The sequence below is a fragment of the Humulus lupulus genome, chromosome 2 (genome assembly GCF_963169125.1).
Source record: "Humulus lupulus chromosome 2, drHumLupu1.1, whole genome shotgun sequence".
NCBI lineage: Eukaryota > Viridiplantae > Streptophyta > Magnoliopsida > Rosales > Cannabaceae > Humulus > Humulus lupulus.
The window spans coordinates 111,988,990-112,061,078 of record NC_084794.1 but is presented as its reverse complement, the minus strand read 5'-3'; the positions used below and the strand labels follow the sequence as shown (position 1 = coordinate 112,061,078).

General features: G+C 34.7%; 1 protein-coding gene and 1 non-coding gene across 2 annotated transcripts in view; both read right to left on the bottom strand.

The window, feature by feature from the left end:
• Positions 1-43, bottom strand: part of LOC133818372 (uncharacterized) — a 2,390-nt gene extending 2,347 nt beyond the window's left edge. The window contains exon 1 of the mRNA XM_062251215.1: positions 1-43. This exon is cut by the window's left edge and continues 115 nt beyond it. The gene's annotated coding sequence lies outside the window, so the exon portion shown is untranslated.
• Positions 44-32,694: 32,651 nt separating this feature from the next.
• LOC133820778 (small nucleolar RNA R71) lies at positions 32,695-32,801 on the bottom strand. The gene has a single exon (XR_009887177.1). It is a non-coding gene; the product is annotated as a small nucleolar RNA R71 (small nucleolar RNA).
• Between the last annotated feature and the right edge of the window lie 39,288 nt (positions 32,802-72,089).

Sequence of the window (72,089 nt, the reverse complement as noted above, 5' to 3'; positions counted from 1 at the left end):
TATCACAGTTCAAAGTAGTCGTCTTTTTTTATTTATTCTTTTTTGTAAGTAGTCGTCTTTTTTTAATTATTATTTTTTGTAAGAACAGTTCAAAGAGTTGTTGGTAGAAGTCAACATTCTCAAACGATGTCGTACCAGCTGAAGAAAAAGTGAATTTGTTCCGGTTTTTACTTCTTATTTATATGTTACCCAAATATCTTCAGTAAGTAGACTGGTTTTTATTATTTTTCGGTTAATTTGAAGGCAAGTTCTTAAGTCCTTCATCGGACTTAGTCCAACAAGTGGGACCCAAAAAAAATTGTCAAGTGTCAAGCTATTGAATTATTTTGGGTTTTTATTATTACATGATTTTACTTGATGAGGTGATGTAAACCGGTTGTAAAAAAATATTGAATCATGGTCTGAAAAGTATGGGTAAAATAGTAATTTGCAGGTAAAAAAAAGTCTACAGTGGAGGGCAATAAGGTAAAATTAGTATTGTGTTCAAACATATTTACGAAATTAGGAAAGTAATGTTTAAGAGTCACTTAGTAATTTTTAAAGGAGTAGTCAGGAATAATGTTGCATGTAAAAGTAATGAATTTCCAGTAACTCATCTGCATATAAGTAACATTTTGATGTCAATAAGTAATATTAAATAGAGTGGTTAGTAATAACATAATAGCTGAAAGTAAAAAAACCGAAAGCAATTATTGTTTGTTTTTTTGCGAGTAACAAATGAATTGTCTTAGTGAATATTTCAGTTTTGTTTGACTTGTTTAATAGTTAGAAGAATGAATTACCATTGATTATGTAGCTTTAGGTTGTATAGTTAATTTAGAATGAATTTTGGCCATTATATGGTATTTGGTATGTAAGACTTTCCCTTTGCATAAGTTATTTTATAATCTCCTGATGTGTAACACAATTAGAGTATAATAATAATTATACCACTAAACGTATCATATTTAAGTTATAATATTTATATGGTTGCTCGATTAGGAGTCACTACTTCGTTAAAAAAAGTGTGATTGAAATATTTCCATCATAAATGGAGAATAAAAATTTAATCTCATACAATATAAAAAGATGATTAATTGATGAATCATTCATACTATAATTTTGTAAGTTCATTTGACATGTACGGTGAAGTACATAGGTTTAAATTGCAAACCACATTGGCGGCTTAGTTGACGAGGAAATTAATAATTTGTTATTGATTGCATGGAAGATGGGGTCAAGTAATTGGGATGTGTCGATTGTATGAATATGTGTTATAGTAGAACATCCCCAATCACGGTTGTGTAATCTAAGCTTTGAACTTACAAAATTATAGTAGGACCCAATTAATTTTCCAATTGTCAAGTTTTGAACAATTTTGGTGTTTTTCTTTTTTAGAGTGTTTGAACAATTTTGGTGATTTTTGATGAGTTTTGTTGCTGGAACATGTAGAGTGTTTGGGATAATTGAATTATATTTTGGGGTGATTTTTGAGTTGGTTTGGCTTGGGTTTAGTTGCTGAAAATGAAGGATTTTCTGGGTTTGAAGGGGTCGGGTCGCGGCTCTGTTCTTGGTGTGTTGCGGCCCTCTAGAACAAGTGGGAGCCAGGGAAGGAGGGCGGGTCGCGGCGCGTGTCTGCTGATTGGGGAGGCTGGGCCGCGGTATGGGGGCATAGGGCCGCGACTCTTAAGGGGTTTTTGGACCCCTAGAAGGTTTTGAGCATGGGAACTTAACCTTAGGGGCTCGGGATTGTTTCCACTACCCGGTTTGGTGGAACCCGAGGCCCTGGAGGCTAGGACTTTTTCCAGAAGGCTTTGATCACTCGATATTAATAAAATCCTATTTAATGGTTGTGACTTAGGCTATCGCTAAGGGCTCAGAACTGGGATCGTGCTCGAGGGTCGTTCTTATTTACGCTTGCTTGGACCTAAGGTAAGAAAACTACACCCAGAACGTGTTGTATGTTATTAGGGCTTGGCCCGTCTGTTGTATATCAATGTGATTAGGGATTGGGCCCCAGGATTGGTTATGTTAGGTTATTGTTTTAAATGCTTCTTGTTAGATGCCTAAGTGCTTATATTCGTTATGTGAATTCTATGGTTAGGGCATGTGGCCCCGTTATGTGAATGTGCTTAGTATTATGAAAATGGTTATTCAGTGGGATTATATGATTAGCATAAATATGTGCTTAATTGACAAGATGTGCCTATCCACATCTGCTTCCTATAAGTAGGGTATGTAATCCTGGATCAGGGCTTGACTTATAAGTCAAGGACGGCAATAGTGCACTAGTCGCAAGGCATTGGCCTAATATAGCAACGTACTATTACGTTGATCGACTCTAAGGTCGAAGATGAACCACGGAGGTTGGGCTAGCTCTATGGCTAGTGAGACAGAGCTACGGGCGAGACCCCAAGTGACTCTATGGTCATGTAGCTAGGGCATAGGCCCGAGGGTTGGCTTAAAAGCCAAATGAATAGGGCAACGACCCCAGGTCGATCCAATGATCGTGTGTTTGAACTAAATGACATTGGCTATAAAATTAATGTTGTTGATTATTGTTGAATGGTTATTTAGAGTTATTTTCTCTGTTGTTATACTTTTTGTTTTCTTGCTAAGCCTCGACTCACGGGTGCTTTGTGGTGCAGGTAAGGGAAAGGGAAAGCTTGACCAACCATGAGTTGGAAAGCTTCAGTGGCGACGTGTACATATGCAGCTGCTCGACCATCACGGTCGGGGTTATCACAGAGGAACTAGGGTTATAGCCCTGTTTTGCCGCTTAGGCCGGCTGATGTAACTTTTGTTTTACCATTTTTAACAGTTGTGTTGTAATATTTTGGGATCCCATGTTATATAAAGCTTTTGGAATAAAAGTCAATGATTCTTTGACCAAAAACTTTAACCCTAACCATTGTCACTAACCTTAGTTACACGTTTTAAGCCAAATGAGTTGATCAGGAGGTCTGACACAATTTTAACTACACAGTGTAACGGTCCTGGATTAGGAGGGCGTTACAAATAATTTCTAACTACAAAAAATACATGATATTAAAGATGAAAAAAATTATTGATTGTAGCGAAACACATTAACATTATATTGAATTGTTGAGAATCAATACAAAAATAAATAATTAAGTAAGTACACTAGGTTTCATCGTCCATTCTAATAATAAGAAAACTTAGAAACTCATAACAAAATAAGTAAATAAAATTATCTTTGAGCGCGTGCAACATTTTCTCTAGATTTCTTTATCTAAAACTATATATTCTTTTAATGACCTAAACACCTATTTATAATAAGATAAAATGATTGAAGTGAAATAAAACTTATTATAAATAACATATAGTAATTTTGCAATTAAAAAATAGTAAAAATGTGAACTTGGGTCGTTTGCTCCTTGGGCCATGTGGGCCTGATGCACTTTGAGTTATTATTTTATTTGCAAAAATGCTACTTTCTTGGTTATGGATTATATTTTTGCTCCTTTTAAATTTATTTTTAGATCTGCCACAATGCTCTATATTCTTTTAAAAATATATCAACTAAATATTTTAAAATATATATATGTCATTAAATTCATAAAAATATTAATTAAAATTTAATTGAATTTCAAATTTTAGTAAAATAAATATGTGTTTTTGAGCATTTATCATGAGACTTTTGGCCACTGACTTCAACAGGAACACTCTTTATAAGTGCGATTATGGATCTTGGAGCATTAAGTGTAGTAATTAGATCATTGATTAGATCTAAAATTTCTTATAGTTATCCAAGGTTGTCACAAACTACTTCATTGAGTAAGATTAGGGGCTATCGACACTGATTGGAGCTTTGCAACCACTTAAGTCAATATGAACTATCTTTATTAGTGCGATTGTTCACTTGCCATCAAACACAATAAAGGAAAACACAATGATATATGTCAACAAAATTCATTTCAATTTACAGGGAAAAAAATCAATACACCAAGTAACAATGATCTATTTAAGAAAACAAATTAAAACTCCAATATTACAATTGTTTATCATTATTTGGTATCTACATCTTTGAATCATTCAAATATATATATAATCGCACAAACTAAAGAGTTATATTCTTCTACACTATTACTCTTGAACCATTTCTAGTGATAAATATGTGTCCATAACATAAAAACTTTGACAACTATCGCAATCAAATAATACTAAACATTAATAAAAACAAGCGAAACACTCATTTAATTTCCATCTCGAGTAACACTTTGGAATATACAAGTAACCAATGTACTTGGCTACATGATAAAATTCAATCTAAAAGAAATAGATACATACATACAAATACAGTCCTTGAACCATACCAATGCTTCATTTCAAGTAATCCCACAACTTGTATAACTCACCTTCCACTTATTTGGACATAAATGACATGTTCTGTAAGACACACTGATGCATGAATAAAGTAATAATATCAATATCTCAACCACACTGGCTCTAAAAAACTAGTCAAAAATAAATTATAGAAATTACCAAACAATTTAATATTGTTGTTGTAAAGGAAAATAAAATTAGATTAGTTATTATAAATACATAAGCTCATGAAAATACTCAGAAATAGTTATTAGAGTCCAATATAAAGACTATAACACAATAACAACAATATTTCATTCCTATTACCAAAATAAACAGTCTTCAAAATCTCACTCAAAAATACCAAAAACAAAAACCAAGAGACTGATAAATAAAATTCAACAATGAATACTACTTTTATTCCCTGCCAAAAATTATTATATGTCAGTCCCACCTTATATAGGCAACAACCCTATCACTACACCAATACAATTTAGACTATCAATTACCCTGACCTTCATGATTGATGAGGGAAATAAAAATTCTAAGGTACCAAACAATTCTAATAAGAAAAAGACAGATTGTTTGTACATATAGTTTAATGAACTTTTGCATATACGTATGTATATATATATATATAAATATGTATGTACGTGAATGCATATATAGGGAGATAGAGAGGGAGAGATATATTCAATTAGAGAGTGTGAGAGTGCGAAAAAGGTGTATTTGGTTCATTACTTCATTTTTCCAACCATTGGCATGATTATTTTCATAACAACTACTTGCAAAAGCTTCTCTCATGATTCATGATTTGACTTAAAAAAATTCAAAGATACCAAACAATTCTCTTAGGAAACACATTATTTGTGCATATAGTGTGAATTTGTTTTCTTCCAGTCAAGAAATTGTACTACATAATGAGTAATTTGGCATGGTTCTCTAATCTGATGAATCGATAAGAACATCATTAGCCATTTATTTTATTTATTGAATCCCAATCTTAACATTTTTAAGCATTCATTTTCTTCATCAACTCCTCTGTTTCTTTCTGTATGTTTCCCAACCTAAGTTTAAATGTTAAGGCTTTTCTCAATCATTTCAATTTATCACCCAAGCATATGTATACCTCACTCAAAACAAAATGAGATTCCCCTATTTTGCATAACTAAAGTTTTCTATATTATGAGGTTTCAACAATTTTCAGAAACGAAATGGGTCCTAGAAAATACTGTTTAAACAATCCTAAGCTATTTATATTTTCCACCATGAAAATTTCTTAAAAGTTGTAGAAAATATAGAAATTTCAATAAAAAATTTAAGAAACCCAAAAAGAGATAACACTAATTGTTGATGATGGTGATACACCCCAAATAATAATAATAAAGCAAACATCTCAATATCACGAAATTAAAAATATAATCGATCAATGTAAAATTTCTACCTCGAACAATTGCCGACGATTGATAGTGCTACATTGAGATCACAGCGTCGAACAAAAGGGATACCTCGACCACTCGGCGACACGAAGGAACAACCACCCTCGAACATGCATTGACCAAACACAATAGCTAACGAAACAACTACCCTGAACCCGCAAGCAAAACTCTCCAATGAAACCCACGACATTCGAAAAATGAAAATATTAGTACCAAACCAATGATCCATGGAACTATTTCTTCTTGTGCCCCATCCCAAAAGTATTGAAAAAAATATAAGGAAGGACTCCACCACTAGTCAACCACACCACTCGACCTACTATTGAAGAAATTTAACACAAACCATCACACACTCTCACCTCGCACCCAAACTGACGAACCACGTCGACGGCAGAAAACCACGAGGGGAGGGAGGGACATTCAACCTATGTGTACGCAAGCTCTACCACAATCCTTTGCACCCAATCCTCTGATTTTACAAGAAGAATTTCCACTTCTTCGTTCTTCCAATAACATCAATTTCACCCATCAAAGGGAACACATGATTTTTGGGTCCTTTTAATTAATAATTTCAAATAAAAAAATTTATCAGGAAAACGGTAGCCAGTTGCTAAATGATATAAATGGGTATATGTGTATTTTAACACATTCTCAACCAAACAGTTCAATCTCACCGTCTAGTATGAATCCAAAGGCTGAAAATATATGAATGACTTAGTCCAACAAAACCAACTTAGGGACTAAAGAATCACCCTAATTTTAATTGAATATTTAACCGAATATTTTTATGTTTGATTGTACTGTGTAAAATCGCATAAATTTAGATAAAATTAAATAAATAAATAATTAAAATAAGATATATTTTAGATATTTTAAAATGATAATTATTTAAAAAAAATAAAATCATACATTTTATAACTTGAATAAAATTTAATTAAATTTAAATTTTACGTATTAGTATAATATCATATTAAATATATAATATAATATAATCTACTATCAACTAGGGAAAAACTTAAATTTAAAATCTACGTATAATATAATATTATATTAAACATATATAATATAATTTCTTATTGTCACTGCCAAAATAAAAACTAGAACAAATATAAACTTAAACAAAAAATTAATTAACTAATTAATTAAAATAAGATATTTTAAAGATATTTTATGATAATTTAAATGATTAAATAATATTTATTTAAAAATAATAAATGCATACATATCATTTTTTTTTATTTTATAAATTTGTGTGATAGTTTATTTTTTATCATGTGATTGGAGGTATTTTTCTTCATCGAATTCATCAAAAACATTGCGAAATACATTATAAACTAAAATAGTTGATGCAGGTATATTACTGTCTATACTGTGACTTTTTCTATTCTTATTTAATTTCTATTATTAATTTCTTTTTAAATATTATTATAATTTATATATATATATGTTATAGTCATGTAAATATATATATATATCTATGTCAATGTTGTATTTAGATGTCATATATGTAGAGATTATTGATATAAATATTTATATATACTATAGAATTATAATTTATTCTATTATATATATACATATTTTTAAAAACAGGAAACTAGCTTTTATTAAAATTATAGATAATGTTTACAAAACTAAACAAACGTGCATAGTATGTTGCTTCTACCTAGTCTATCGTATTACAACCATAACGAAGAAAAAGTATGCATTATTATTAACAAAAGATCAATGCTCATTCATAAAAATAGTTAAATACAGTTTTCAGAATACAAAGGAAAACACCAAGCAAACTCATTATAAGTTGTAAGTGCCTTCTTCCGTAGTTTGTGAGCAGTATTGTTATAAGAACTATGTGAGGATTAACTCCTCCAAATCTAAGATTTAAAACACTTCGATTTAACATGAAAGAAGAAATAAAAATACAATGTAACAGAGAAATAACGTGAAGAAACACAACTAAAATTACTTGGTTCAAATCGCACAAAGCAACTGTACATCCAAGGCAGGGAGTTGATACCTAGTCAAAATCCACTACTGAATCAAGAACAGTACAAGCTCACTCTCCTTTAAGTATTACAACTCCAAAATCAAACACTCTTAGCTCTCTCACTCTGAGTACAAAGAAATACAAAACCCAAGGAAAAATTCTCATAAAAAGGATTCATCAAAGAGAGATGCCTCACCCTATATATAAAGGTAGCCTCACTATTGTAATACAGATGAGGAAAGCCACGTGAGCTAAGAGAGTAACATAGTTACAAGTAGCAGTGACTATAGGCTAATGTGGCAAGATTAGAAGGAAAGAGTTTGAGCCATAATAAAATAACAATTCTCCACCCTGGCTTAAACTCCTGCAATGAATTTCTACTTGACTAAACCCTGTGGGGTAATAACATTTAAGCAATACCAAGATTCAACAAATTCAAAACACTCTTGAATTTTCTTACAGGAATCACTTTAGTGAGCATATCAGCTAGACAGATATCAGTTGAGATTTTTGTTGTACCCTAAAAGTTAGCACGAGTTTAATGGTGTACATCTGGCAGACGGATATGTGGAAAAGCAGCCAAGTAGAACATTTGGTTAATAATGATGTGAGCAGCTTGAGTTGGGACTTGGAAATACGACATTCAGGTGATCATCAGGCTGCCTCTTAGGATAACGATCCAGTTCAAGACCTATAGTGGCCAGATCCTCCTTTGAGCGCTCTGAAGTTAATCCGAACTAAGGTTCGAATAATCTTTGGTCACCAGCTCGTTGAAGATATTCAGCTCGTGGAAGTCTGGTCAGAACGCATACTGAAGGATCCCAAGAGACTCGAAGGCTCTTTATACGCTCATTAATGCCCAGGTTGTATTGCACATTTATCATTTATTATCCGAGATAGTAAGAATATATTTTGTTATCAAATCATATCCCAATGTAAATGGGAATAATCTATAATAAATAAATACCATATTTATGCACACAGTTTCCCAAACCTATCCAGGAAATTCCACTATAAATATCAGGGATAATGGACAGGGAATGGGACAACCTTTTTGTATTACTGAAACTCTGCTAAAATTGTGAGAGAAAAACAATAATATTGTCTCATGGACTAGGTGAATTTTAACTACTGAACCACGTAAAAGTTGTGTGTGTATGAAAGAGTTCTTATAATTTCATTATGGTTTACAAATAAGCACTAATATCCTTATTGTATTTCTAAATCTACTATTGGCAAAAAAAACCATGTCTTTCATTCGATGTTCATCATGGTGGTTACTCGATTGATGTATGACAATGAAATGGAATAGCCTGGTGGGCAAGAGGCCCATCATACAACTGTTCCCACTGAAAGGGGCCCAGATGTTCAGCAACATCCTTGGAAGCAATCGGTGGGCCAAGACAAAGCTGGGAGTTCAGCGTCACTCCCACCAAATCCTAATCCAGGATACTTAACAGCCATTGAGATGGAGAATGCCCAATTAATGAGCTATCTCGCTAGGGAAAACAGACAGATCGAGAAGGTCCTGGCTCAGTTACCCCCTCTTGCAACCGACGCTAATGTCAGAAAGAGGCAAAGTGGGTCTCATAAGTCCCACAGGAATAACCGCTCCAAACCCAGTCGTTTTGTCAGGATTGCCACTCCAAGCTCTATACCTTCAAAGTGAAATCACCGAAGTGCTCAGCCCACTAGTCATCATAGGAACCATCATACGCATGTTAGTCGGTCGGTCAGAACTGCGACCCCCAGCTTCGTGCCTTCTACAAAAATTCCCAGGAATGCCCACAACAACCCACCAGAGCGAGCTGAGATAATTTCGCAGAGACAAAACGCCCCAGCAATTCCACTTGTACCATGATCATAAGCCCAGGCACAGAGTGTTGGGAAAAATTATACAGGATCATTTTTATTTTCATGTAAATCATATATTAAACATATTAATATAAGATAACCTAGAACATGTTTCTAAAATTGAATTCATACAAAAATAATGTTAATAACACTTACAATATACGCAGCGGAATGAATGGTTTATTCCTTCAATTTCTCTAACCCTTGTATCCTTTCTGTCGCAGGGTATCACCAAGAAATCGAACCGTTCTTCAATTTTCTTCACAACCTTCCAAAGTATCCTTAGAATCACCTAGACTAGAGTGGGCAATTCTCAACCCAAGAGATAGATACAATAAGAAGAAGAGAATAGAATATTAATGCTTAGAAAAAGACTTATGTTGTAGAGAGAATCTAAAACCTAGAGCATCAAGAATAGATCTTCTGATTTTCTGTCAGATAATCTTTCTGTCATCTCAAAACATATATTTTCAACTCTCACTTAGCATTCATTTTATAGGCTCAATTAGGTCATTTATTTTAATTAAAAAAATCAATAAAATAATAGATAATATCAGCCTAATGGTCGAAATTATCATGGGCTTTAAGCCCATGAAATTTCCCATTTAATAATTATAAGCCAATTGGATTTAAAATTAATGCATGTATTATTTTCTATTTATTTAATTAATTAAATAACTATTTAAATCCTTTATCAAATTAATTATTTATAATTTTAATCTTGGTTTAAACTTATTTATTAATTTAGATACCAATTTATCTTAATTAATAAATCTACCATAATTTCTTTTTTCTTCTCTAAATTACATAACTCTGTGAAACTATCCAAAATTGACATGGTCAACTTTGATAATTCTCATTGATAATTAAATCAATTAATTGAGATTATCTAGATGATTTTATCCAAGGTACAGTGGGGACCATGGGCCTATGAAATCAAGCTCCAATAAGTTATCATAAATTTAACAAATAAATTTACTAACTTATTAATTCTTCGTGACTCCACTAAAGACTCGGAATTGCACTCTTGAATTCATAGAACACTCTATAGAAAAATATAGATACGTTATTAATTATCCATTGTTACAACCATAATTGTCACTTAATCATCTATAGACAGTCTACAATGAGATGGGACTAAAATACCATTATACCCTCCATTGTATTTTATCCTTAAAACACTTAGTTCCTTGTAAATGACATTTCAGTAAACTAATATTAATTAGTGAAATGAGGTCTTTATCATTTAGCACCTCGAACCAAACTAAAAAGAAACCATTGTTTTACTTCTTCATCAGAAGATATAGATGTTCATATCTATGATTAACACTCCCACTCATTTATACTACCGAGTTCCCAAGATGTAAGTATGAGCTTGTCCGTAGGGGAAGCTGGTAACGAACAAGTCAAAAAACTCAAATAATACAATCAATTAGAATATTAACCACTTAGAATTTAGATTGAATTGACCTATGGTCAACTATATGATATGACTAGAATAGATAATAACGGTATGTTTACTTATCCTATCTACTTTCAATATCAGTCCAGTCCGATGTAACAAATACATCCAATCTTATCTACTTTGCTAATGTTCTTGAAAGAACATAACACTACAATGTGTAAGTAAATCATATTGTAGATTGACAAGTCAATGTAAATCATGTGCACTGACTAATCTTAGGACTAACATATATTTGAACATATAATCATATTTATATTCCACTGTGATTACGTCACTATAAATACGATTAGCTATATGCTCGGGATTTAATATAAGTTTATATTAAACAAATAATCATGAAAATAAAACATGTGAGCAAAGTGATTGACCAAGTCAAAAATGATTTATATTCTTTTATTGATAATAAAATGAGATTACAAAGAAATTGAGTTTTAGTTAGGGCATAAAACCCCAACAAACTCCCACTTGCACTAATTGATACTAATGCCTTAATTCTACTAAGCCCATTTCCTTGATATGCTTATCAAATGTAGCTTCTGCTAGTGTCTTTGTAAATGGATCCGCAAGATTGTCTTCAGATGCAATTTTCATAACCTTCACATCTCCCTTGGCCACATATTCTCGAATTATGTGATACTTTCTTTCTATATGCTTACTCCTCTTGTGAATTCGAGGTTCTTTTGAGTTGGCTATCGCTCCTGAGTTGTCACAAAACAACACAAGCGGTTTATCCATTTCTAGAATAACACAAAGATCAGAATAGAACTTCTTTAGCCAGACTATTTCCTTAGCTGCTTTTGACGTAGCTATGTATTCAGCCTCCATGGTGGAATCTGAGATCGCAGACTGCTTTACGCTTCTCCATATCACAGCTCCAACCCCAAGAGTAAACACCATTCTAGAAGTAGACTTCTTGTCATCGACATCAGTCTGAAAATCTGAATCGGTGTAGCCTATAGGGCTCAGAACACCACCCTTGTAGACTAACATATAATCCCTACTCCGCCTTAAATACTTCAAAATATGCTTAACTACTATCCAATGTTCTTGTCCTAGGTTTGACTGATACCTGCTCACTACTTCCACTGCATAGAAGATATTTGGTCTAGTACACAACATAGCATACATCAGACTTCCAACTACAGATGCGTAAGGAACTTTTCTCATTGCATCTTCCTTGTCAAGAGTCTGGGGAGATTGCTTCTTTGAAAGATGAATTCCATGGATAGACGGTAGACGTCCTTTCTTGGAATTTTTCATTGAGAAATGTTCAATCACTTTATCGATGTAAGTTGCTTGAGATAAAGCTAAGAGCTTGCTCTTTCTATCCCTAATGATCTAGATACCTAGAACATAACTTGCTTCACCCAAATGCTTCATTTGGAATTGAGTGTTTAGCCAATTCTTCACATCTTATAATTTTTTAACATTGTTTCCAATGAGTAAGATATCATCTACATAAAGAACCAGGAATACCACTATTTGATTTGTCTTCAGTTGGTAAACACAAGGCTCATCAATATTTTTTTCAAAGCCATATGTTTTGATTATTTCATCAAACCTAAGATTCTAGGAACGAGAAGCTTGCTTAAGTCAATAAATGAACCTATTCAACTTGCAAAATTTTCCTTATTGTCCAGCTACTTTAAATCCTTATGGCTGATCAATATAAATGACTTCGTCAAGATTCCTGCTAAGAAAAGATGTCTTGACGTCCATTTTCCATATCTCATAGTCGAGAGCAGCTGCTATGGATAGGAGGATGCGAATGGACTTGAGCATGGCTACCAAACTAAAAGTTTCCTCATAGTTCACGCCTTCTCTTTGGGTATAACCCTTTGCCACTAATAAAGCTTTATAAGTTTTGATATTTCCATCAACACCTCGTTTCTTTTTGTAGATCCACTTGCACCCAATGGACCTAAGGTCACTAGGCGCTTCCACAAGATCCCAGATAGAATTTGAGTACATGGACTCCATTTCCTATTTCATGGCTTTGAGCAATTCCTTTTCAGGGCTAGTCATTGCCTGTTTTAAAGACAACATATCATCGTCACTAGTGTCGCCAACTACCATATTGGTTTCACCATTCAAACCATAGCGAACTAGGTTCCTAGATACCCTCCCACTACGATGAGGCTCTGTGACTGTTTGCTCAAGAAAAGTGGTGTTTTCTTCATTTAAATCGACTTGCATCAACTGTACATGAAGAGTGGAAAATTCATCATCAACTCGCATTGGTGACGATGGAACATTGGTTGGAGTCAATTCTTCAACCATCTCCTCTAAAACTACTTTGCCATGCGGTTTGAAGTTTCGGACATAGTCTTTTTTCAAAAAAAGTAGCATTCGTAGAAGTAAACACTTTCTTTTCTGAATGACTATAGAAAAGTCCACCCCGGGTACCTTTAGGATAGCCAACAAACATGCAAACTTCAATTCACGATTCCAGCTTTCCTTCCTTTTTCCTCAGGACGTGGGTGGGACACCCCTAGATTCTATAATGGTGGAAACTAGGTTCACGACCATTCCAGCGTTCTAAAGGTATTTTGGGGATTGATTTGGATGACATGACATTGAGAATGTCGTCCGCGATTTCAATTGCATGTCCCCAGAATGAAGTTGGTAGAGTTGAGTAACTAAGCATGCATCTAACCATTTCCAATAAAGTTCTGTTCCGGCGTTTTGCTACATCATTTTGTTGCGGAGTGCCCGGGACAGTAAGTTGTGATAAAATCCCAAGTTCAGTTATATGATCTTGGAACTGCATATCCAAATATTCTCCACCCCTATCAGATCACAAGATCTTTAATGTTTTACCTAATTGGTTCTGAGTCATTGCTAGGAATTCCTGAAACTTTTAAAATGTTTCTGATTTCCTATGCATTAGATAAATACATGAGTATCTAGAGTAATCATCAATGAAAGTGACGAAATACTCAAAACCACCCCTGGTTTGTACATTCAAAGGTCCACAAACATCAAAATGAACAAGTCTAAGTGGTCCCTTGGCCCTATCACCCTTTGCAGAGAATGAACGCTTGGTTAGTTTGCCTTCTAGACAAGATTAACAGACAAGTAATTCACCTAAGGTGAGTTCCCTCAAAGGCCCATCCTTTGTAAGTCTTTGAATTCTATCATAGCCAATGTGACCTAGTCTCAAATGTCATAAATACGTCATGTTATCGTTATCGGTCTTTTGACATTTATTGGTCCTTGGTTTAGCTACTTTGAATAAATCATTGTTAAGAGTGAGGGGTTCATTAGGTTGCAGAATATAAAGCTCGTTTTCCAAACATACAATACACAATTATGATCCATTGAAAGAAATAGATATATTTGAACTTGTGAAAGTCATAACAAATTATTCTAATTGCAACATGGAAACTGAAATTAAATTTATACTAAAATCCAGAATAAAAAATACATCTTTCAAAATTAAGTATTTATTTCCGAACTTTAGGCGAGCTCTTCCTCTAGCTTGGACGTAACGAATGCTCCATTCCTAACTCCAAGCTTTAAGTCGCCTCCATCCACTTCCTCCTACAATTCAAGATGTTATAAAGAGTTACAAACATGGTTAGTAGATCCAGAATCAATAATCCAAAAGGATTTATCATTCTCTATACCACATGTTTCTAAGATCAATGAACTATAATCATTACCTTTGATTTTCGCTGCTAGAAACTTGGGGTAATCTTGTTTCCAATACTCTTTCTCTTTGCAGTGAAAACACTTACCATTACCTTTCTTGTTTTTCCTCTTAGGCGTATGTGCACTTGGTTGTGCACTCGCCTTTGCAGCCTTTGAAGGCTTAGGGTTGTTGTTTTGTCCATCTTTCCGCTTGTTTCCAACTTTCGAAGACGAAGCTTGGTTAGCTTCAGCCTTAGCTGGATCAATAGCAGCAATAGTAGTTGTCTTCTTTTCTCCTAACTTACTTTGTCCACCCATGATAGACTCAAAATTATGAAGCTCATTCATGAGCTGCGTCAGACCATAGTTGAGTTTATTCAACACATAGTTAGTGGTGAACGGTAGGAAATCTGGAGAGAGACTGTTGAGGATTAAGCCAACTTGAGTTTCCTCATCTATTATTGCTCCATGCAGTTCAGCTTCCTGAAAAGTAGTTTGTCATTTTGATCAGATGATCACGAACATGTTAAGACGGTGCCATCCGAGCATTAATAGTGCCATCATGAACGTGCGGAGATAGTGCTCGTTCTGGGGATGTCTCAGTCATGACAAACTTGGAGTTGTCACCAATCAACACTATGTTGATGTTCTACTTCCACTTAAGGAAGTTTTCTCCAGTGAGTTTCTCCATAGAAAGTTGAGAAAGGATGGGAGTAGACACAACCATACTTAAAAACTACGTATTATCAATAAAATAGAAATCAATCACATTTGCTCAATAAAACTTATATTCATTCTAATTTCAAGAAATAGCACAACATATACCATAAATATGTAAGATATGGAAAAAAATACCAAAATAATCATATCTCTATTTATTTAGGTTTTTAACTATTCTATGATATTGTTGTCCCAGTTGGCGAGAATAAAAAATATCATTAGTTAAATAGAGTTGTAAACTCATTTAATAATGGACACCATTATTAACAACCTACTATTCGATCAAAATAAGAAAACAAAATCTCTTATTTTATGAGCTAGACCCACGGTTTCGATAATCAATAGATTTAGTCCTAGTAGTCATTGTAGGGGTGAGTCTAGTAGAATTTGACCTATAATTATTTATCTTTCGAAATTTAACCTTGTCAAAATAACTAATGAACACCTTCCACAGGGGGACGAATCAAAGCGTCTCAAGGCACCATTAAGCTATTGACCTTATTAAACCAATAGTGAAGATCGAATATAATTCTTAAAATAAGCTCATTATAACAATAGTATTTTTATTATTAATTTTTGAAAATTAATGACTATGGTTCTCCAAAAAATTGTAAGATTAGAATTTTTAAAACCAAAGTCCTATAATTTCCTATTAATTCTAAAGTGTCACATTGAAACAAATTCAGTTAATTTAGAATTAATTTGTTGTTGATCAATATTTATGTATAACTAATATAATGAGCCTATACAATTAAGTCCAACCCAGGCAAATGAGCCTTAACAATTGGGCTTGCATGGAGGAGGGTTGTGTCGAGTATGCCATTCCCACTACTAAGGCCCTCATACTTCCATACAAGGTCCAAAAGACAGGAATTTAAACCTTCGTTTTATTAATTGTTATTAATTGATTAGGCCCACTATATTCATGTAAAGCAAATGAGCCTTCACAAGTGGAACCATTTACAAGAGAGGAATTTAAACTTTACATTTTCTAATGGGCACAAATAAAACCTATCATTTTATGAATATTTTATTTGAAAAAATCCATATATTAAGCAAATGTATGGGCTACCATATGCATCTAAGCCCAATTGCAAAAAATACCACATATAATGCAAACAGACATGTTATAATTGGATGGGTCTAATCATGTTACTATATGACTAAGTCTATGAATTTATGTAAAAATACCACAATTTATTTCATTTGCAAAAATACCACAATTAATTTTCTAGAATTTATCCAAAGTTCGAATTAATTAAATTTTTTTTGGTAAATACCATTTGGACCCTGTGTTTTGAAAAAGTTACCGATCGGACCCCGTGTTTTGTTAAATGATAATTTGGATCCTGTGTTTTGCAAAATGGAACAAAAGAGTACCCTGGACCATATTTCGATCAAACTTTTTTTAAATATGACCAAAATGCCCTCATATTTTATTAATTAATGCATTAAATAAATTATAAAATATATAAATTGTTTTGAAAATAGTATATAATAAAAAAAATATTTTAATTAATTAAGAAATATTAAAAATTTTAATTTAAAATATTTAAAAAAAACTAAAACCTATTTTTTCTAAAAATCTAAAATAAAATCAAACAACATTAAAATTAAAAAGCAAAAACTTAAACAAAATAAAAAACTAAATACCCTAAACCCATCTTCACCCTCTTCATCTTCATCTTCTTCTCCGTCTCATTCTTCTTCTTCTTGCTTCTAGACGTGAGGCAGCACAGGGCAGCTTAGAGACAAAGATTTGAAGCTTGGGGCAGCACGGGGGTGGCGAAACAACGTTAGGCACTCCTCATCTTTTTCGTTGCAGATGGTCAGACGCGAAGGAAATGGCACGGGTTTGGAGCTTGGGGGTGCAAGGGATTCGCAGGCGACAACGGACTGATGGATGGGGTGGATCTGCTACAACAAACGACTATGGGTGTGGGTCTTGATTGGGTTGTGGGTGTTGTTTCAGATCTGATTTCGTGGCTTCGAGGACAAAGGTTCTGGACTTCAAGGATGAGGACGCGTGGGTTTGGGCTTCAAGAATGAGGACAAAAGTCCAAACTTCAAACATGGTGGGACTGATTCTTCTTGACATTGGGGCTCGTGAGGACTACTAGAGTTTTGGAGTAAATCTCATTTTCTAATTCTGATTTTTTCTTTTCCTGAAATTATTGAGTAAAGTATATTTATTTGGAGTTTATTTGTATACATGTTTATGAACATTTGAAGATAGTATATATTATGATATCTAGGTTCTTTGTATTGAAAAATTGATGTTTCTAATTTGATTTTGTTGTTCGAAGTAAAAGGAAAAGATTCGAATAAATCTGGGTTTAGATCTATAATGGTTTCTGGTTTGGATTGAAAATTGGTGTTTGGATCTGTAATGGTTTCTGAATTTTAGCTTTTTGATAGAAGTTGTTGTAGTGATACTTGAATCTGGGTTTAGTATATGAACTCAAGAACGTGTTTTGATTTATTTTTGGGTCTTAAATTTGGGTGAATGTGTTTTGATTATTTGGTTTGATTTTGATTAATTTGATTAATGTTATAATTTATGTTTAATTAATTAAAATGTGATTTTTTTTAAAAATTTTATATCAGTATTTTATTAATTTTTAATTTAATAATGTTTTATTTGAGATTATTAAATTCATTAATTTATAAAACAAGGGGCATTTTGGTCATATTTAAAAAAAGTTTTACCAAAATTTGGTCCAGGGTACTCTTTTGTTCCATTTTGCAAAATGTAGGGTCCAAATTGTCATTTAACAAAACACAGGGTTCAATCGGTAACTTTTGCAAAACACAGGGTCCAAATTTAGAGGTAAATTAAACTTTGAATTTCTAAGTTTCTGTTTCTTAAGTTTTGATTTGGATTTTTCGTTTTGGTGATTTTTTGATCCATTGAAAAATGCAGGTTTTGATGCTTGGGAAGTTCTAGGGTTGTTGTGAGATTGAATGGTGGGTTTGGTACGCATTTGGGGTGAGATTTTAGAGGATTTGAAGCTGAGAATTCTGGGTTCATGGGGTCGCGTTGTGACCCTCCTGAACCCTGAGGTGAGTGGGGGGTTACCTCCTGTGAGGTCGCGCCGCGATGCTTGTTAGGTTGCGCCATGGCGCGTGTTCAGAGAGAAGAGAGGCTGGAACCTCTAACTTGGGCGGGCCATGACTCAGAAGCTTGGGGCCGCGATGCTTAAGGGATTTTTGGCCTTGGGGAGGTTTTGAGCACGGGAACTCAAACTTAAAGGCTCAAGATCCATCCTACCCGGGGGCTAGGACTCGGTCTGAAAGCCTTTATTTACTCATTTTTGATGAGATTCTATACTTGGTTGTGACTAGGTTATCGCTAGGGGCTCGAAATCAAGAATGTGCTCGAGGGTCGTTCTTATTTTACATTACACTCAGACCTGAGGTAGGAAAACTGCACCCAATATGTGATGTACATGATTAGGTCTTGACCCAAATGTTCAATACAGATTTGATTAGGGCTTGGCTCGAATGTTGAATACATAATTGATTAGGGCTTGGCCCGAATGTTGAATACATATTTGATTAGTTTTTGGCTCGAATCTTGAATACAGATTTGATTAGGGCTTGGACCCCTTGTAAATGTGCATGATTATGCTTGTGAATTATTGATTGAGCATGTTGAGTGCTTTGTATGTGGATATTTATTATGTCATTAATGTCTGTTAGCGTTATATAATTGTGAAAAGCATTGAATTATTAGTCAAGGACGGAAATAGCGCTGAGCACTGGTCGAACAACATTGACTTATGAGACAAGGGCAGTAATAGCGCGCTGAGCGCTTGTCAATATGATTAGACCTAATCAAGAGCGCATTATACACTTGTCCGACCCAATGGTCATGGAAAACTAAAGTGTCAGGTACGCTAGGCCAGCTCTAAGGGTGGTTATACAGAGGATAGGACAATGGGCCTCGGGGTAATTTATTAGTCCCAGATTCTTGGGCACTGAGCCCTAGTGTGGTTTATTAATCATGTAACTTGGGCAACGGGCCCTGATATGATTCAGTTAATCATTTAATTAGGGCATCTAGTCCCATATGACATTGTAGTCATTAATATGAATGGTATGCATGCATGAGTAGGATTAATGCTACTGGGCATGTTTATTATGGTTTGATAATGTATTATTAACTACTTATGAGCATGTTTAAGTTTTCTTGTTGGTTGGCTCACGGGTGCTATGTGGTGTAGGTAAAGGGAAATGAAAGTTGGACCAGCCATGTGTTGGAGAGCTTAGGTGGCGACGTGTACATATGCGACTGCTTGACCACAATGACCAACGTTTCTTAGAGGAACTACGGTTAAACCTTATTTTTGCTGCTTAGGTTGGCGGGTTGTAACTTGTGAGTTGTAATAACCATTTTGGAACTGTAAATAACTTTGCAAATGTTTATTATGGGTTCCCATGTATAGCTTAATGTTTTAATGCAGTATCTATTCCTTTTGACCGAATTTTTTTACCTTGAACCGTTAATCACATTTAGATGCACGTTTATGGCCTAATGACTCATTTAGCGAGTTGAGCACTATTTAAAATACATAGTGTAATGGTCTTGGCTAACCAGGGCGTTACAGTTTGTCCCCTCTTTCGTTGTTTTTGTTTTCATTTTTATGCTTACGTTTTAAAGACTTTGGATATGTTTTTTTGTTTTTTTTTGTTTAGAGACTTTGGCCCATTTGTTAGTCAAAAAGGGGGAGTAGTTTATGTTTTTACGATTCTATTAGGTTGGACATTATTATCAAGGGGAGACACTGTCTTTTTTATTAAAAAATCTTTCTTATTATCTCTTTTGTGTTGATTACTAACTATTTTGCGTAGGGGGAGTTTGGTTAGTCTCAAACTAACATTGTTTTCGTAGAGGCTGATTGAGTTCTATACAAAATTGATTTTTTTTCTAAAAGTTTGCCACAAGGGGAGATTGTAAGATCCTAAAGTTGGCTAACTTATTTTAGACATTTTTTATATTATTCAATCCATATTATTCTGATCTCACAAAATTAATTGTAAATCAATTAAATATTTTTATGGTATAAAATACCTTTATTTCTTTCCTTATTTATGTGATTTCAAATTTGTCTTTTCATACAACCTTATAGGGAACACAATCAATTACATTCATGTGTATTATTCTGATTTTTTTCCATATTAATTTAGATAAAATCATTGTGATTTTCGAATCAAAGATTGGTGGGTTATTTCACTTTCGTAAGTCTGTCCAGGTACATACTGAGCTATCTAATTACCTAACTAGTTGAGCAATTCGGGAAACCAACAGATCCGACAGACTTTCCATTTAGAGAATTCATGGATATTGTCTTCTCTGATTTCGTGGGCTGCTAAAGGAGGACTTCGTCTTGAGTATAAATAGAAGCCTTGGTAGCCAAGGAAACTCACTCTTTTCATAGGTCATTTGTGTGTAATTCTTATTGAAAAGTGTGATTGTATTTTTGTCAGATTCAGAGTGGAAATACTTAGTCTAGTTATATGTAAGTGTGTGTTGTATTGACTTTGATATCCTTTAGGATCCAAGGTGTTATTATCATTGTGTGTACATCAATAGTCTTCAGGAGAAGATGTCGAAAGACTCTCTTCGAGAGGTAGAAAGCATCAAGGTCTTCGGGAGAATAGTCATTCAAGTATTTCTTCAGGAGGAAGAAAACAATCAGGCATCATCGAAGGGAGTTCAAGTGAAGATCTGATTCTTACAGATTCAATATTAGTATTGGAATACAAAAGAGTATGACAACAATATAGAGGGAGTCTAATCTTGTAAGTCACTGCTTTTGTATTTGTGATCATTACTTATAAGTTTTCTTCTCTGAGCATGGATCCATGGACTAGGGTAACTGAACCATGTAAAAAACTCCTATGTTGATTTTTATATTCTTGTAATTGTCATGTTTAAGCCTGATTCATCACCATTCAATTATGATTAATCAGAGTGTGCATTTGACTCTTAAGTTTATTACACTTTCGCAATGAACTAAGCTGATTAAATAATTACTTGGTAATTAATTAAAAACATATTTCCAATATGCAGATCCTTGATTCTTCATGTATATCATTTTTTAAGTCGGTTGTACCTTTAAGGTATCTCAGTAGCCATTTAAAAGCCATCCAATGTTCTTTTCTAGGCCTACTCATGAAACAACTTACAAGACTAACACCATAAGCTATATCTGGCCTTGAACTAATCATAGTGTACATCATACTCCCAGCAACATTTGAGTATGGAATGTGTTTCATAGCTTCAACTTCAAATCATTGTTCTTTCTCTGAAACAGATTTTAGTTTAAAGTGAGCACATATAGGTGTTTCAACACTTTTTGTTTGTGTCATGTTGAATACTTATATCACATTGTTCACAAAACCTTCTTGAGATACAGTTAAAATTCCTTTAGATCTACCCCTGTAGATATCCATCCCAAGAATTTTTCTATCTTTTCCCATATCTTTCACGTCAAATTCATAATTTAATTGCAACTTCAGTTTCTGAATTTGTTCCAAGCTCTTACTAGCAATGACCATGTCATCGGCATAAATCAAATGATACGTGGAAGGTTTATCTTCTAATATGGAGTAGTAAACACACCATTCATGTTTGCTTCTTTTGAACCCTTTATTCATCATTAAATCATCGAATTGTTTGTACCACTATCTTGGGGATTCCTTAAGTCCATACAAGGATATTTAAAGCAAACAAACCTTATCCTCATCTCCTTTCTTGATAAAACCATATGGTGTCTTATGAAGATTTCTTCTTCCAAAGTTCCATGTGAAAAGGCAATTTTTACATCTAGTTGTTCTAGTTCAAGATCTTGTATGGAAACAACGGCTAATAGAACCCTTATTAAAGGGTGCTTGATAAATAGAGAAAACACTTCATGATAGTCTATTCCCTCTATTTGAGATAATCTCTTTTGCAACAAGCCTTGCATTAAACTGAGCACTCTCAACTCCTGGTATACCTGCCTCTCTTTTGAATATCCATTTACACCTACAATACTCTGCCCTTTCTGTCTATCAACCAGCTTCTAAGTGTGATTTCTCTTCAATGAGATCATCTCATCTTCCATGGCCTTCTTCCAGCATAACCATGTGGGAATACTTATACATGATCTTATGTATTTTCATGTACCTCATATATTAAACAAATTAATATAAGAAAACCTAGAACATGTTTCTATAATTGAATTAAACAGAGATAATGCTAAGAACACTTACATTATATGCAGCAGAATGAATAAGTCATTCCTTCAGTTTCTCTAACCCTTGTATCCTTTCTGTCGCAGGGTATCACCAAGAAACTAAACCGATCTTCAAATTTCTTCACCGTATCCATAGAATTACCTAGATTATGGTGGGTAATTCTCAACACATGAGATAGATACAGAGAGAAAAAGAGAAGAAGATATAGATGCTTAGAAAATGACTTTTGTTGTAGAGAGAGTCTAAAACCCTAAAGTGTCAAAACTAGATCTTCTGATCATCTGTTCATCTCTAGATCTTCTGATTTCAACTCTCACTTAGCATTCATTTTATAGGCTCAATTAGGTCAATTATTTAAATTAAAAAATAAATAAAATAATAGGTAATATTAGCCATTAGGTCGAAATTATCATGTGCTTTAGGCCCGTGAAATTTCTCATTTAATTATAAGTCCGTTTGACTTAAAATCAAGGCTCGTATTATATTCTATTGATTAATCAATTAAATAATTATTTAAATATTTTATAAAATTAATTATTTATAATTTGAACCTTGATTTAAACTTATTTATTAATTTAGACACCAACTTGTCTTAATTAATAAATCTGCCCTAAAATCTCTTTTCTTCTCTAAATGCATAACTCTGTGACACTATCCAAAACTGACGTGGTCAACTTTGATAATTCTAGATGATTAATTAAATCAATTAATTGAGACTATCTAGATGATTTTATCCAAGGTAAAAGTACTTACCTTTACCTTTCTTGTTTTTCTTTTTCTTCCCCTTTGGCGTTTTTGCACTTGGTTGTGCACTTGTCTTTGTAGCCTTTGCAGGCCTAGGGTTGGTGTTTTGTCTACCTTTCCTCTTATTTCCAGCTTTCGAATATGAAGCTTGGTTGGTTAGGAAAGCTAGAGAGAGACTATTGAGGATTAAACCGACTTGATTCTCCTCATATGGAACTTCTGGGGATTCTTCACGCATGACGAGCTTGGAGTTGTCATCAATCAACACTATGTGATGTTCTGCTTCCACTTAAGGAAGTTTTCTCTAGTGAGTTTCTCCATAGAAAGTTGAGAAAGGATGGGAGTAGACACAACCATAATAATACTACGTATTATCAATAAAAAAATCAATCACATTTTCTCAATAAAACTTCTATTCACTCTAATTTCAAGAAATAGCACAACATATACCATAAATATGTAAGATATGGAAAAAAAAATATCGAAATGATCATATCTCTATTTCTTTATGTTTTTAACTATTCTATGATATTTTTGTCCCAGTTGACAAGAGTAAAAAAAATATCATTAGTTATATAAAGTTGTAAACTAATGTAATAATGGACACTATTATTAACAACCTACTATTTGATAAAAATAAGATAAAAAAATTTCTTATTTTATGAGCTAGACCCACGGTTTCGATAATCATAGATTTAGTCCTAGTAGTCACAATAGGGGTGAGTCTAGTAGAATTTGACCTATAATTACCTATCTTTTGAAATCTAATCTTGTCAAAATAACTGATGAACACCTTTCGTAGGGGGCCAAATTGAAGCATCTCAAGGCCCCATTAAGCTATTGACCTTGTTAAACTAACGATGGAGATCAGATATAATTCTTAAAATAAGATCATTATTTATTTAAAATATTATTTTTATTATTAGTTTTAGACAAATTAATGACTATGGTTCCCCAAAAAAATTATAAAATTAAAATTTTAAAACCAAAGTCCTATAATTTTCTATTAATTCTAAAGTATCACATTGAAACAAATTCAATTAAATTAGAATTAATTTGTTGCTAATCAACATTTAGGTTTAACTATTATAATGAACTTATACAATTAAGTCCAACTCAGGCAAATGAGCCTTGACAATTGAGCTTGTATGGAGAGGGTTGGGTCCACTATGTCGTTCCCATTACTAGGGCCCCCAAACTTCCATACAAGGTCCAAAATGCTGGAATTTAAACATTCATTTTATTAATTGATTAGGCACACTATAGTAATGCAAAGAACATGAGTCTTCACAAGTGGAGTCACCCACAAGAGAGGAATTTACACTTTACATTTTCTAATGGGCCCAAATAAAACCTATCATTTTAAGAATGTTTTATTTAGCAAAATCCATATATTATGCAAACATATGGCCCACTATATGCATCTAAGCCCAATTGCAAAAATACCACATATAGTGCAAACAAACATGTTATAATTGGATGGGCCTAATCATGTTACTATATGAGCAAGTCTATGGATTTATGCAAAAAAACCACAATTTGTTTCATTTGCAAAAATATCACAATTGAATTTCTTGAATTTATCCAAAATTTGAATTAATTAAATTTTTTCAAAAAAATAAATAAGTAAATTTAAAGGAAATTTATCAACAATTAACAAAAATTAATTTAAATTTCATTTATCAACAATTAACTTAGTTTGTGTCATTTTAAAGAATATTAATTTAATTTTGTTGACTGCGTTTTTAGCCAACGACGTGAGAACGTCAAATACGACGAACCTTCAAGAGAATGTAAACGACAACAGACGGTATAAACAAGAAAAGTAAATAACACAGAATTTTTATAGTGGTTCAGCCCCGATTGTCGGTAATAGCCTAATCCACTTAGAGTTGTGATTTATAAATCTATACTCAAGATCAGATGGACTATGCCAACTGAGCTTCTTCAGTATAAATTGTGAAAATACAAGAATTCTCTCTAATTTCAGCACTTTCTCTCTCTAGAATAGACAGACCCAATTTTATCTCTCTAGAAAGAATAAGCAGAAGGGACCCTCTTCTCATCCCATCAGCTCTCTATTTATAGAGATGGGATCCTCAACTGATATCCCCTTATAATAGGGATATTTTACTATATTTATTATATTTATATTACAAATAAACATTCAACATTCAAAATGTAACAAACTCCCTATTTGTGGGAAGAATGAGAGATTCCCGCGCATGTTGTTGAAGTTGTATCTGACTTAGTCTCCTCTAGCTAGTTGGTCCACCTCCTACTCACTACCCATGCAAGTGCTGGTTAAACATGCATGGTGGTAGGATATGCATGGTGGTAGGACATGCTTTGGGTGGGCTGAACGTGCATGGTTCTCCTCGAACATGTACTCTCCTCCAGCATGCCATGTCCCTCCTTGAACCAATCTCCTTAGCTTCTCCTCGGACCAAGGTGGTCCGAGGCAACTTCCTTGGCACCTCACCTTGAACAACATTGAGGGAACCTCACCTTGGACAATATTGAGGGAACCTCACCTTGGACAATATTGAGGGAACCTCACCTTGGACAACATTGAGGCAACCTTCTTTAGCATCTCCCAAACATGTCCGATCGAACATTGTATAGACTTTCCTTATGAAAGTCTAAGTCTCCATTCTCTTGCATGAGACTCCTCCTCCTTAGCTATTTACCTTGGACACGTTCGAGCCAACACTTAGAAAACCTTGGGAGGCTTGCCTCCTACACACCCTTGGGGTCTCCTAGGACCACACCCTCCTTGGGGTCTCCTAGGACCACATCCTCCTTGGAGTCTCCTAGGACCACTCCCCTTAGCTCTCCTAGGAGGCATTCTCCTAGATGCATTCTCCTTAGCCTCCTAGGATGCATTCTCCAATTTTTGGGTATAACAAATTTAAATAGGATTTATCAACAATTAACAAAAGTTAATTTAAATCCCATTTATTAAAAAAATTATTAATAGTTTGTATAACGTGAATTTTTTTAAAATTTAACCAATTTTAAAATTTTAAAACTAATATTATTAGATGTTTTTCAAAAAATATCTTAAACAGTTAAACAAATTCAAATATCCATAAAATATCTAGTCAACAAATTTTTAAATTTCAAATAATTTAATTATTAAAATCCATAGAATAATCAAATATTAATATTTTCAAATAAAAGATTTAAAAAATATCAAGAATTTAAAAAAAAATATCTTTAATATCTATTAAATTAATTATAATATTTTAATATATTAAAATATTTAAAATTAATTAGTTAACCTATTTTTAAATTTGAATTTGAATCTTTGTAAAAAATATCAAACAACAAAAAAATCATCTTTAAAAAAAAATTAAATTATAAAATAAATATGATATTTTTGTTTTAACCCATTAAAAATTACATTCAAAATTCAAATTTTAAGAAAAAATTTATCGTAGGCTGCGACTAGTGAATCTTGTTGGCTGCGGCCACGTGACTTATCTGGGCAATATTCACGTTCAGGCTGTGACCATGGGTATATGGTGGCTGCGGCCACAACCCAAAAATTATTTTAAAAGAAAGCAACTTTGTAATTTTTCAACCTAAAAACGTTTTCTAAATAATTTCTTACAATGTTTTCACCAAATAAATCATTTATAAAAATTAATTGCACAGAAAACACAACAAAATAACCCAAATTTGCTAATAATCACATAACAATCAATATGCTTCATAAAAAAAAAACATGAAATCCATCCAATTACTCAACACATCAACTAATTCAATTTTTACCATGTTCATGCATGAAAATAAAGATTACGAAAGGCTCTGAAGCCAGTTGTGGGAGTACTTAACAAGATCTTATTTATTTTCATGTAATTCAAATATTAAACAAATTAATATAAGGAAACTTATAACATGTTTCTATAATTGAATTAAACAGAGGCAATGGTAAGAACACTTACATTATATGCAGCGGAATGAATAAGTTCGTCCTTCACTTTCTCTAACTCTTGTATCCTTTTTGTCGCAGGGTATCACCAAGAAACTGAACCGATCTTCAAATTTCTTCATAGTCTTCCACAGTATCCTTAGAATTACCTAGACTAGAGTGAGCAATTATCAATACATGAGATAGATACAGAGAGAAGAATAGAAGAGAATATAGAGGCTTAGAAAAAGACTTTTGTTGTAGAGAGAGTCTAAAACCCTTAAATGTCAAAACTAGATCTTCTGATCATTTGTTCATCTCCAGATCTTCTGATTTCAACTCTCACTTAACATTCCTTTTATAGGCTAAATTAGGTAACTTAGTTAAATTAAAAAATCAATAAAATAATATGTAATATCATCCAATAGGTAGAAATTATCATGGGCTTTAGGTCAGTGAAATTTCTCATTTAATTATAAGCTCGTTAGACATAAAATCAAAGTCCATATTATTTTCTATTGATTAATTAATTAAATAATTATTTAAATCCTTTATCAAATTATTTATTTATAATTTTAACTTTGATTTAAACTTATTTATTAATTTAGACATCAATTTGTCTTAATTAATAATTTTTCCCTAAAATCTCTTTTATTCTCTAAATTGCATAACTCTACGAAACTATCCAAAATTGACCTGGTCCACTTTGATAATTCTAATTGATAGTTAAGTACATTTATTGAGACTATTTAGATGGTTTTATCCAAGGTACAGTGGGGACCATGTGTTGGGGTTTTATGCCCTAATTAAAACCCAATTTCTTTGTAATATCATTTTATTATCAATAAGAGAATATAAATCAATTTTTGACTTGGTCAATACTTTGCTCACATGTTTTATTTTCATGATTATTTGTTTACTATAATCTTCTATTAAATCTCGAGCATATAGCTAATCATATTTATAGGGACGTAATCAGAGTGGAATAAAAATTTGATTATATGTTCAAAATAAATCATAAGATTAGTCAATGAACGTGATTTACACTGACTTGCCAATCTATGATATGATCTACTTACACCTCGCAGTGTTATGTTCTTTCCAGAACATTAGCAAAGTAGATAAGATCGGATGTATTTGTTACATCGGATTGGACCGATATTGACAGTAGATAGGATAAGTAAACATACCATTATTATCTATTCTAGTCATATCATATAGTTGACCATATGTCAATTTAATCTTAATTGTGAGTGGTTAGTATTCTAACTGATTGTATTATTTGAGTTCTTTGACTTGTTCGTCACCAACTTACCCTACAGACTAGCCCATACTTACATCTTAGGAACTCAGTAGTATAGTTGAGTGGGAGTAATAATCATAGATATGAACATCTATAGCTTCTGGCGAATAAATGAAACGATGGTTTTCTTTTAGTTTGGTTCAAGGCGCTAAATCATAGAGATTTCATTTCAGTAATTAATATTAGTTTACTGAAATATCATTTACAAGGAACTAAGTGTTTTAAGGATAAAATACAATGAGGGGTAAAACGGTATTTTAGTCTCATCTCATTGTAGATCGTTTATAGATGATTAAGTGACAATTATGGTTGTAACAATCGATAATTAATAACACATCTATATTTGTTATAGAGTGTTTGTAATGCCCTGGATAGCCAAGACCACTACACTATGTACTTATAAAGGTGCAGGACTTGCTAATCAAGTCATTAATTTAAAAATGTGTCACTAAACATGTATGAGCTAGGGTTAAAAAGGTTTTGGTCTCAAAAGTTATACTTTATATAATTTAACAGTTTTATACATGGGATCCCAAAAAGAAGTAGGGTTTAAAAGTTGATTTACAGAATCTCCAAAATACAGTGATAACTCTACAAAATAGAGTTATTTTACCACTTTTTATGTGCTAATTATTGCTTAAATCTTGAGTTTTTAATTGATTTATTAAGTTTTTAAGTAATTTTGCATTTATTAGTCTTATTGTAATTTTCTAGATTTTATATGTTTTATTGTTTTATGTTGTAATTTAATTAGTTGAAATTAGTGTTGTTAGTTGAATGCTAAAAATATGATTTTATTGAAATTAAATGTTATGTAAATTAAATTTTAATTAATATTTTCATGGAAGTTATATGATATATTTTATTAGTGAAAATATTTAATTTTAATTTAGTTTATGATTTATTTTGTAGGGAGGATGTTGTTTGATTGGTGTTAGAAAAGATTTAAGGCTGAAAAAAGAAAGGTAAAATGTGACATTTTTAAGAAAGAAACAAAGAAAAGTGGCATTTTCTCCAATACCCAATAGCAAGATAGCCATTCGGCCCAGCCATTAGAGCCCACGCCCATGCCAGGCCCACAAAGACATCACCCAGCTGCCTCCTAGCACACCCACAGGCCTGGCTATCTCCAGCTGCAGCCACCTGTCCCAGCTCTCCTCAACACTCAACACACCCCAACGCCCAGCAACAACAAGTTCATTAATCAGCTGCCTCCCAACTCCATCCAGCTGGCACCACCGAAACTCCAGCCAGCATCTCTTCAGCAGCTTCAGCCTGCTCCCAGCAAGCCCACCACAGGCCCATGTCCATCTTCCAGGCCCACCATAGCCCCACGGACCTTAGCTTTCAATCAACCATTCGGCTAGCACCAACAACGCCCCATATGCCATAAGCTGCCAACACAGCCACAAAAAGACCCAAAAATCATGTTTTTATTCCCAATGTTTTTTTTTTCTTTTCACTCAAATATCAATTCACTCTTCCCTATTTTTCTTACCTAAATAAACATTCCTAATTCATTTTTTTACCCTAGTTTTTCACTAATCTTCCATCCAACCAAACATTTCATCTTTCCAATACCCTTACACTTACTCTATTTATCCTACCACTTCCCAACACAATTAAAGTAATCAATTTATTTATTTTAATTTGATTAATTTAATCTCTATATTTTGCCTATAAATAGAGTCATGTAAGACCATTTGGGGAGCTCATCTTCATCTTTTCAACATCTTCTACACTTCATATTTTTCTCTGTTCTTTTCACTATTTTCTCTCTACCATTTTCATCTTTTGAAGAGCATGTCAAGTATGTTATTTTGTAATTTTTATTTCAATCTAGTTATGAGCTTCTAATCCTTTTACAAGATTATTAAGATGATGATGAAGCAAAATGTAACTAGATAGTATTTTTTGTTGTATGTTGATTTCCCATTTGTGCAACATTGTTTATGGATTTTTCTATCAAAGATATGCATTTTTCATCTATTATTGAATGTTAAAGCATATTACACTTAGTTCTTCATTATGCAAAAATATGATATTCTTTGATTAAATGTTTTTCATTAAATTGTTCACATCTAATTCTTAGAGCATAAGTATCATATTTTGCCTAAACATAATCTCTTTGATTTTTTGTAGTTTCATTAGGTTGTAACACAACTAATGCTTAGAAATTATATCTTATATAAGTGAAGAAAAATCCTACATTTTTTAAAGTAACTTGTGCTTTAATAGAAAATGTATTTTGAAAAAAATATAGTGTGATTTATTTAAACTATATCTAAACTCGGGAATCAATATACTTATAAATATTATTGAACTTGCATTTTGTGGATTCTAATATCTTAATAATCTTATTTTACATATCTCATTTGAAAACCATTTTTCTATTTAATCATTAATCTTTTTATTACTTGTCTTTTATTTTTCTAAAACAAAATCTCATCAAATATTTGGAACTAGGTTAGAATCTTCTTGCTTTGTTTGAAATATTATATTTTGATGTTAGTAAACTCCCATGGGTTCGACCTCGTACTTACATGAACATTATATTTCGAAACGATTCGTGCACTTGCGAGCATAAATATTAAAACACCCTCTTTTGGGCTCAACAAGTTTTTGGCGCCGTTGCCAGGGAGTTGCAAGAAAGAAACGGTCTTTCTACAAGGTAAGTAACATTCTTCTACTAGTTATTTTATTTTTATTTGCACTATCATCTTAAAAAAAAAGTAAAGTAAAAAATATATATATCTATAAAAAAAATCGAAAAAAAGAGTAAAAATCGAAAAAGAAAAAAGAAAGAAAGTTATACATATATTTATTTATATTGTTATATATTATATTATATATATTTCTTGGTAGTTGATGGCATTTAGTGCCTCCTACATACTTATTAGTTGAGTGCATTTGTGCCTCCTAACCCTTTTTCTTTTTCTTTTACTTTTTATGTTTTTTTAGTTGAGTGCATTTGTGCCTCCTACATACTTGATAGTTGAGTGCATTTTTTGCCTCCTACATACTTGAACAATCTATCTCCTCTAGTGATGGCAGTAGTGCCTCCTAGCTTTTATTTTTGTTTATTATCTAAGTTGATGGCATTAGTGCCTCCTAAGTTTTATTATTATTATCATTATTATTATTAGTGTTGGTTGATGGCATTAGTGCCTCCTAATTTTTATATAACTATTTACTATTGCTATTGTCAATTTTTTTTCTTAATTATTGCATTTAGTTAGTTGTAATTTTATTGTTTAAGAAAATACTTGAAAAAAAAAAAACTAAAAAACAAAGCTTGTTCTTTCAACATAAGCAATTTTTGCTTAAAGGAAATTTGGCAAAGTTCCCATCCACGCTTATTAATTAACCTCGGGGAGTTGTTATTAAGTTGTGAGTAAGTGGAATCAAATAGGCCTGAGAACAAGTTAAACCAAAAAAAAAAAAAAATCATAAAAATCATAACAAAATATATATATATATATATAAATATTATAATCTTTTCTTGTTATAAGTATGCTCTGTGGTTGCAGTTCTAACTGATCTTCCACATCAGAAATTTGTTTTCTTGTGATTGTTTGTGTTACTTGGTGAAATTTGTGACATTGTATGCATCATTGACATCGTAATTCAAAAAATCGTTTGGTGAAAAAATTAGTGTCTTTACGTGAAATTGAAAGTGTTTTTGAAAGTTTAAGCATAATGGAACAAGAACCTAATGTTGTGCAAGAAAAAACTCTTCTTGAATACTTTTCACCTATTTCATCTAATGCTCCGTCATGCATTGTTTTGCCCACTACTAATGCCATTCATTTAGAACTTAAACCATCAATCATTCAATTGTTACCATCATTTTATGGTTTAGAAAGAGAGGATCCATACATGCATGTAAAAGACTTTTTGGAAATTTGCTCAACCTTTCGTTTTCAAAATTTTTCAGATGAGTCGGTTAAACTTAGGTTGTTTCCTTTTTCTTTAAAAGATAGATCCAAAGCTTGGTTAAACTCACTTCCAACTGAAACCATCACTACTTGGGATCAACTTTTTAATAAATTCCTTGCTAAATTTTTCCCCATGTCCAAAACTGATAGTTTAAGAAGAGAAATCTCCAAATTTTATCAAAAAGATAACGAAGAATTTTATGAATGTTGGGAAAGATTTAAAGATTTATTATTAAAATGTCCCCACCATGGTTTTGGAAAATGGAGACTTGTAAAATATTTTTATGATGGTTTAACCCCTTCAAACCAACAAATGATTCAATCTATGCATACTGGAAATTTTTTAAAATTGCAAGGGCAAGAGGCTTGGGACGCTCTTGAAGAATTGTCTGTTAATTTACAACAATGAAATTATTCTGAGCCTAGGTCTAGAGCCAACCCTTCACCAAAAAGAGAAGGAAAATATGAAATAAAAGAAGAAAGTGATTTTAGAACATCAGTTGAAAAATTAGCAAGAAAAGTAGAAGCCTTAGTAATAAGTCAATCTATGAATTCTCATGTGCAACCTAAAAAAGATGTTTTTTCTTTATGTGCTAGTTCATGTCATAATGCTCAATCATGTCCTTCTTTTATTGAAACATTTTATGAAGAGGCTAATGCTTTACATTCATATGGAAAACCTTCTTCTGATAGCCCATTTTCCAACACATACAATCCAAATTGGAGAAACCATCCTAATTTTTCATGGAGACAAAAGCAACCACAAATGAATCAAGGAAACCAATTCAACATGCCAAATCCAAATCATACCCAACCAAGTCAACCTTACCCTCCACAAAGAAAACCTTCCTTAGAAGACACCTTACAACAATTCATGCAATCCACCCAACAAATCTTACAAAATCAGTCTCAATCCATTGCCAAACTCGAGACACAATTGGGTCAACTTGCTAATGCTGTAACCGAGAGAGAAAAAGGAAGATTTCCTAGCCAACCCATCCCAAATCCTAAAGGCCAATATGAAATAGGAGCTCCTAGTCATAAATAAGAAGCTAAGTCTATTTCAACTCTTAGGTCCGGAAAACAAATTGTCAAACCCGATTACATACCTTAAGTTGAAAAAGACCAAAGCCAACCTCAAAGTTCCAACACAAATGACCTTTCAAAAGATGATGCTCAAATCCTTCATTCCATCCCAAAAGCTCCTTTTCCACAAAGATTAATTCCACTCAAGAAAGGCAACCAATATAGTGACATCTTAGAAGTTTTCAAACAAGTAAGCATCAACATTCCTTTCTTAGATGCCATTAAACAAATTCCTGCCTATTCTAAATTCTTAAAAGACATTTGCACTGTTAAAAGAAACACAAATGTTCCAAAAAAGGCATTTTTAACTGAACAAGTTAGCTCCATAATTCAACATAAAAGCCTTGTGAAATATAAAGATCCCGGTTGTCCAACAATTTCATGCATCATTGGCGACCATTTTATTAACAAAGCCTTAATTGATTTAGGAGCTAGTGTGAATTTACTGCCTTATTCTGTGTATAAGCAACTTGGTCTAGGAGAATTAAAACCAACTTCTATAACACTTCAATTAGTCGATCGTTCAGTGAAAATCCCTAGAGGTATTGTAGAAGATGTTTCAATTAAAGTTGATAAATTCTATTTCCCTGTGGACTTTATTGTTCTTGACACTCAACCTGTTGAAAATGCTCATGCTCAAATACCCATCATTCTGGGTAGACCATTTTTAGCTACATCTAATGCAATTATCAACTGTCGTAATGGTGTATTGAAATTATCTTTTGGAAACATGACTGTTGAATTAAATGTTTTTAATGTTGCTAAATCTGTTGAGTGTGAGGAAGTGCACGGAGTTAACATGATAGAGAGTATGTGTGAAGATGATGGAAATGACTTACTTGATTTTTGTGAAAAATACTTTGGTATGAACTTGCATATTGATGATTTTAATGATGATGTGAATTCTTTGTTAGAGTCTATACCCTTAAATGAAACCAAAGTTGAACCCTTTTCACCCTTAGATCATGTTCAATCAATTTCCAAGTCTCCAAAGTTAGACCTTAAACCTTTGCCAGAAAATTTAAAATATGCTTTTCTAGGAGAATCTGAAACCTTGCCTGTTATCATAGCATCTGCTTTAGATAAAGAACAAGAAGATAAATTGTTAGATGCCCTTAGAAAACATAAGGAAGCCATATGTTGGACTATTGGAGACATCAAGGGAATTAGCCCATCCATATGCATGCATAGAATCCATCTAGAAGAAAATGCTAAAACCTCTCGGGAATGTCAAAGAAGGTTAAATCCAAATATGAAAGAGGTCGTTAGGGAAGAAGTACTTAAACTATTAGATGTAGGTATCATTTACCCTATTTCTGATAGTCAATGGGTTAGTCCAGTCCAAGTAGTGCCTAAAAAGTCTGGGATCACAGTTATTGAAAATGAGAAAAATGAATTAATCCCTACTCGAGTACAAACGGGGTGGAGAGTGTGTATAGACTATAGAAAGCTATATAATGTTACTAGAAAAGACCACTTTCCTTTACCCTTTATTGATCAAATGCTTGAACGTTTAGCTGGCCATGCATATTATTGTTTTCTTGATGGCTATTCGGGATATAACCAAATCCCCATTGCCCCTGAAGATCAAGAAAATACTACCTTCACTTGCCCTTTTGGAACCTTTGCATATCGTCGCATGCCTTTTGGTCTTTGTAATGCTCCTGCAACTTTTCAAAGATGTATGATTGCAATATTCTCTGATATGGTTGAAAGAAATCTTGAAGTGTTTATGGATGATTTTTTTGTGTTTGAAAATTCTTTTGATGACTGTTTGCACCATCTTTCTCTTGTTTTAATTCGTTGCAAAGAAAAGAATTTAGTTCTTAATTGGGAAAAATGTCATTTTATGGTTAAAAAAGGAATTGTTTTAGGTCATGTAATCTCATCTGAGGGAATAGAAGTTGATAAAGCAAAAGTTGACCTTATTTCAAAACTTCCCCCACCTAAAACAATAAAAGAAATTAGATCATTCTTAGGCCATGCTGGTTTTTATAGAAGATTCATAAAAGACTTTAGCAAAATTTCACGCCCATTATGTCATTTGCTGGGAAAAGAAAATGCTTTTGTCTTTGATAATGATTGCCATGTTGCCTTTGAAAGATTGAAATCCCTTTTGACTAGTGCCCCTATTATTCGCCCTCCTGATTGGAATATTCCTTTTGAAATAATGTGTGATGCTTCTGATTATGCTATTGGTGCTGTTCTAGGACAAAAAATTAACAAGTTACCTCATGTAATCTACTATGCTAGCAAAACTTGGAACGATGCTCAATTAAATTATTCTACAGCTGAAAAAGAATTGCTTGCTGTTGTGTTTGCATTGGAGAAATTTAGGTCTTATTTGTTAGGATCTAAAATAATTGTCTATTCTGATCATCCTGCATTAAAATATCTCTTGTCAAAAAAAGATGCTAAATCTCGCTTAATTCGTTGGATCTTGCTTTTACAAGAATTTGATTTAGAGATACGAGATAAAAAAGGTTCTGAAAATGTTGTTGCTGATCATTTGTCTAGAATTGTTGTTGAGACTAATAGACTCCACAACTATAACTGAATCTTTTCCTGATGAACAACTCATGCATATATCTTCTTTGCCTTGGTATGCTGACATTGTGAATTATTTGGTCACTGGTGAAATTCCTTCTCATTGGTCTAAGCATGACAAATCTAAATTTTATTCTGAAGTGAAAAATTTCATGTGGGATGATCCTTATTTGTTTAAATATTGCCCTGATCAAATAATAAGGAGATGCATTCCAAATTGTGATCAAACTAAAATCATATCTTTTTGTCATGATCATGCATGTGGTGGACATTTTAGTGGTAAGAAAACTGCTTTGAAAATTTTACAATGTGGATTTTATTGGCCTACTATTTTTCATGACACTTATGTTTATTGCAAATCTTGCGAACGTTATCAAAAGTTAGGAAGTGTAACTAGAAGAAACATGATGCCTTTGAATCCTATCCTTATTGTTGAAATATTTGATGTTTGGGGCATTGATTTTATGGGTCCAATTCCTAACTCTTTTGGTAACTTGTACATTCTTGTTGGTGTTGATTATGTGTCTAAATGGGTTGAAGTTGTTGCATGCCACACAAATGACCATAAAGTTGTGCTTAAGTTTTTGAAAGAAAATATTTTCTCCTGTTTTGGCTCACCACGTGCTATCATTAGTGATAACGGTACACACTTTTGTAATAGATCTTTTGAGCATTTAATGAAACAATATGGTATTACACATAAAGTCACTACACCTTATCACCCACAAACTAGTGGTCAAGTTGAAATATCAAATAGGGAAATTAAGCACATCTTAGAGAAAACTGTCAATCCAACTAGGAAAGATTGGTCCTTAAGACTCATTGATGCATTATGGGCATATCGAACGGCATACAAAACACCCATTGGAATGTCTCCCTACAGACTTGTGTATGGAAAGGCATGTCACTTACCCGTTGAGCTAGAACATAGAGCCTATTGGGAAATTAAGCAATTGAATTTTTCCTTAGACAAAGAGGGTGAGAGAAGAAAGCTTCAATTAAATGAGTTAGAAGAGCTTAGGCATGATGCATATGACTATTCCAAAAAATATAAGGATCGAATGAAGATTTACCATGACAAAAACATTTTGCGAAAAGATTTCTCTCCCAGTCAAAAAGTCCTTTTATACAATTCTCGTTTGGATCTCTTCCCGGGGAAGTTACGCTCTAGGTGGGTAGGTCCATACATTGTTCGCACTGTTTTTCCACATGGAGCCATTGAAATTGAAAATCCTAATAATGGTAATGTATTCAAAGTGAATGGACAAAAATTGAAACCATTTTTAGAATTGAAAACTGCTAAAGTGGATGAAATCCTTCTTGAGGATCCTATTTACCATGGTCCTTGATCGCTCTCATCATTTATTGGTAAATGTGTGTTTTATGTTTTAGGTTAACTTCTTGTTTTGATTTTTGTTTCCTTTTTGTTGCACTCTTGACAATGCTCCATGATGAGGTACGACCATTCTAAACTCTATACTCTTTCACTCTTCAATTTATATTTGTATTTTGATACATTGAGGACAATGCATAAATTAAGTTTGGGGGTAGTGGGTTTATATGGTTACTTCTGTCATGTGTTTGAAAATGGTAGAATTTCTTTTAAAAAAAAAAAAAGAAAAATTGGATGGTAGAGTATCTATTTTATATATTAATTATAAATAAAAGAGCAAGAAAAAAAAATATTTATATATGTTTAATATTATCTTTCTAGTAATCTATATATATATATATAGTTTTGTGCTTTTATACTTTATTTTCTATCAAAAAAAAAAAAGAAAAAAACCTTTGGTGATATCCGTTTTTCCTATGATAATACCCTTGATTGAGTTTGATTTTAGTTTAAAAATTATATAAATCTTTCTTAAGCTTTGTGTTTAATTCTTGGGTCAATTTTGCTTAAAAAAAATGAATTTTTGAAAAAAAAATTATTCATCATAATATGTGAAATAAATAGTTTTGGACTTCTAATTTAAAATATATTTTCAAAGCAAGATTGAGATTGACTATGGAATTAATTACATAAGGTTAATTTTGATTCATAATTTTTATAAATTATTTTCAATGTTCAATCTTTGAGGACATTTTTTATATCACCAAATAAAAAAAATGTGTGTTTTTAATTTTTCGTTTGCTCGAGGACTAGCAAAATATTAAGTTTGGGGGTGTGATAACTCTACAAAATAGATTTATTTTACCACTTTTTATGTGCTAATTATTGCTTAAATCTTGAGTTTTTAATTGATTTATTAAGATTTTAAGTAATTTTGCATTTATTAGTCTTATTGTAATTTTCTAGATTTTTATATGTTTTATTGTTTTATGTTGTAATTTAATTAGTTGAAATTAGTTGTTAGTTGAATGCTAAAAATATGATTTTATTGAAATTAAATGTTATGTAAATTAAATTTTAATTAATATTTTAATGGAAGTTATATGATATATTTTATTAGTGAAAATATTTAATTTTAATTTAGTTTATGATTTATTTTGTAGGGAGTATGTTGTTTGATTGGTGTTAGAAAAGATTTAAGGCTGAAAAAAGAAAGGTAAAATGTGGCATTTTTAAGAAAGAAACAAAGAAAAGTGGCATTTTCTCCAAGACCCAACAGCAAGACAGCCATTCGGCCCAGCCATCAGAGCCCACACCCATGCCAGGCCCACAAAGACATCACCCAGCTGCCTCCCAGCACACCCACACGCCTGGCTATCTCCAGCTGCCGCCACCTGTCCCAGCTCTCCTCAACACTCAGCACACCCCAATGCCCAGCAACAACAAGTTCATCAATTAGCTGCCTCCCAACTCCATCTAGCTGGCACCACCGAAACTCGAGCCAGCATCTCTTCAGCAGCTTCAGCCTGCTCCCAGCAAGCCCACCACGGGCCCGTGTCCATCTTCCAGGCCCACCACAGTCCCACGGGCCTTAGCTTTCAATCAACCATTCGCCCAGCACCAAAAACACCCCATATGCCACAAGCTACCAACACAACCACAAAAAGACCCAAAAATCATGTTTTTATTCCCAATGTTGTTTTTTCTTTTCACTCAAATATCAATTCACTCTTCCCTATTTTTCTTACCTAAATAAACATTCCTAATTCATTTTTTTACCCTAGTTTTTCACTAATCTTCCATCCAACCAAACATTTCATCTTTCCAATACCCTTACACTTACTCTATTTATCCTACCACTTCCCAACACAATTAAATTCATCAATTTTTTTTTTAATTTGATTAATTTAATCTCCATATTTTGCCTATAAATAGAGTCATGTAAGACCATTTGGGGAGCTCATCTTCATCTTTTCAACATCTTCTACACTTCATATTTTTCTCTGTTCTTTTCACTATTTTCTCTCTACCATTTTCATCTTTTGAAGAGCATGTCAAGTATGTTATTTTGTAATTTTTATTTCAATCTAGTTATGAGCTTCTAATCTTTTTTCAAGATTGTTAAGATGATGATGAAGCAAAATGTAACTAGATAGTATTTTTTGTTGTATGTTGATTTCCCATTTGTGCAACATTGTTTATGGATTTTTCTATCAAAGATATGTATTTTTCATCTATTATTGAATGTTAAAGCATATTACACTTAGTTCTTCATTATGAAAAAAATATGATATTCTTTGATTAAATGTTTTTCATTAAAATGTTCACATCTAATTCTTAGAGCAGAAGTATCATATTTAGCCTAAACATAATCTCTTTGATTTTTTGTAGTTTCATTAGGTTGTAACACAACTAATGCTTAGAAATTATATCTTATATAAGTGAAGAAAAATCCTACATTTTTTAAAGTAACTTGTGCTTTAATAGAAAATGTATTTTGAAAAAAATATAGTGTGATTTATTTCAACTATATCTAAACTTGGGAATCAATATACTTATAAATATTATTGAACTTGCATTTTGTGAATTCTAATATCTTAATAATCTTATTTTACATATCTCATTTGAAAACTATTTTTCTATTTAATCATTAATCTTTTTATTACTTGTCTTTTATTTTTCTAAAACAAAATCTCATCAAATATTTGGAACTAGGTTAGAATCTTCTTGCTTTGTTTGAAATAGTTTATTTTGATGTTAGTAAACTCCCATGGGTTCGACCTCGTACTTACATGAACATTATATTCCGAAACTATTCATGCACTTGCGAGCATAAATATTAAAACACCCTCTTTTGGGCTCAATATACAGACAACTATCAGCCATACTAAGGCAAAATAGATATTTCTGGTTCTCGCGTCCCTGCCTAAACCCCAACTGTGACAGTCAGAATCCTGTGATCCGTAAGGGGAAAGACCGGGTAAGCTGTGCAATCCCACACCGCTTGGGGAAGGTCAAGTGTAATGATTCTAAGACTGTGTAGGTATGGGACTACACAGTTGAAGAGGGCTTAAATGGATTGATGGGTACTACCTATATCAGGAAGGTGCATCTTCTTTCCGGTAGCCCATCACTTGAGAACTCCATGGTTAAGCGTGCTTGGCTTGGAGTAATCTAGGGATGGGTGACCTCCTGGGAAGTTTTCCCAGGAAGTGTGCGAGTGAGGACAAAGCACGCTGGAAAGACTTGTCTTGGTTTGTAGGGCCAGTCGTCATTCCAGAAAGCAACCATAATGATGTGGGGCGTCACATAATGGTATCAGAGCCTTGACCCAGCCGGAAGTGTGGCCGACGGGGACGTCGGGCCCGTAAGGGGGGGTGATTGTGACAGTCAGAATCCCGTGATCCGTAAGGGGAAAGACCGGGTAAGCTGTGCAATCCCACACCGCCTGGGGAAGGTCAAGTGTAATGATTCTAAGACTGTGTAGGTATGGGACTACACAGTTGAAGAGGGCTTAAATGGATTGATGGGTACTACCTATATCAGGAAGGTGCATCTTCTTTTCGGTAGCCCATCACTTAAGAACTCCATGGTTAAGCGTGCTTGGCCTGGAGTAATCTAGGGATGGGTGACCTCCTGGGAAGTTTTCCCAGGAAGTGTGCGAGTGAGGACAAAGCACGCTGGAAAGACTTGTCTTGGTTTGTAGGGCCAGTCGTCATTCCAGAAAGCAGCCATAGTGATGTGGGGCGTCACACCAACCGTGGTGGCTGAGCATCTGGTCATGTACATTCAGCTCACAGAGCTCTCCAAGTCAGAGCTGATCAAGCTTGCCCTTGCCTTTACCTGCTCCACGTATCACCCGTGAGGCAAGGCCCAGCAAGAAAACATAATGTGCAACACAAACAACAATAACAGAAAGTCAATTCTTTAAGCATGATCAATTATTAATTATTCCACATTAACCATTCAGCACATACTCAGAATCAAAGTTGCAACTAATAACAAATAACATTCAGGTCACATGATAGTCAGGGCCGACAACTTAGGCCGCACCCTCTGTTTACCCCACTGACTCCGGCCCGCTTAAACCGAGCTCACTTCATAATAAGCTGTCCTCGGCTACCAGTGGCCAAGTCGCGCCCTGTACGCTAGTGTAACCCTTGGCACTCTTAGGCCGTTGGTTCACATGATAGTCAGGGCCGACAACTTAGGCCGCACCCTCTGTTTACCCCACTGACTCCGGCCCGCTTAAACCGAGCTCACTTCATAATAAGCTGTCCTCGGCTACCAGTGGCCAAGCCGCGCCCTGTACGCTAGTGTAACCCTTGGCACTCTTAGGCCGTTGGTTCACTGTTTACATGGTATAATACCATCCTTTCAAGCATACACATTAGGGAACCCTTAGTCCCATTACAGATATACAACCGGGTGCAGTTTTCTTACCTTTAGTTTCTGCGTTCACTGATTACGAGCTACGCTCCTAGAGCACGATCCGTTCCCGAGCCCTAGCCTTAACACCTAGTCACAACCAAGGTATTGGATTCCATTAATATTCAAATAAGGGTTTCCGGATACAATACTAGCTTCCGGGACATCGAATTCCACCAAGCACGGTGGTGAAATCGATCCCGAACACCCTAGGCTAGATTCCCGTGCTTAAAATCCCCAAATGATCAAGAATGTACCTAAGGGCTGCGACCCTTGAACCCTAGCCATGACCTGCCCCTAAAACAGAGCCCAAGGCCCTCAGTAAGCAGACACGCATCGCGGCCCTGCCCAAGGGCGCTGCAGCACTCTCCCCTGGCCGAGCCTCCCTGGCTATCTTACTTCGTAGGGCCGCAGCGCTCTAGAACAGAGCCGCGACGCTTCCCTTCGTGCCCAGAAAAACCACCATTTCTAGCATCCTAACCCCATCCAAAACCATTCCAAAGCACCCTAACTCAAAATCCATTAATCACAAAACTTTTATCATGACTCTAACAACATAATCCAACAGAAATTCAGCCTAAAAACCTACTAAAACTCCATTTTGATTCTATGAAACCCAGCAACTCTAAACACCAAAACCAGTCATGCAAAACTCAAAATTTAACCTATGAATTATGAATTGAAGCTTACCTCTTTTGTTGAACCACCTTCTTGATGAATTCCTGAGCTTAAATCCAAGCTTCTCAGCTTAATTCAACCCTTAAACATCAAAACCATAAACTCCCTTAATACCCAGTCAAAACTCAAAATTCAAATGCTCAGAGACATGATTCAGCCCTTACCTTAATCTTGGTTGAGTTCCCTTAGCTGAGCACTAGATTTAACCTACAAGTTCCAGCCCAAATCACTAAATTCCCAGCTGATTTCCCTTGAATTTTCTGTGTTTTCCTTGAAAGAGAAGAGAGAAGGAAGAGAAGGGAAGAGAGAAGAAGAGCTGAGGTCGGTTTGTGTTTTGTTTCAGAGACATGATTCAGCCCTTACCTTAATCTTGGTTGAGTTCCCTTAGCTGAGCACTAGATTTAACCTACAAGTTCCAGCCCAAATCACTAAATTCCTAGCTGATTTCCCTTGAATTTTCTGTGTTTTCCTTGAAAGAGAAGAGAGAAGGAAGAGAAGGGAAGAGAGAAGAAGAGCTAAGGTCGGTTTGGGTTTTGTTCCTCTATTTTTCATTAACTTAGTCTAATCCTAACCAGTTAAGTCAATCCCCAGTTAAGTCAATCCCGAGGCTCGGGGTACCGGAAACGTCCCCGAGGGCAAAACGGTAAATTTCCCCAATATTCCCGCCTAAGCTTTCTATCCTCAAATATATCTCCATATATTTATTTCCATAACCCGATAATCTAAATAACTACCTGATACCTAAAATACCCCTGACTTATCCAGAGTCAAATATTATTAAGCCCCGTTGTGACTTTTCCCGCTATCTGGCTCCCTAGGATCGCCTCAAGTCGCTCACTGCTAATCTACCCACATAATAATGTGGTTCTCACATATTTAACATTTAACCACATTTACATTGAAATATTCATACAAGCATGCATTAAATCAATAAATTCACTCATAAGTCAATTATGCCTTCCCGACACACTATTCAGGGCCCTTAAGCCATATTAGTGATTTTGGGTCGTTGCAGTGTTCTATGAATTCAAGAGTGCAATTCTGAGTCTTTAGTGGAGTCACGAGGAATTAATAAGTTAGTAAATTTATTTGTTAAATTTATGATAACTTATTGGAGCTTGATTTCATAGGCCCATGATCCCCACCGTACCTTGGATAAAATCATCTCGATAGTCTCAATCAATTGATTTAATTATCAAAGTTGACCAGATCAATTTTGGATAGTTTCACAGAGTTATACAATTTAGAGAAGAAACGAGATTTTAGGGCATATTTATTAATTAAGATAAATTGGTGTTTATATTAATAAATAAGTTTAAATCAAGGTTAAAATTATAAATAAATAATTTGATAAAGGATTTAAAGAAATAAATAAATAATCTGTAGAAAATAATACAGAGCTTGATTTTAAGTCCAATGAGCTTATAATTAAATGGGAAATTTCACGGGCCTAAAGCCCATGAGAATTTCAATCATTAGGTTGATATTATCTATTATTTTATTGATTTTTTAATTAAAATAAATGGCCTAATTGAGCCTATAAAATGAATGCCTAAGTGAGAGTTGAAATCAGTTTTTTTTAGAGATATTTTGAGAAGAACTAGTCTTGATGCTCTAGGTTTTAGGTTTTCTCTACAACACAAGTCATTTTCTAAGCCTCAATTTTTCTCTTTGTATCTATCTCATGTGTTGAGAATTTCCCACTCTAGTCTAGGTGATTCTAATGATACTTTGGAAGGTTGTGAAGAAAATTGAAGAACGATTCAATTTCTTGGTGATACCCTGCGATAGAAAGGACACAAGGGTTAGAGAAACTGATGGAAATACTCAATCATTCCACTGCACAATAATGTAAGTGTTCTTATCATTATCTCTGTATGAATTCAATTTTAGAAACATGTTCTAGGTTGTCTCATATTAATTTGTTTAATATAAGATTTACATGAAAATAAACAAGATCCTATATAATTTTTCCGAAAAACTGGCCTCAGAGCACTTGGTAATCTTTATTTTCATGCATGAACATGGTAAAATTGAATTATATGATGTATTGAGTAATTGGATGGATTTCATGATTTTTATGATGCATATTGAATTTTATGTGATTATTAACATATTTGGGTTATTTTATTGTATTTTATTTGCAAATAATTTTTATATAAATGCTTTATTTGATGTAAAACATGGTAAAAATTATTTAGAAAGCGCTTTTGGGTTGAAAAATTACACAAGTTTTATTTAAATTTTTTTTTTTGGGCACTGGCCGCGACCACCATTAACCTCTGGCCACGACCAGGATGCGAATAATGCCGAGATTGGTCTCGTGGCTGCAGCGACCAGTTTTCACTGGTCGCGGCCTGCGATAATTTTTTTCATAAAATTTGATTTTTGAATGTATTTTTTAATAGGTTAATACAAAAATTTCAAATCTTTTTCTATTATTTAAAAATATCTTTTTTTGACATATGATATTTTTGTTGTTTGATCTTTTAAAAAATAGATTTTTCTACAAATATTCAAATTCAAATTTAAAAATAAGTTAACTAATTTATTTTAAATATTTAATATATTAAAATATTAGAATTAAGTTATGAGATATTACATATATTTTTTAAATACTTGATATTTTTTTAAATCTTTTATTTGAAAATAATAATATCTGATTATTCTATAGATTTTAATATTTAAATAATTTGAAAATTTGTTGACTAAATATTTTTATAGATATTTGAATTGGTTTAAGTGTTTAAGATGTTTTTTTTGAAAAATACCAAATAATATTTGTTTTAAAATTTTATAACTAGTTAATTTTTTTTATAAAATATCACGTTTCTCAAACCAATTAATAAAATATTTTTTAATAAATGGGATTTAAATTAACTTTGGTTAATTGTTGATAAATCATATTTAAATTAAATTAATATTTTTCAAAATGACCTAAACTAAGTTGATGATTGATAAATGAAATTTAAATTAACTTTTGTTAATCGTCGATAAATTTTATTTAAATTGACTTATTTAATTTTGCAAAAATTTAATTAATTCGAATTTTTTGAATAAATTCTAGAAAATTAATTGTAGTATTTATGCAAATGAAATAAATTGTGTTATTTTTGCATAAATTCATAGACTTGTTCATATTGTAACATGATTAAGCCCATCTAATTATAACATGTCTGTTTGCACTATATGTGTTTTTTTTGCAATTGGGCTTAGATGCATATAGTGGCCCATATATTTGCTTAATATATGGATTTTACCAAATAAAATATACATAAAATGATAGGTTTTATTTGGGCCCATTAGAAAATGTAAAGTTTTAATTCCTTTCTTATGGGTGATTCTACTTGTGAATGCTCATTTGCTTTACATGACTAGAGTGGGCCTAATCAATTAATAACAATTAATAAAATGAATGTTTAAATTCCTGTCTTTTTGACCTTTTGTGGAAGTTAGGGGGGCCTTAGTAGTGGGAACGACATAGTGGACCCAGCCCTCCTCCATGCAAGCCCAATTGTTAAGGCCCATTTGCCCGAGTTGGACTTAATTGTATATGTTCATTATAATAGTTAAACCTAAATATTGATTAGCAACAAATTAATTCTAATTTAATTGAATTTGTTTCAATATGACACTTTAGAATTAATAGACGAGTATAGGACTTTGGTTTTAAAAATTTAATTTTACAATTTTTTGGAGAACCATAGTCATTAATTTTTAAAAATTAATAATAAAAATTCTATTTTTATAATGAGCTTATTTTAAGAATTATATTCGATCTCCACTGTTGGTTTATCAAGGTCAATAGCATAATGGAGCCTCGAGATGCTTTAATTTGTCCCCATATGGAAGGTGTTCATTAGTTATTTTGACAAAAATGGAGAATGTCGAGAACGCCTATGAAATCATGTATCAGCTCTAAGACATGTTTGGTGCCAAGTCAGCATAGACTCGTTTTGAGGCCACCAAGAAATATGCCAATGCTCGGATGGCATTGTCTCAACATGTTCGTGATCATATGATCAAAATGACAATTACTTTCAGGAAGCTGAACTACATGGAGCAATTATAGATGAGGAGACGTAAGTCGGCTTAATCTTCAACAATCTTTCTCCAGCTTTCCTGTCGTTCACCACAAACTATGTGATGAATAAACTCAACTATGGTCTGATGTTGCTCATGAACGAGCTTCGGAATTTTGAGTCTATCATGGGTGGACCAAGTAAGGGAGGAGAAAAGAAGACTACTGTTGCTGTTGCTGATCTAGCTAAGGCTGAAGCTAACCAAGCTTTGTCTTCGAAAGTTGGAAACAAGAGGAAAGATGGACAAAACAAATACCCCAGGCCTGCAAAGGCTGCAAAGACGAGTGTACAACCAAATGGGGGAAGAACAAGAAAAACAAGAAAGGTAAAGGTAAGTGCTTTCACTGCAAAAAGAAGGGGAATTGGAAACAAGATTGCCCCAAGTTTCTAGCAGCGAAAAACAAAGGTAATGATATCTTAGAAACATATGCTTTAGAGAATGATAAATCCATTTGGATTATTGATTCTGGATCTACTAACAATGTTTGTAACTCTTTACAGCTTCTTAAATCATGGGAGGAAGTGGACGAAGGCAGCTTAAAGCTTAGAGTTGGGAATGGAGCATTCATTGCAGTCCAAGCTAGAGGAAGAGCTCATCTGAAGTTCAGAAATAAATATTTAATTTTGAAAGATGTATTTTTTATTCCGGATTTTAGTAGAAATTTAATTTAAGTTTCTATGTTACAATCAGAACAATTTGTTATGACTTTCACAAGTTCTAATATATCTATTTCTTTCAATGGATCACAATTGTGTATTGCATGTTTGGAAAATGGGCTTTATATTCTGTGACCTAACAAACCCCTCCCTCTGAATAATGATTTATTCAAAGTAGCTAAACCTAGGACCAATAAACGTCAAAAGACCGATAACGATAACATGACGTATTTATGGCATTTGAGACTAGGTCACATTGGCTATGATAAGATTCAAAGACTTACAAAGGACGGTCCTTTGAGGGAACTCACCTTAGGTGAATCACCTATCTGGGAATCTTGTTGGAAGGCAAATAGATCAAGCATCCATTCTCTGCAAAGGGTGATAGGGCCAAGGAACCACTTGGACTTGTTCATTCAGATGTTTGTGGACCTTTGAATGTACAAGACAGGGGTGGTTTTGAGTATTTCATCACTTTCATTGATGATTACTCTAGATACTCATGTCTTTACCTAATGCATAGGAAATCGTAAATATTTTCAAAGTTTCAGGAATTCCAAGCGATGGCTCAAAACCAATTAGGTAAAAATTTAAAGATCTTGCGATCTGATAGGGATGGAGAATATTTGGAAATGCAGTTCCAAGATCATTTAACTAAACTTGGGATTTTATCACAACTTACTGCCCCAAGTACTCCGCAACAAAATGGTGTAGCGCCGAAACAGAACTTCATTGGAAATGGTTAGATGCATGATTAGTTACTCAACGCTGCCAACTTCGTTTTGGGGATATGCAATTGAAACCGCGAATGACATTCTCAATGTCTTGCCATCCAAATCAATCCCCAAAACACCTTTAGAATGCTGGAATGGCCATGAATCTAGTTTACGCTATTATAGAATCTGGGGGTGTCCCGCCCACGCCCTAAGGAAAAAGGAAGGAAAGCTAGAACCATGAACTGAAGATTGCATGTTTGTTGGCTATCCTAAAGGTTCATGGGGTGGGCTTTCCTATAGTCATTCAGAAAAGAAAATTTTTACTTCTACGAATGCTACTTTTCTAGAAAATGACTATGCCCAAAACTTCAAACCGCGCAGCAAAGTAGTCTCAGAGGAGATGGTTAAAGAATTGACTCCAACCAATGTTCCATCGTCATCAATGCGAGTTGATGATGAAATTCCCACTCTTCATGTCCAACCGACGCAAGTCGATTTAAATGAAGAAAATACCACTGTTCCTGAGCAAACAGTCACGGAGCCTCGTCGTAGTGGGAGGGTTTCTAGGAACCCAACTCGCTATGGTTTGGATGGTGAAACCAATATGGTTGTTGGTGACACTAGTGACGATGATCCATTGTCTTCCAAACAGGTAATGGATAGACATGAAAAGGAACTATGGCTCGAAACCATGAAACAAGTCCATGTACTCAAATTCCGTGTGGGATCTTGTGGAAGCACCTAGTGACTTTAGGGCCATTGGGTGCAAGTGGATCTACAAGAAGAAATGAGATGTTGATGGACTGATCAAAACTTATAAACATAGATTAGTGGAAAAGGGTTATACCCAAAGAAATGGCGTGGACTATGAGAAAACTTTTAATCTGGTAGCCATGCTCAAGTACATTCGTATCCTCCTATCCATAGCAGCCGCTCTTGACTATGAGATTTGGAAAATGGATGTCAAGACATCTTTTCTTAATGGGAAGCTTGACAAAGTCATTTATATGGATCAATAAGAAGGATTTAAAGTAGCTGGACCAGAAGGAAAAGTTTGCAAGTTGAATAGGTCTATTTATGGACTTAGCAAGCTTCTCGTTCCTGGAATCTTAGGTTAGTTGAAATAATCAAATCCTATGGCTTTGAAAAAAATATTGATGAGCCTTGTGTTTACCAATGGAAGGAAAATCAAATAGAGGTATTCCATGTTCTTTATGTAGATGAGATCTTACTCATTGGAAACAATGATAAGAAATTGTCAGAGGTAAAGAATTGGCTGAACACTCAATTCCAGATGAAGGATTTGGGTGAAGCAAGTTATGTTCTAGGTATCCAGATTATTAGGGATAGAAAGAACAGACTCTTAGCTCTATCTCAAGCAGCTTGCATCGATAAAGTGCTTGAACGTTTCTCAATGAAAAATTCAAAGAAAGGACGTCTACCATCTCGCCATGGAATTCTTCTTTCAAAGAAGCAGTCTCCCCAGACTCGTGAAGAGGAAAATGCAATGAGAAAATTTCCTTACGCATCTGCAGTTGGAAGTCTGATGTATGCTATGTTGTGTACTAGACCAGATATCTGTTATGTAGTGGGAGTAGTTAGCAGGTATCAGTCAAACCTAGGACCGAAACATTAGATAGTAGTTAAGCATATTCTAAAGTATTTAAGGCAGAACTAGGGATTATATGTTAGTCTACAAGGGTTGTGTTCAGTACCCCATAGGCTACACCAATTTAGATTTTTAGACTACTATCGATGACAGAAAGTCTACTTTTGGAATGGTGTTTACTCTTGGGGGTGGGGCAATGATATGGAGAAGAGTAAAGCAGTCTGCGATTTCAGATTCCACCATGGAGGTTGAGTACATAGCTGTGTCTGAAGCAGCTAAGGAAATAGTCTTGCTAAAGAAGTTTTATTCTGATCTTGGTGTTATTCCAGATATGGATAAATTGCTTATGTTGTTTTGTGACAACATAGGAGCGATAGCCAACTCGAAAGATGTAGTATCCCAGAATTTTACTTAGATAGATAGTAGTAGTAGTTAGCATAGTTTGTAGTATGTTAGTTGCCGTGGATTTTGGTTCAAACCAGGACTTAGTTGGAAACTCATAGCAACAGTTATGGATTCTATAAGTTCAACCTATAGTTTATAAATATTAATTACAACATAAGGTTTGATTAATATTGCTGGTCTTAGAAATATTATTTATTATAACCTAAGGTTTAGATAGAATATATAAGAGCATAACACTTGTCATAATCATGTTTATTAAGGATTTCAGTATTTTTTATGAATAGTTTAAATAAAAGAAAGATCTAGGAGCTCTAGAACCTTTCGACAGCTGTTAGGATCACGTTTTGACTCAGTTAAAGTTGTTTATTCAATTCAAAATATGTTGAAAAAGTGAAAATACGTGTTTGATATATCAACGTATGCCGATATATCGCAGCTATAGGGGCCGATATATCGCCTACGGAAGATACAAAAAACATGTCGACTTTGCACGAACGAACAAACGGAGCTCGAGAAAATGGTCTAGGCGATATATCGCCTAGGGTAGGTGATATATCGCCCCTGGGAGTGTATCTTTGAATCTTGAGGATTTTTAAATTTAAAAATAGCCTTAACCACTTGGACTTGCCTTTGAACGATTTTGATCGAGTTCTGGGCGTCTGTTGAACAAAAATTCAAATATTTTTCATTTAATATTCATTTATTTATTCAAATAAAAAAGGGGATAGTTTCACTCCTTTAACTCTATAAATAGGTTCTAGTACTCAGCCATTTTCTTCATTCTTCAAGCATTTTTTAGAGCCTCGAGGTTGCTAAGGTTACTATAGAGAGAAACACTTGGGTTTTGGGTTAAAAGCTTTATCAATCTAAGCTTTTCTAAACACTTGGGAAGTGAGATATAGTGAGATTTTGGTATCTATGTTTAGATCAATTCATAAGATCATTCAAGGTATTCTTATCCTTAAGTTCAGATCTTTATGGTTCTATAGTTTTCTTTTATTTTCTTTCAGATCCTAACTCTTGTTTATGATTCTTGATTAGGTGTTTAAGTTTCTTGAAACTTAAGGTTCTTTTCGGTAAGTTTCTACTATGATGGTTTAGTTTTCTTTTCATCTCTTTTCTTTAGAATCTCACCATTCTTACTATTGGTTTTAGGAGTGTTCCAAATCCCGTTCTCGTCTCCATATCCCAGTTTTTGGTAAGGAAAATAGGATAGATTATATGTGTTTATATGTTTATGTTATGAAATGTTTTATGCTACAATATGTATATGTATAAATATGTGTTGTAGTCCTTGGGCATATGACTTGCTTAGACAGCAAACCCCAAGAATATGTTTTGTAGTCGCTTGGGCATATGACTTGCTTAGATAGCAAGCCCCAAGAATTTTTATCATTTTCATGGTTTAGAGTTATGATTTATCCTACCTCGATTAGTAGACAGAGGACCTAGATGGGTTATCATATACTATCATGTGATCTAACCTACCTCGATTAGTAGACAGATGACCTATATGGTTTTATCACATGCCATGTTAATGAGTTAATGGCCATTAATATTATAGTCCTATAAGTTATATGTTTTTATAGTCATATGTTTTATAGTATATGTATATGATATAGTCTTATGTTTATGATTTATGATATATGTTGTTAGTAGATTTTCCTTGCTGGGCATTAGGCTCATTCCTTTATTTTTAGTTTGATGTAGGAAAATGATTATGGAAGGCAAAAAGATTCATGGCAGCTTGGCTTGTGTGTTGAGGATGAATGAATTGAATGGACTGCGTGATGATCGAGGATGACGTTATTTTTAAGTCCTTTGAATTATGTTTTTGATATATTTCCGCAATTAGTATTTAAACAATTAAAATTTATGTTTTATGTATTAAACAATGGGTACCCATATCGTATTTTATATTGGGTTTATACCTTTTTAGACCCTGTGTTTTTCCCCATTATCTGTTTGGACCCTGTGTTTTGAAAAATTACTTTTTGGACCCTATGTTTTGTAAAATTGTTAAAATAGAACCCTAAACTCAATTTTGATGAAGAAAAAAATTGAATATAACAACACAGTTTTTAAGCAGAATGATTTTATTTTTGTTCTGAATTGTTAGTTTGGTAAATTATTTGTGATTTTAGTTGAGAAAACATTGATCAAAATCGGGTTTAGGGTTCTATTTTAACCATTTTACAAAACATAGGGTCCAAAAAGTAATTTGTCAAAACACAGGGTCCAAACAGGTAATGGAAAAAAACACTGGGTCCAAAAAGGTATAAACCCTTTTATATTTCATATTTTACTTTGTATTTTGCACAATATTTATTTTGGGGTTTTAAATAAAGTTATGTTATTTCTTATGTATGTTTCCCAAAATAGTAGCTATGTCTAGTAGTTATAATGGTCCAATGTCTTAGAAATAGTTGGGTCATTACAGTTGGTATCAAAGAAAACTATTCATATGCATGAAGTTCTCCTTGATACACACGCACAAGCTCCGAATCTAACCGCCAATGTAAGTGTTTATGTTTATTATGGTTATGTTTATGTTATTGTTATTAGCTAACGTTTAAGCCCTTATGTTTTCAGTTAAGAATGGATGGAGCCTTGACCTATGAGGATATCCGAGCCATTAAGGCATTGAAAAGGATTAGAGAGCTAAGGAATACAGTAGGAGTGTTCAAAAGAATCACTCTTATTCCACAAGGAGATAGTCCACCTTCAAACTACTAAGAAAATTATGATGAGAGCTACATAACAGTATGTCTTAGTGATTAGGATTTTTAAAGATTTTCCTTCTGTAATTTCAACATTAGAAGAAATATGGGAGACTATATAGATGATGATGATGATTTACCGGTAGCTATGAGAAATTATTTTCTCATACTTAGGTTCACCTCTAAGATGAAATTTCAATTCACTAATGAGCAAAAGTAGATAATCTTTATGAATCTTCCCCGAGGTAATTTTGAGGCTAAAGATAATGACGAGTATGAAGAGGTAGATGATGATATGCTAGATGAAGGGTCAGATGTAGAAGATCCTGATTTTTAGATTCAAACTAGTTATGTTAGTTTATTTATTTACTTATTTTTGCATTTATGATTGTACTTAGTGAAAACATTTTTCCAAATGAATATTATTTGTTATTTTCGAATGACATGTATGAGTTTGATTTTTTTTTACAATCATAATAAATAATAAATTTAATAAATAATGACTGAGTTTGGTGAGGGTGGATACAAATCAATGGACCGGGTTCTATATTGAGAGTTTATGGGGCCATTAGTAGGAACGATTATACTGATCCCAGCCCTCCCTCAATATGGTTAACTTTGGAACAACAATGAGTTTCAAGTCTAAGAATTAAGTCATATAGGATGATTAGAAACAGACTTAGAAAATAATAAAGATGGCTTATTTTTCTAAGTATAGAAACACACCCTCATTATAAAGAAGGCTTACATAATTTCTTTCCATAAGAAATCATAACTAATAGGTCTGAGTTATGTTTGCTTAGACTAAGTCTTGCCTTAGAGCCTATTAGGGTAAGTTCTAACACGTTTTTTCTTGACTGTTAGAACTTTGCTGAAGATTTCGCTCAGAAGATCTGCATGCACAGCCAGTAATGCCTCCAGCGCCGCCCATGAGACTAGTGAAGTCCCTCCAGTTCGTAGAAGGGGAGTGCGTGCTACCAATGCTACTGCTAACAGAAGTGCACAGCCGCCTCCGGTTGACAACACCGCTGAGATTGTCAAGCTACGACAACAAGTGGAAGAGCTGCTGCAGCAACAACGACAACAGGCTCAGTTGTAGCCACAGACTCAGACTCAGCCTCAGCCGCAACCGCAGCCCCAGCAAATGGCTCAAGCACCCCAACAAGTAGGTCCTTACGGGGGATGGCCAATGGCAAACTATGTGCCCTACCCAGCTCTGTACATGGAGCCAATCTACGAGCGTTTTTGTAAGCAACATGCTCCAAACTTTTAAGGGACAACGGACCCCTTCGAGGTGGAAGAATGGCTCAGGAATGTAGAGTCGATCCTAGCACACATGAATCTTAGCAACGCAGATCACATATCCTGCATTTCGTCTCTTCTAAAGAAGGATGCTAGAATCTAGTGGGATTTAGTACAGCAGACTAATGACATCACCACCATGACATGGACTAGAGTTGTTGAGTTCTTTCACAAGAAGTACTACAACTCGACATTCATCGCTACGAGGGTAGAAGAATTCACCAGTCTGAAGCAGGGAAACTTAACGGTAGCAGAGTATGCTCGACAGTTCGACCAACTAGCCAAGTTTGCACCAGAGTTGGTCCCAACCAATTTCCTGAGGGTCACCAAGTTCGTTAGGGGACTCAGAACAAATATTGAGCTAGGAGTTCAACTAGCAAATCCTAGAACTACTTCTTACGTCGATGCTCTAGAAACAGCTATAGAAGTGGAAAGGCTTCAGACAAATGTTAATAAGGAGGAGGCCAACAAGCCTAAACCTAAATAGCAAAATCAACCTCAGAATGGTTAGAACCACAACAAGAACCATCAGCATAACAACAATAATGGCCAGAAGAGAAGGCATCCTTACAATAAGCAGTCCGACAATGATAAAAGAGCACTGACAAACAATGGAGGCAATAGGTCGGGTTATGTAGAATACCCGTAGTGCTCCAAATGCCAAAAGAAACATCCTAGTGAGTGTCGTGCAAACACCAAGGGATGTTACAATTATGGCCAGGAAGGTCATCAGAAGGGAGAAAGTCCACAACTCAAGCAAGAAGAGAAAAGGGACAACAAGATGGTTCCTGCTAGAGTCTTTGCCTTGACCCAGGGAGAAGCTGAAGCTAGTAATAAAGTGGTCACAGGTCAGATTCCTATCCTCAATAATATATGTTCAGTATTATTTGATATCGGAAGCAACACACTCGTATATCTCATTAGGAATGATAGAGAAATTAGACAAACCTTGTGAAAGATTTAGAACTAGGTTTGTGATAGAATTGCCTTTGGGAAAAGTTGTCCTATCATCACGGATAGTACGAGGCGTACCGATCAAAATTAAGGACGTAGAACTAGAAGGAAACCTGATAGAGCTAGAGATCAAAGACTTTGACGTGATACTGGGCATGGATTGGCTAGCAAGGCATGGTGCAACCATCGACTGTAGATGCAAGAAAGTGATGTTCGAAACTCCTGACGATCAAAGACTATGTTTTATGGGAAATGTTTCAGGACTACGAACACCTCTTATTTCATCCCTCAAAGCTCAAAAGATGATAGAAAATGGATGTCACACATTCTTAGCCAGCGTCACGGATGTGGTAAAGGAAACACCACTAAAGGTTGGAGACGTCCGCATTATAAAGGAATTTCCAAAAGTATTTCATGAAAACTTACCAGGGTTGCCGTCGACTCGGGAAATTGACTTCACAATCGAACTAGTACCAGGAACCGAGCCTATCTCGAAGGCACCATACCAGATGGCACCTACCAAACTCAAGGAGTTAAAGACACAATTAGAAGAACTCTTAGACTTGGGTTTCATTAAACCGAGCCATTCGCCATGGGGAGCACTGGTTCAATTTGTGAAGAAGAAGGACAGAAGCATGTAGATGTGTATAGATTACCGTGAGCTGAATAAAGTGACAATTAAGAACAAATACCCGCTACCTCAGATTGACGACTAGTTTGATCAACTCCGAGGAGTGACTGTGTTTTCAAAGATTGATCTATGGTCTGGGTATCACTAGCTCAAGGTACGGGAAGAGGATATTCCTAAGACAACTTTTAGAACTCAATATGGACATTACAAGTTTGTAGTTATATCTTTTGTTCTTACCAACGCTCCAGCCACATTTATGGATTTAATGAATCGGATCTTCAAGGATTACTTGGAAAAATTCATCGTAGTGTTCATCGATGATATTTTGGTGTACTCCAAGGATAAAGTCGAGCACGAGGAACATTTAAGAATGACCATGTTGCGACTGAAGGAGCATCGAATTTACGCCAAGTTCAAGAAGTGTGAATTTTGGCCATCACAAATAGCGTTCCACAGCCATATAGTATCCAAGGATGGAGTTGATGTAGACCCAGCTAAGGTAGAGGCTATGAAGGATTGTCCAAGACCTAAGAATGTGTCAGAGGTTAGAACCTTTCTCGGGCTAGCAGGCTACTATCGAAGGTTTGTAGAAGGCTTTTCTAAGATAGCCACTCCACTTACCAACCTGACTCGGAAACAACAAAGGTTCAACTGGACAGATAAGTGTGAAGAGAGCTTCCAGTTGCTTAAGGATAAGCTATGCTCAGCACCAGTACTTTGTGTACCGACACCCAATGACAAGTTTGTAGTCTACTGTGATGTGTCAAAGCAAGGTTTGGGTTGTGTGCTGATGTAGAACGACAAAGTGATAGCCTAAGCCTCAAGGCAGCTGAAGGAATACGAGCAACGCTATCCAACGCATGATATGGAGTTGGCAACGGTGGTCTTCGCATTGAAAATCTGGCGCCACTATCTGTATGGAGAACGGTGTGAGATTTATATGGACCACAAGAGCTTAAAGTATTTCTTCACACAAAAGGAGCTCAACATAAGGCAGCGCAGGTGGTTAGAACTAGTAAAGGATTATGACTGCGAAATCTTGTACCACCCCAGAAAAGCAAACGTAGTTGTTGATGCGCTAAGCAGGAAGAGTTATGGAAATCTAGCAGCAATATCCAAAATAGAAAAGTTACTTCAGCAAGAGTTGATCAATGCCAGAATAGAAGTAGTCATTGGTAAACTGGCTAACTTGTCCATCCAGTCAATTCTGTTAGAAGATATATGGATCGGAGAAGGGCATGATGACACATTAGTATCTCACATAGCTACAGTCAAAGAGGGCAAGGCCACAAATTTCTCTTTATCAGGACATGGTTTCTTGAGATATAAAGGACCGGGTATGCGTGCCAAATGATCATGGAATTAAGATGAAGATTTTAGAAGAAGCGCACAATACCCCATACTCAGTTCACCCATGGTCGAACAAGATGACTCACGACCTTAAAGCATTGTATTGGCGGCCAGGAATGAAGAAAGATGTAGCAGAATATGTGTCTAAATGCTTAGTATGCCGCAAGTGAAAGTAGAACATTAGCGGCCTGCAGGCTTATTGCAACCGCTTCACATTGCCATGGATTTTGTGACAGGACTACCACAAACATATAAGCAGCATGATTTAGCTTGGGTAGTAGTAGATAGACTAACCAAATCAGCTCACTTCCTGCTTGTCAAGACTATGTACATAGCAGGCCAGTACGTAGACATTTATGTCTGAGAAATAGTACGACTGCATGGAATCCCTAAGACTATAGTATCAGATAAGGGATCGGTGTTTACATTGAGATTTTGGGGAAGCTTGCAGCAAGCTATGGGTACCAAGTTAAGTCTTATTACGTCATTTCATCCTCAAACTGATGGTCAGTCCGAGCTTACCACAAAGATTTTAAAGGATATGTTGTGTGCTTGTGTACTTGACTTCGGAGGATCATGGAGTAAGTATTTGCCACTGATAGAGTTCTCCTACAACAATAGCTATCGGTAAACGATCGGGATGGCACCCTATGGGTTACTTTGTGGAAGGAGGTGTCGATCGCTGTTACATTAGGACGAGGTAGGAGAAAGGACACTTCTTGGACCTGAAGCTGTTAGAGAGGCTCATGATGCAGTAATGCTGATTAGAAAGCGTATGCTCGCTACTCAAAGCCGACAGAAAAGTTATGCAGATCCCAAGTGGCATGATGTGGAATTCAAAGTCGGAGATCAATTCTTCTTAAAGATATCTCCTATGAAAGGTTTGAAGCAGTTTGGGAAGAAAGGCAAGCTTAGTCCCCAGTTTATAGGTCCTTTTAAGATATTGGACAAGGTGGGAACAGTTGCATATAGATTATCCCTATCGCCAGCTCTAGTAGATAGCCACAATGTATTTCACATCTCGATGATGCGTAGATATGTGTCAGACCCATCTCACGTACTCAAGTATGATACGATAACACTCCAGAAAGACTTGAGTTACGAGGAACGACCGGTTAGCATCCCAGATAGAGGGATGAAGGAATTACGGTCTAAGAGTATTCCGATAGTCAAGGTCATATGGAGTAATAGTTCTGAACGGGAGGCAACATGGGAGTTGGAGGAAGACATTTTGGCACGGTATCCCGAATTGGTTGGTAAGTAAATTTTGGGGATGAAATTCTTGTTAGTAGGGGAGAATTGTAGTGTCGCAGAATTTTACTTAGCTATATGGTAGTAGTAGTTAGTATAGTTTGTAGTATGTTAGTTGTCGTGGATTTTGGTTCAAGCCGGGACTTAGTTGGAAACTCATAGCAACAGTTATGGATTCTATAAGTTTAACCTATAGTTTAGAAATATTAATTATAACATAAGGTTTGATTAATATTGCTCGTCTTAGAAATATTATTTATTATAACCTAAGGTTTATATAGAATATATAAGAGCATGACACTTGTCATAATCATGTTTATTAAGGATTTCATTATTTTTTATGAATAGTTTAAATAAAAGAAAGATCTAGAAGCTCTAGAACCTTCCGGCAGCTGTTAGGATCACGTTTTGACTCAATTAAAGTTGTTTATTCAATTCAAAATATGCTGAAAAAGTGCAAATACGTGTCTGATATATCAACGTATGTCGATATATCGCAGCTATAGGGGCCGATATATCGCCTACGGAAGATACATAAAACATGTCGACTTCGCACGAACGAACAAACGAGGCTCGAGAAAATGGTCTAGGCGATATATTGCCCAGAGTAGGCGATATATCGCCCCTGGGAGTGTATTTTTTAATCTTGAGGATTTTTAAATTTAAAAATAGCCTTAACCACTTGGACCTGCCTTTGAACGATTTTGACCGAGTTCTGGGCGTCTGTTGAACGAAAATTCAAATCTTTTTCATTTTATATTCATTTATTTATTCAAATAAAAAAGGGGTTAGTTTCACTACTTTAACTCTATAAATAGGACCTAGTACTCAGCCATTTTCTTCATTCTTCAAGCATTTTTCAGAGCCTCCAGGTTGCTAAGGATACTATAGAGACAAACACTTGGGTTTTGGGTTAAAAGCTTTATCAATCTAAGCTTTTCTAAACAATTGGGAAGTGAGATATAGTGAGATTTCAGTATCGAGGTTTAGATCAATTCATAAGATCATTCAAGTTATTCTTATCCTTAAGTTCAGATCTTCATGGTTCTTTATGTAACGGCCCAAAATAACTAATAAGGCTTAAGGACCTTGATTAGTGTGCCGGGAGGGCATAATTGGAAGTTATGAGAATTAATGGTAAGAAAGCATGTTTATGGGTACTTGATAAGCATGCGGGCCCTGTTTGGATGGTAAGGGCATAATTGTAATTTTGGCCCGTTAGGGCATAAACGTGATTGTGTGTGATAAATTGTTGAGACCACATTATTATGTGGATATATATATATATGTGTGCTTATGTGTGTGTGCAGCTTTCGGCACGAGGCGATCCTAGGGAGCAGGTAGCGGGAAAGTCACAACGGGACCCGATACTCGACTCGGGGTGAGTCAAGGGGTATTTGGGATATTAGGTGGTTATCTGGGTTATCGGGTTATGAAAATAAATAATTGGAGATATATTTGAGGTTAGGAAGCTTAGGTGGAAATACTGGGGAATTTTACCATTTTGCCCTCGAGGACGTTTCGGTACCCCGAGCCTTGGGATTGATTTAACTAGTTAATGATAGATTAAGTAAAGTGTAGAACTCGGTGGAACAAAGGTTAGAACCGACCTTCTTCTTCTCTCTCTCTTTCTCTCTTAAAGGGACCACAGAAGCAAGAGGAGATTGGTTGGAAATTCAGAGAAATTGAGCTGAGACTTTGGGGATTAGCTCAGGGTTAGCTAAAGGATCTAATTAAGAGTTAAGGTATGTTCTGAGTTTTGTTTCTGGTGGTAAAATTCTATGTATATAGCTGAGTTTTAAGTGTTTATGGGTTTTTGCATTAAAGGTTGAATTTGGGCAGAAAGCTTGGGAGATAGCTCAGTGAGTGTTTGGAGGATGGATTCTTCAATGAAGGTAAGCTCTAATTTGTGATATAGTATTTGAATTCTGGGTTTTTCTGATTGGTTTTGGAGTTCTTGAGTTGTTGGGTTTCAAAAATGGACATGTGGTTTTGATGAGTTCTAGACTAGGTTTCTGTTGGGTTATGTAGTTGAAATCATGTCAGAATGTTGGGGTAATTGGATGATGTTATTGGGATGACTATGAGAGGTTTTGAGTGAGGTTTGAGAGTTGAAAATGGTGGTTTTTCTGGGTTCGAAGGGGTCGGGCCGCAGCATAGTTCTTGGTGAGCCACGGCCCTTCGAAGCTGATGGTACTGGAGAAGGAGGGCGGGCCGCAGCATGGGGCATGTAGGGCTGCGGCCCGTGTCTATTTCTGGGCAAGGTTGGGCTCTGTTTGGGGCCATGACGCGGCATGAGGAGGATTGAGCCGCGGCCCTTAAGGAAATTTATGTCCTTGGGATTTTAAACATGAAAATTTAACCCAGAGTGCTCGGGATCGATTCCACTACCATGTTTGGTGGAATTCGATGTTCAAGAGATTAGAACCTTATCCGGAAGCCTTTTCAACTATTGATGGAATCCTTTATTATGGTTGTGACTAGGTTTACGCTTAAGCTCGGGGCAGGATTGTGCTCGGGGGTCGTCTTTACTAGTTAAAGCGCTTGAAGAATAAAGGTAAGAAAACTGCACCTGGTCGTGGATTTATATTGGGACTAAGGGTTTCCTGTCTTGTATGCTCTTTAAGAGGATGGTATTATGCCATGTGAATTGTGAATGGATGGTATCATGCCATGTAAATAGTAAACAAGCTGTCCTCGGCTCGGCCACTGGTAGCCGAGGACAGCTTAATATGCACTGAGCTCAGTTTAAGCGGGCCGGAGTCAGTGGGATAAACAGGGGGTGCGGCCTAAGTTATCAGCCCTAATTATCATGTGATTTGATTGTTATTAATCTGATGAAAATGATATGTCGGTTATTTGAATGACAGATTGTTGGTTTGTTAACTATTATAGTTGAATAGATGAATGTTGTGTACTGTTGATTACCTGGTTATGTCTTGTGAAATAGTTGGTTATTAATATTGACTGTGTTTTAAATGTTATGTTTTCTTGCTGGGCCTTGGCTCACGGGTGCTACGTGGTGCAGGTAAAGGCTAGGGTAAGACGAGTTGGCCATGGGTTGGAGAGCTCTAGGGGTGAGGTGTTCATTGTCAGCTGCTCGGCCGCCATAGTCGAGGGATTGTACAGGAACGAGAACCTAAAACATGTATTTTGCCATTAGAGTGGCTTGATTGTTTATAAGGTTTAGAAATTTTGTAGTTACGTTATTTAAACCCTGATTTGGGATCCCATGTACCAAACACTTATTTTAATGAAAATTATTTCATTTACAACCAAAATCTTTTAAACCTAACCTGTTTGTGTCATTAGATTCACGTTTTTATCTAAACTACTTGGTTAGCAAGTCTCACACTATTTCAAACACACAGTGTAACGGTCTTGGTTATCTAGGGCGTTACAACTTGGTATCAGAGCGTCCTAGGTTTAAGGGTTCCTAGAGATAGGCTGGACATGTACACTCGCCGCTAAAGACAAGCTCAACTCAGGGTTCTGTAATTGAATATATGAGATTATATGTTTAAGATTTGACTGAAATATGAATGTATTATGTTGTATGATTATAGGGAGCATGAGAACTGATAGGGCCTGGCCCTTGACTATTGTGTGATGAGATTGAGGCGTGCTGATCAGCATTGTTGTTGCATGTGAATGAATATTTGGATAATGGTTAACTGCCTGGATTAAATTTATATGTTGTACTTGTTTATTGGCTTATAGGAAGCATGATAAAGTATGAGTACACTTGGTTGTAATAAAATGTGGTAGATAAATGCGTAGAATTGTGGATAGTGGTTATTATGTTTTATGTGTGCATGATTGTTATGATTATTTGGACTTGGTTGTGGTTTGGTTCGGAGTATGAACCTCAGGGTTGAGAAGTTCAGTCAGCAGTGGCAGATAAATTCAAATTGTTAGCATCCAGAATGGTTAAGTAGACTGGGCATTGTATTACAAGAGGGTTGCAGATGATAGTTGGGGTTGGAAGCCTCCATCTACCCCTGGAAGACACAGCAGATGTCGCTAGTATATGAGAAAGCTGTGGAATTTAATAGCTGAGGCTAGATAGTGGAGCGACAAACTTTTTGGAGAAGGAGCTGCTTTGTATATTTTGATAGTAAGGTTACTGGTGTTGGCTTGATATAAGGGTACAGACAAATAAAGAGTATTAAATGGAAGGCCTAAAAGGCTTTATCCTCTGGTTTAAGGAGGAAAGTTTGGGTTTCCCTAAGAATTGGTTAGTGGATGGGCAAAGCTAATTCCATCCATTGGGTATATGAAGATGAGAGGTCATAAATAAGGAGTTGCGCTAAGTACTTGTGGCAGAAGGATGCCAGGAAATAGTATTCAGACTGAGATATTGGTATGATGGGTTGGAAAGAACTCAGATGGTGATTTGATAAAAGAGGTTATAAAGGCATAGTCTGAGATGCGGAGACTATTAGGTTTTTAAGCTTAATCTGGAATGATAAGGTAACGACACTGTATGTCAGTGAATTATGTGAGTTGGGTAATTCAGTTTGGAAATTGATATAGGTGGGTGTAGCTAGAAAGGATGACCCATATAAGGACTAAACTCTGGAATGGTCCAGGGTGTAGGGCCGCTCCAACGTATGAGATCTTCGTCGGTATTTTGACTTCAGAGAGGGCCATGTTAATTGAGGTCTGGGAAATGAGGTATGGAGCATGAATGTTGTAGGGGAAGAGATGTAAAAGACAGTACTTCTAGTGATAGAAAGCAGTAAGGATAGATTCTCAGTTATCAAGGTAGAAGAACCCCAAGCAGTGCTATGGCACTTTGTTTTGATAAGGAAGAGTCTAATTGTGAAGGTACTCGTCAGGATGGTGACGGGAACCAGTGAGGTTGTTTGGTATGCACCTGAGGCAGAGGACGCCACCTGAAATGATGTCAGAAGAGGGCACGAATTCTACATGAATGATTTGATATGTTAGGATGGGTTACCCATGGTTAGGGAACAGAAGACTGGAATGTCTTGTTACATTCAAAGTTCGAGGCTAGTTCCTCGAAGTTGATTAGTTAGCTGGATGGTTTACATTTCTAGTTATGTAACAAGCTAGAAGAGTTCAGTGTTGAGAGTGTCCCAAAGAGATTCAGATATAGGGAATATGCCTCAAGGGTACTGTGCGAGAGGTGGAAGATATTAGTATTTGTTGGGGAGGAATTGGAAACTTCTGGCAGAGGAATTAGGATATGAGTAATCGAGAGGTTCGTGGTGAGAGCAATAGAGCTCGTCATATGGAAGCCTCGATATGAGTCGGAGTGAGAGTGAATCTGTTAAGAGACAACCATGGATTGTAGGGGATATCATTTGGAGTACTTCAATTGGACTGAATGGAAATTAAGCTGACCAGTAGAGAATTCAAATGGGTATACAAGGAAAGCTTGGATGTGCTTCAAGGTCGGGCTACAGGTAGGTTCGGTATTAGGAACATTTTGGAAGATAGTACTGGTTTGACAGAAAGAATTACTGGAGCAGCTGAAGAAGTTTGACCTCGGATCAGACAGAGCATCATATTGTGGGAATTGTCTATATCGTATGTTAAGGATGAAGATTTTTACATGCTCGTTACAAGACGGGACAATGTTTCCGAGAATTGATCTACGATCTGGTTATTACCAGCTGGAGATCAAGGAAAGAGAAATTTAAGGAATTACTACTTGTACCGAGTAGGGTGTGAAGAATTGGTAACAAAGGTTCTTAACTGGTTCAAGCGTCAGCAACACAGGTGAGTTCTTCAAGCAAAAAGTATAAGAACGGTATGGACGAGTCTCCTTCAGGTTTACAGGTGGTATGTTGGACTACGCTTCAGTCAGAAGTGGAAAGCGAATGAATACTACGTTGATAATGTTAGTACGGAGGAAGCCGGGTTACAAGTAAGGCTCCATGAAGTGTCAGTTTGGTCTCGCCAAGGGTATTCAGGATAGTGCCACAAGAAGAAGAGGGGTCAGGTATGAAGATATTTTATTTGAAGTCACAAAGAAGCTACTGAAGAGCGTTGGAAGAACAGGAAGCACAACAAGACTGGCATGCACGTTGATAACTCTAGAAATTAGAGTTATTTTACCACATTTTTTAAGCTAAAAATGATTTAGTTCTTAAGTTTTTAATTAAATTATTAAGTTTTAATTACTTTTTGAATTTATTAGTTTCATTTTAATTTTTATAGATTTTTATGTATTTTTATAATTATTTTGTTGTAAAATTTCATATAAATAAATAAATGAGTATTGTTGAACTTAAATGCTAAATTAAGTTATGATTAATATTTTCAAAGAATTTATATGAATTATTTATAATTGGAAATATTTTATTATGACTTAATTTGCATTTATTTTGTAGGATATGGTTCTATTTTTGGTTCTTGAAGAGCCAAGAAAGAGTGAAGAAAAGAAAAAGGAATAAGGAGAAAAAAATGTTATTTTTGAAAGAATGGAGCCAACCAAGCACCTGGGCCGAAGCCCACTCACCAGCCAGGCCCGCCTGCCACTTGAGCCCAGCTCTGCTCTCCACGCCAGCCTTCAGCATATACCCCAGCCAAATCCCTTAACTTCCTTCAGCACAGCATCACGCCTATCACCAGCTGCCCAAGTCAACCAAGCAGCTCTCCAAGCTTTAGCCAAATTCCTCCATTCTCACGTGTTGCACCATCAATCCAAAGCAGCCCAAATGCCAAGGCCCAAGCCAAACCCAACACAGCCACAAATAAGACCAAAAAGTTACATTTTTTTCCCAATATTTTTCTTCTTTTCACTCAAATATCAATTCACTATTCCCTATATTTTTTTACCTCAATAAACATTCCTAATTTATTTTTTTACCCTAGCTTTTCACTAATATTTTACCCAACCAAACATTTCATTTTTCCAATACTCTTACACTTACTCTATTTATCCTACCACTTCCCAACACAATTAAATTAATCAATTTATTTATTTTAATTTGATTAATTTAATTTCCACATTTTGCCTATAAATAGAGTCTTGTAAGACCATTTGGGGAGCTCTTCTTCTTCATCTTTCAACCTCTTCTACACTCCATATTTCTCTCTTCTTTTCACTATTTTCTGTCTACCATTTTCATCTTTTGAAGAGCATGTCAAGTATGTTATTTTGTAATTTTTATCTAGTTATGAACTTCTAATCTTTTTCAAAGGTTATTAAGATGATGATGAAGCAAAATGTAACTAGATAGTATTTTTTTTGTTGTATGTTGATTTCCCATTTGTACAACATTGTTTATGGATTTTTCTATCAAAGATATGCATTTTTCATCTACTATTGATTGTTAAAGCATATTACACTTAGTTCTTCATTATGCAAAAATATGATATTCTTTGATTAAATGTTTTTCATTAAATTGTTCAGATCTAATTCTTAGAGCATAAGTATCATATTTTGCCTAAACATAATCTCAGTGATTTTTTGTAGTTTCATTAGGTTGTAACACAACTAATGCTTAGAAATTATATCTTATATAAGTGAAGAAAAATCCTACCTTTTTGAAAGAGTAACTTGTGCTTGAATAGAAAATATATTTTGAAAAATTATATAGTGTGATTTATTTCAACTATATCAAAACTTGGGAATCAATATACTTATAAATACTATTGAACTTGCATTTTGTGGATTCTAAAATCTTAATAATCTTATTTTACATATATCATTTGAAAACTATTTTTCTATTTAGTCTTAAATCTTTTTATTACTTGTCTTTTATTTTTTCTAAAACAAAATCTCATCAAATATTTGGAACTAGGTTAGAATATTATTGCTTTGTTTGAAATAGTTTCTTTTGATGTTAGTAAACTCCCATGGGTTCGACCTCGTACTTACATGAACATTATATTCCGAAACGATTCGTGCACTTGCGAGTTTAAATTTTAAAACACCCTCTTTTGGGATCAACAAGTTTTTGGCGCCTTGGTAACAAAGGTTCTTAACTGGTTCAAGCGTCAGCAACACATGTGAGTTCTTCAAGCAGAAAGTATAAGAACGGTATGGACGAGTCTCCTTCAGGTTTACGGGTGGTATGTTGGACTACACTTCAGTCAGAAGTGGAAAGCGAATGAATACTACGTTGATAATGTTAGTACGGAGGAAGCCGGGTTACAAGTAAGGCTCCATGAAGTGTCAGTTTGGTCTCGCCAAGGGTATTCAGGATAGTGCCACAGGAAGAAGAGGGGTCAGGTATGAAGATATTTTATTTGAAGTCACAAAGAAGCTACTGAAGAGCGTTGGAAGAACAGGAAGCACAACAAGACTGGCATGCACGTCATCTACTACATGAGTATCTTCGCAGATAGCTGCACCAGAGATTAGAGGAACGGTAAAACTTGAAGTTAGGGCATAAAACCCCAACAAACCAATCCTTGTTGTTCATAGCATCTTTGAGACTAGCTGGTTCATTTAACTCAATATTATCCGCAACATTTAGAGCAAGAGCAATAAAATCAGCATGCGCAAATCTAGTTGGTCGAGCAATTATTCTTCTCGACCTATCTCTTGATAGCAGATAGTGACTCAAATCTTCATTTTGATCAGTATCAACATTAGTTTTTGAACTCTCAGCTTGTTCATTGTTATTGATTTTATAACCTTATGCAAGTGCACGTATTGTAACAAGTAGTATATTAAAATCAATCCTGCATAGACTAATGTTTAATTTGTTAATTACCAAATACCATTTTTCTTTCAATCCAAGCCAAATAATAAATATTCAAGAAAGTAAACTAATTGCAAATTAAGAATTCAAATAATCAAATAGAAATCTAGGTCATTAATTTCTACTATGTTATTCACAAGCATCTTTCATCATCTTCGTTTTAATGTTCTTATTACTAGTCTGGGTCCTAAGTATTCACAAGGTTTTCCAGCAAATCACAAGTAAATCTAACCAATATATTAATTCCAATATTCATACAAATAATTTAAATCTATCAACAACATTAAGTTTAACCATTTTTTTTAATACCTAGGGTTATTAGGTATATCGCTATCCTAAATTCAAATCAACATAAATATAATATGTCAATCCTAAGCTATATTAATTGGTCTAATTTAGACTTTCTCTTCCAAGTTTCACCTAAATTACTAAATCAATTTCAAAGTCGATCACTCATTAGAGAAAGATTTGAAAGAGTGATTAAGTCTATCAAAACTCTAATAAAACTTTTTTATAGTGCAGACACTGTCATTAAGTCCAACCAATAGGATTATAGCTTTTGAACATATCATTTGGAGCTTAAAACATGTGTCTGTATGGACAAGTCAAGCGACGCATCGCCTTTCTATAGGCGATGCCTTGCCTACTAGCAGGTGATGTCTCACCTGTAGCGATACACCAAAACCGTAAGGTTTTAGGTGATGCATCACCTCTAATGAGGTGACACAATGCCACTTAGGTAGGTCCAACTTCTCAAAAGTGACCTTAAACACTTCCAAATGTTCCCAAACTTTTTGGGCATCCTTAGATACCTCGATGTATCACTTTGGACCCAAAAACACAATTTTTAAATGCTTACAAAAAAGACAAATTTCACATCTTCACTATGTAAAACCATTTAGTGTTTTACACCTAACTTGTGTAAGACCACTTAAATTTTATATTTTAACCAATCCTAACATTCCACCACTTGGTTAAATACAAACTTCTTCCTCTAGCTCAAAACAATATTAGTGCATGAAATAAAGTGTCTTTTGACATAAACTTTACCTTAGTGAAAATACCACAAAGTCTTATCAAAATCATTGGTTGCCTAAAAGCTTAAACCAAGTATTCCTTATGATAAAATTAGTGATACCTCACACACCTCCACTTGATCATTCACTTTACCACTTTTCTCATTTTGCACTTATATGGTCATGTGCTCATCTTTTCATGAACTTTCCGGGGAGAAACTCCAACTCCCATGAGAGGCAGCACCACCTCCAAGTTCACATAGGTGAAGTTCTTACATTATCTTTGCTATATTTATAGATGTTTGTTCCACTCAACTGAAATTCATTAAAAACCGTAGGTTTAACCCTCACTCGGTAGCAACCAACACTAACCATCTTGAATGGAACTCACAATTATTTTATTGTTGAAACTATCCTTTTATCAATGACTTGTTCTTACCCATTGAACTATCTCCCTTGATATTATCAAGGTTGGAGTTTGGTTGACATCATTGGTGAATCTCTTATTCTAGGATTTTTATATCTATCACTCTTGAAGTAAAAATTACTAACCTTCTCACAACAGGTTTTGTAAATGGATCTGCTAAGTTCTCATTAGTCTTAACATATGAGATAAATATGATTCCATCTTGAACATATACGTGTCTTAGACTTATATGTCTAGGCCTCCCATTGTACACACTATTATATGCTTTATCAAGCTTAGCTTCACTATCACAATGTATCGATATTGTTGATACCATATCTGCGGTAAAAGGGATGTCCAACATGAGACCGCTAAGCCGCTCGACCTCTTTGTCGGTTTTCGCTAGAGCTATAAACTACGCTTCAATGGTGGAGTGTGATATACAAGTTTTCTTCTGGGAACCCCAAGAAATAGCTCCTCCTCCAAGAGTAAACACTCAACCGATGGTGGAGAGATTGTCTCCCACTCCCGATATCCAACTATCGTCGAAATATCCTTCAAATATCCTACAAAAATTTGAATAGTGAAGGCTATATTCTTTGGTACACTTAAGGTATCCTAGAATCCTTTCAATAGCCTTCTAATTCTTGATACTTGGATTGCTAGTAAACCTACTAAGTTTACTAACTGCATATTCAATGTTCGCTCTAGTACAATGAGTGGCGTACATTAGGCTCTCTATTGTACTTGCATATTCTAATTGAGCCACCACTCTTCCTTCATTCTTTTCAAGCTTCATTTTTTTGATCGAATGGTGTATTTTCCTCTTTCATTTTGAGATGACTAAATTTGTCAAGCACTTTCTCGACATAATGGGCTTGATTTAGTACAAAACACCCACTATTTCTTCTAGCTTTGATACCTAGAATGCTATTGTCCTCTCCAAGGTCCTCATCTTAACGTTAGAAGATAGAAACCTCTTTGTTTCTATTATTTCTCTCATGTCATTACTCAAAATCATCATATCATCTACATAAGGAGGCACTAGTATGACATAGTCATTACAAGTCTTAATATACAAGCACTTGTCCACGTTGTTGTGTCTAAATCCATATGAAACAATGACTTTATCAAACTTCTCATGCCATTATTTTGGAGCTTGATTCAAACCATATAATGATTTGACAAGTCTACACACTTTATGTTCATTTCCTCATGCCATTATTTTGGAGCTTAATTCAAGATCTCCATTTAGGAATGTCATTTTGACATCCATGTCATGAACATAAAGGTTATATATAGATGATAAGGCAAATAAAAATATAATAGAAGTTATCTTTGCTATCGGTGCATAAGTGTCAACATAATCTAGCCTTAAAGGTTTGTATGGTACCATCAATATGATATTTTCTTCTAAATACCCATTTGCACCCAATTGGTTTAGAACCTTGTGCAATGTCAACCAATTCTGAAGTGTGGTTAGACATAATTGAATCCATTTCATCATTTATTGTCTCGTTCCAAAAAGCAGAGTCTCTTGAGGACATAGCTTCTTTGAATGTATTTGAATCATCTTCTATTTGAAGTACTATTGAATATTTCCATGTACCTTCTTCAATATTTCATTCTACTAGATATAGTGTCTCTACTTGAGAGCATTTTTCGCTTGATCCCAAGTCTTTAAGCCTTTGGCTTCTTCTTGACAAGAAAAGTTGTTCTTCAACCATTTTAGGAGTCTCCTCTTGAGGCTCTCTTATTTGAATAGGTTCTTTTGATTTTTTGTCATCACATGACATGTTATCAAAGAACTCAATCTCTCTTGATTCAATTATCACATTAGACTTCAAGTCTAACAATCTATAAGCTTTGTTATTTGAGGTATAGCCTACAAATGCACATCTTATAGCCCTTGGACCCAACTTGGTCCTTTTAGAGTCTGTGCTCTTGCAATAAGCAAGACACCCCCACACTTTAAGATAACCAATATTTTGTTTCTTTTCTTTCCATAACTCATATGAAGATATATTGTTTTTCTTCATGGGAATACGATTCAAGATATGACATGCAGATAACAAGGCTTCACCCAAAAATTAAAACTTAATTTTTAATGTAATAACATAGCATTAATCATTTCAAGAAATGATCTATTTTTTCTTTACACATAATTCACACTTGTCATGCTCAACATTGTCATTGTTAATCAATCCACATTTAATTGTTCTTTTAATTGAGCTAAAACCTATATGTGAAGGTCTGACATGCCATAATAGAATTTGAGTTAAACATATAATAAGAAGAAGTAGAATCTTTATTATTCACATCATCAATTGGGGTACAAAGTTTAAATATACCATCACAAGCATATCCCTTCCCCACAAAAATGTTCCCCTTTGACAAAGTAAGCTTCCAGAATCTATCACAACCTTGATTACTGGATTGCCAAAATAATTACCACTAAAAAGGTTTCTACTCATTTCTGGTACATACAAAACAATACTGAGAAGAACCTTCTTGCCAGGAGTGAAGAATAGATCAATAGATCCCTTGTCTTCAACCTTGGACCTATTCTCATTGCCCATTTGGATTTCATGCCTTTCCTTTGAAGTCTTAAAGGTCTTTAATAGAGATCTATCATAAGTAACATGGATAGTTGCACAAGTATCATACCACCAATCTTTTATCTTTCCATGTATAGCATTGATCTCACTTAGTGTTGCCACTAATTCTTCCTCGGTTGAATTCACCTTAGCCTCATTATTGTGGCTCCTATTGAGCCTACATTCCCTTGTAAAGTGGCCATTTTTGCCACACACAAAGCAAGGTCCTTTGGAACTTTTAAATTGACCTTCATTCCTCTTAGGTCCCAAGGGTTTGTAATCCTTTCCTTTTGGCTTTCCAATTCCTTTAACTTTGGTTTTTTTTTTGGAAGGTTTAGCCACCACATTGGCCTTAGAAGTCTTTTCATTAGACTCTTTCACGTTCTTATCTTTAGAATGGGATTCATCCTCAATCCTCAAGTGTTTGAGAATTTTCTCCAAGGAAATCTCCTCATTCTTGTGGAGGATTTTCTTTCTATAGCCCCTCCAAGATGGAGGCAACTTGGCTATGATAGGACCAACAAGGAATTTTTCCAGACATACAATATTAAGGGTAGATAACTTATTTACAATAATTCGTAATTTATGTATTTGCGGTAGAAGGGATTTCACATCATAAAACTTAAATTCTATACAATGAGTTATAAGGAATTTATTTATACCTTCTTTTATTTATTTATTTTTATTTGTTCTCAAATGCCACCCAAATCTCCTTAGCAGTCTTTGTGTTGGTATAGTGATCATACAACCAGTCTGAAAGAGCATTGAGAATGTGACCCCTACATATTAATTCATCTTCTTCGCGTTTCTTCCTTTCTTTTATGACTTCTTGAGTGTCATCTTCATTGGTGGGTTCTATGGCCTTTATAACCTTGTCTAAGATGTAGAACACCTTGAGAGTAGTTAGAAAAAACCTAATCCTGTCTTGCCAATGCATAAAGTTAGTTCAATCAAATCTATCTAATCTAACAAAATCTTGTGTCATGAATTTCAAAGTTGAAATCAATGAAGATTCTTCCATGATTATGTATATCAAAGAATAGAGAATTTGATTGTTGGGAGAGAATGAGATTAAACCACCATAATAAGAA